Source organism: Papaver somniferum, chromosome 1, assembly GCF_003573695.1.
Source record: "Papaver somniferum cultivar HN1 chromosome 1, ASM357369v1, whole genome shotgun sequence".
NCBI classification, from domain to species: Eukaryota; Viridiplantae; Streptophyta; class Magnoliopsida; order Ranunculales; family Papaveraceae; genus Papaver; species Papaver somniferum.
Window position 1 is genome coordinate 177,313,772 of NC_039358.1, and position 72,089 is coordinate 177,385,860.

General features: G+C 37.9%; 3 protein-coding genes across 8 annotated transcripts; 1 reads left to right on the plus strand and 2 right to left on the minus strand.

Annotated features, from left to right (window-relative positions):
- Window positions 1–44,439: 44,439 nt before the first annotated feature.
- Window positions 44,440–47,612, minus strand: LOC113308847 (mediator of RNA polymerase II transcription subunit 28-like). 2 transcript variants are annotated; one of them, XM_026557295.1, is made up of 4 exons: window positions 47,502–47,612; window positions 46,928–47,141; window positions 45,076–45,188; window positions 44,440–44,847 (listed from the first exon to the last, which is right to left on the minus strand). In XM_026557295.1, exons 1-4 carry the CDS (start codon window positions 47,544–47,546, stop codon window positions 44,713–44,715), a joined length of 507 nt encoding a protein of 168 aa, XP_026413080.1. In that variant the 5' UTR covers window positions 47,547–47,612; the 3' UTR covers window positions 44,440–44,712. The 2 variants fall into 2 exon arrangements, with proteins under 2 accessions (XP_026413080.1, XP_026413089.1); XM_026557304.1 differs by having other exon boundaries at window positions 46,928–47,146; window positions 47,502–47,528.
- A 52-nt stretch (window positions 47,613–47,664) lies between these two features.
- LOC113308861 lies at window positions 47,665–49,923 on the plus strand. Of its 4 annotated transcripts, none has more exons than XR_003340149.1 (5): window positions 47,665–47,706; window positions 47,965–48,099; window positions 48,723–48,793; window positions 48,892–48,978; window positions 49,394–49,923. XR_003340149.1 is itself a non-coding variant. In XM_026557310.1 (4 exons), exons 2-4 carry the CDS (start codon window positions 48,734–48,736, stop codon window positions 49,556–49,558), a joined length of 312 nt encoding a protein of 103 aa, XP_026413095.1. In that variant the 5' UTR covers window positions 47,726–48,099; window positions 48,723–48,733; the 3' UTR covers window positions 49,559–49,923. The 4 variants fall into 4 exon arrangements, 1 of the variants encoding a protein (XP_026413095.1); XR_003340152.1 differs by having other exon boundaries at window positions 47,668–47,706; window positions 48,014–48,099; XR_003340151.1 differs by lacking the exon at window positions 47,665–47,706 and adding an exon at window positions 47,721–47,768.
- A 1,626-nt stretch (window positions 49,924–51,549) lies between these two features.
- On the minus strand, window positions 51,550–55,910 carry LOC113308877 (protein FAR1-RELATED SEQUENCE 5-like). 2 transcript variants are annotated; one of them, XM_026557328.1, is made up of 5 exons: window positions 55,567–55,910; window positions 54,388–54,595; window positions 53,955–54,229; window positions 53,688–53,867; window positions 51,550–53,599 (listed from the first exon to the last, which is right to left on the minus strand). In XM_026557328.1, exons 3-5 carry the CDS (start codon window positions 54,051–54,053, stop codon window positions 51,875–51,877), a joined length of 2,004 nt encoding a protein of 667 aa, XP_026413113.1. In that variant the 5' UTR covers window positions 54,054–54,229; window positions 54,388–54,595; window positions 55,567–55,910; the 3' UTR covers window positions 51,550–51,874. The 2 variants fall into 2 exon arrangements, with proteins under 2 accessions (XP_026413113.1, XP_026413122.1); XM_026557337.1 differs by having other exon boundaries at window positions 53,688–53,871.
- Between the last annotated feature and the right edge of the window lie 16,179 nt (window positions 55,911–72,089).

Consider the following 72,089-nt stretch of genomic DNA (forward strand, 5'->3'; position numbering starts at 1 on the left):
CATATGTATGGCTTTGACTTCCTTCAAATCCTGTCATTAGGATGGGATAGCGAACGATTTTACCTTGTGGGAATCTGGCCATCCTGAGAGTCTTCATAGTGACAATGTTGGTGGAAGCACCAGTGTCAACAAGAGCTCTTCTAAATCGGTGCCTTTGATGAAACCAGTGACATACAATGCTCGGTTGTGTCCTTTCATCCGTCATGCGATCTTCTTCTCCAAAAGAGATGTTGTCGATTGAATGTCCAGGCACTAGCGAGAATTTTTCAACTGATGGTGTTATTTGTACGCTGGATGATATCTGGTTAAGTGCTGAAAATGTGTCTGTGCGCTGATCCCTGGAGAAGTGCAGGAGTTCGCATATATTTTCAATCAAATGTGTGACCTCTTGTTCCACCGGCTTCTCGTATGTGGTGAAGCTGTTGATTTGAGGGTCAGATGACGTCTCAGTCCCCGGTATTGAGGCTTCTGGAGTGGAGATAATGCCTAACTCGGATGTCAGTCTGATGAGAAAGTCGAGGATGTGGTTTATCGTCTCCTTCATCAGGTCCATGTTCCTGGTATGGACCTCTAGGATTTGAGCCAACTCTGCCAAAGTCGGGGTCACTCTGCCCTCCATTCCGCCAGGTGTAACATGAGGAATGTTGCCGTCTGAAATATTCTGATCTGAATTAGTTGAATTAGTCATAAGACCAACCATCTTGTGAGATTGTTAGATTGCAACCGAGAGATTAATCTCCCACTGTGGTCACCAATCCGTAGATGGGGAAAAACGATTTGCTGGTTTTTAAGGAATTGAGGAGACGACCGTACGGAGGAGACTCCTCGAACCGAGCGAAATGTTAAACCTCACACAGATGCACCACTGCAAAGGGGGTGCTTTAGATTCGTGATATCAATCTGTAGTACTCTGGCCTAAATCAAGACAATGATCGTTCCAGAATAAATTCGGTCACAAGAGAGGATGGGTTGATCTGTAGGAGGGAAGCTGAGAAATGTGTGGAATCAATGGTAATCAAAGATTGTGGGTGTGTGAAATCTGAATACGATAAGCTCTGAGTGATTGAAATTGCTCAATTGAGAGTAGTTGCTCAATTGATGAGTTGATGATCTCGTGTTGTCAGTTTGACGTGAGATTGATGATACTGATGATGATTCAATCATGATTCAGAGACATATTTATATTGCTGGAATTGTAAACACCATGATTCCATGAAGTGTGACAGTTGATGGAATCAAGGAGTGGGGAAGTGGAGATCGTGTTTGAAACCAGATGCTCAACGTGTGGAGACTTGGTCGATTTTCCACCCAATACCTCGTGAATTCCTTCAACTGATTGCACAACTTGCTCACATTCTATCGTGTGTTTGAATACACGTGCCGTAGACCGCCAGACCAAAACCCTAAGTGATATCCCCCCAAGTGACACGATTGACGTCTCGTGGTTTGTTAGTCAATTGTTGACTTCGTGGTTTGATGGGACGATGATTCCATGTAGTCATTGAGTTGAACATGATGTTCTGAAACTCGTGAATTGAACATGTCATGAGACAGAGGTATAGTTCTTACGATGATGTGAGCAAGTATTGCTCATTCGGTGGATCGTTGAATATTTATTGTTGAACCAATATTCCTTGGTTTGAACAAATATTTATGATCTGAGCAAGTGTTGCTCATGTGATGAATTGTTGAATATTTGATCGTCTGAGCATGTGTTGCTCTTCTGATGGATTATTGGCAGCATACCAAAAATATTAATTAGAATACTGGTCGTTGAACCGAGCATAATTAATAAAATTAATGACCATGAGGTCGTCATAAAATTATTAAGGTTAGAATCTGGAATCATGATCCTTGGATTTAGAAAAATTAATTTGAGCAATTGATGATCAATTTATGGTTCGTCAGAATTTCAACCATGGGATGAAGGAGGGAGCGACTACATGGGACCGTGGATCAACCATGTAATGTTCATATGCTCACGTGAGCAAATACGAAGAACTCCTGAAGAGTTGACGATTTGTTGGTGAAAGAATGATTAAATGTTGGTTTAATCATTTATTCGAAAATGCTCGTCTGAGCCTTAGGTGAGAAAACCTAATTAATTATGACGAGGCGAGGGACCGACCATGCAGTCATGAAAACGGCCCTGGGTTGTCCCGTGACCGCCTGACGATCACTTCATGAAAATCCAAAGTGTTTGGGAGAGTTTTGGACCTAATACGAGCAATTGTGCAAATTAGGTCAAAACTGTGAAAATTGATGGGACCGGCTTCCGTGATCCAAAGAGCCAATCTTGGTCGGTCAACGTAGCGTGCTCGTGTCCCCAAGGCGTCCGCATCTCAGTCCTGAGAATTTTGATATTTTCTGGCGTGCAATTGAGCATTCATTCGAGAAAATATGCCAAAATTAGGGTTTCGACGAAACTGAGGAAAACACCATGAGATGATGAAAAATAATTATAAAATAATGAATGAGGAGGCGTGGGACCGCCGTGGACAAGGCATGGTCGGCCGGTCGTGACCACGGTCCCGTGGTGCCTTTTCCTTAATTTTATAATATTTTGATGATTTTATGAAAAATTCATGAATTTTGAGAAATTTGATGAATTTTGGGAGTTTCCATGAATTGAAGGAGTTTTCATGAGTTCAAGGAAGCAAAAAATATTAAAATAATAAAACAAGGGCGTGTGGGACCATGGAAGGCATGGACGGCCGGCTAGGGCCCGGTCCCACGAGTTTCCCTAATTTTATAATGATTTTATGTAAAATTCATGAATTTTGAGGAATTTGATGAATTTTGGGAGTTTCCATGAATTGAAGGAGTTTTCATGAGTTTAAGGAATCAAAAAATATTAAAATAATAAAAACAAGGGCTTATGGGACCGTGGAAGGCATGGTCGGCCGGCTAGGGCCCGGTCCCACGAGTTTTCCTAGTTTTTTAATATTTTTAGGTATTTTGATGATTTGAGGGAATTTTTCCTAATTTGAGAGAAATACCATGAAATCAAGGAATTTGATGAATTCAAGGAAAACTAATAATAAAATAATAAAACAAAGGGGCATGTGGGACCGGCTAGGACATGGCTGGCCGGTCAAAGCCCGGTCCCACAAGTTTTCATAATTTATTTTATTTTATTATTATTTGATGATTTGTGCAAAAATACCATGAAATCAATGTGTTTTTTCATGAAATTAGAGAAATAATAATAATAAAATAATAAGGAACCGTGGGTGTGGGGCCAGTTGGGACCAAGGCATGGCCGGTCGGCCAATGGTCACGCCCCACACTCCTTTCCTTCATTTTATATTATTTTTTATGGATTTATGGAAGTACCATGAAACCGAGGAGTTTCCTCAAGACGAAGGAGATTTGATAAAATGAGAGAATTTGCATCAAATCATGGAAAATAATAAAAATGCATTAAAAATATAAAACTGGCGTGGGATTGACCACGACACGGTCGGCCGGTCGTGTGTCCGTGCTCCCAACATCCTGGTCAATATTTTTAATTATTTATTATTTTCTTCTCTATTTTGCATAGGTTCATCGTTTCGTTGTATTTTTGAAATACTCGTTCGCGCGATGACTGTTAGTGTATCATCGTTGAATACACCTTCACCATTTGAATCGGGGCTTACTTAGAGGTAGCTCAGACACCCGGTTGTTGATTATTTATTACTACTTGTGGAATTCAGTGGAGAATAATTCACAAAACTGAGTAATAAGATGTTTATTATTAATTCATAGGATCAGCTGAGGATTCGACTACGAATTCAGAATAATAAAGTGAGCATTACCATTCCATGGGATCGTAGATTCGACCATAGAATCGGAGTAATTAAGGTTTATCTATTACCATTTATGAGACCAGTTGTGGATTCAATCATGAAATCGGAGTAATGAGATAATATAGTTATTGCTATTCTATGAGATCAAGCTGTGGATTCGATCATAGAATTAGAACTATTGTTATTGTCATTCCATGGGACCAGTCGTGGATTCGACCATGGAATAGGAGCGATTGTAATTAGGAATAATTAACTTTGTGTCTCTATACTAGCAGAGCAAGCTGTCTAGGAGCATTAATTATCCTGATACGAGCTTGCCGGTAAGTCATATCCTTTATATAGTCAAGTAAACTTGTTGTTTGTTCCTGAAGACGTTATCGCTCGGTACTAGCAGAGCAAGCTGTCTAGGAGCCGTCCATCTCGTGATGCTATATAGAAATAATTACTGAAAGTATTCAGTATTCATGAGATATGTCGTTGTCCAGTCGTGAGACTACATATCTACATGTACTCTGAGAGAAAGTATTCTCCGTTGAGAATTCGATGAGAGACCCGTGTCTCGATACTCGCGTCTGATTGATGAATCCGAGCTTCGTAATGAGTTTTCGAATTTAGCCTTTGTCGAAAATCCACCATCTACAGCACCATTCAGAATGGATGTGACGCTTTAACTGCCTAATATCTTTTCTGAAATAGATTACTTTTTCCGTGACATTCACTACTGAATTCCCAGAATAATCTATTATTGCTCATATTCCATGGTCGAATCCACGGCCTGATCCCATGGAATGGCAATAAAAATTTCTCCTATTCCATGGTCGGATCCACGGCCTGATCCCATAGAATGGAAATAACAATTTGCTCCGATTCTATGATCGAATCCACGGCTTGATCTCATAGAATGGCAATAAAACAACGATGTTATCTCATTACTCCGATTTCATGATCGAATTCACGGCTAATCTCATGGAATGGTAATAGATAATCATATTAATCCGATTCTATAGTCGAATCTACGATCCGATAGGGTGGTAATGCTTGTTTTATTATTCTGAATTCGTAGTCGAATCCACAGCTGATCCTATGAATTAATAATGAACATCTATTCACTTTTATTACGCAGTTTCATGAATTATTCTCCACTGAATCTCATAAATTGTTAATAAATACTCAACAACTGGGCATCTGGACCATCACTGAGTAAGCCCCACAAAAATGGTGCGAGTGTATTCGACAATGATGTACGACTGAGCACCCGGATGCACGAACGAGCATCCAAAAATATGAAACAATGAGGAATCCTTCACAAAACAGGAGAGAGAAAATAATAATAATAAAATAATGGAGAAGCGCCCATGGGCCGGGCCCACCGACCGGCCGGCCGTTCCCTAGTCGTGGCCGGTCCCATGCTTCCTCCATTATTTTTCCCTTATTTTTGTTGTTTTCATAAACTCATGAAGACTTCTCCATCTTAATTCCTTATTTGTGCAAAACTCGTGAATTCTCCACAACTTCGTGGATTCACCAAATAATATTATAAAATAAGAAAAGGTGTGCGGGACCGGGCATCCCAGTCGGCCTGCCATGCCCAAGCAGTGGCCGGTCTCACACCTCACAAATCCTTAGCTTTTTATAATTGACATTCCTAATCTCACGAAACTCTTCCGTTTCAACAAGAACTCATGGATTCTCCATATATTCAAGGATTCTCCATAACTTCAGGGATTCATGAAAATAATAATAAAATAGGGAAAGGTGCGCGGGACCGGGAAACCTGGCCGGCCGGCCATTCCCTAGCTGTGGTCGGTCCCACACCTTGCAATCCCTAATCTTTCATAATTATTATTTTTCTCAACTCGTGAAACTCCCGGGTTTGAGCAAAATTCGTGATTTCTCCATGTTTTCTCAAATATTGATCGAATCACGAAAAAACCAAAAGCCAACATGGTCACACGACTGTCTAGCCTCCCACATCAATTTTAAATATTAAAACACTTTTATTTTAATATTTTCAAAATATCGATGAATTGAGCATACATGCTCATTCCACCAAAAATCGAGAATTCTCAGTCAAGATGAAACTCTTCTGAAAATTCACGATATTGCTCAAACGCGCATCAGAAAATGCTGAAACTCTCAGTATGGACACACGGACATCATGGTGACACGTGCATGCCTCCATGACCGACCAGGTCATTCCTAGGGCTTGCACGAAGCCGGTCCCACACGTTTTCGCACCTAATTTTCTCAATTGCTCATACTAGTCCCGAACACTCTCCAACCAACTGGAGAATCCTCCAAACGAACAACAATTGGTCGCGTGACCACCAAGGGCCGGTCCCATGCCCTCTTGGTCGGTCCCCATCTCTCATACCTAGGTTTCACCACCTAGTGATGAATCCAGCAATATTTTCAGTAAATGGTGAACCACCATCTAACCATTATTTTTCACCAACTCTGAAACTGAGAAACCCTGGTGCGTGTTCACTCGAGCACTGGGCATCACATGGGCGTTCATCATCCCATGTGGTCGGTCCCTCTTCATTCATTACTAATTTTCAACAATTCGCCAATTGGTGGAGGATTGATCGAAAATTAGGGTTTCGAATAAACGCTCTGTGAAACCATCATTCTGAGCAATTTCAAACACTAAGAAATTTATGTTGATCCACCAATCAGCATAAAAAATTAATTATACAATCTTCGGTAATCTACCACTATTATAATTAATATTTTATTGGGTCACATCACCAGTAAATAATTCGCCGAATCGAGCAATACTTGCTCAATTACTCGAATATTGATCAATATTCAGCAACTCATCAGTAATTTGTCGAATTGAGTAATACTTGCTCAGTTGCACGACAGACTATCAAAAATCACTAATTTGGTGAATTGAGCAATGCTTGCTCAGTTGCTCATCAAATCCTCAATATTCAGTAGTTCGCAGAATTGAGCAATACTTGCTCGTCAGTAATTCATCAGTGAATCAACAACACTGACATCCCTTCAAAGAACTACATGTTCAACCCGTGAATCGCTGAGCATTCATCATTCATGCTCGATGCAACGAAACTCAGACTCATTGTCAACAATTGACTAATCAAAACACGTCTGCCCTGCAGACTCCACGACTTGTGAGACATCAATCAGGTCACAAATGGGGAGATATCACGTAGGGTTTTGGTCTGGCGGTCTACGGAACGTGGATTCATCCACAACGGGAAATGTGCGTAAGTCGTGTAAACGGTTGAAGGAGTTAGAAAAGTAGTGGGTGCACGATCAGAAGTCTCCACACGACATGGAACTGACTTACCACGATCTCCCAATTTCCCACTCTTTCACTCAATAAACCGTCACACTTACAGGGATCAAGGTATTCATGACTCTGACAATATAAATAAGTCTCTGAAACCATGATTGAACAGACAGACTCTCGTCTACGTAGAATTTCTTGAGCTATCACTCTCAGGAATTCATCAATTCATCAGAACTTATTAGAACTCAACAATTCACCATTATTGCAGAAACCTTCAACACACCCACAATCTTCGATCATCATTGATCCCACACAATTCTCAGCTTCCCTCCTACAGATCAACCCATCTCCCTATTTACGACCGAATTGACTCTGGAACGGCCATTGTCTTGGTTTAGGCCGGAGTCATACAGATTGATTTCTCGAATCTAAGCACCCCCTTTGCAGCGGTGCATCTGTGTGAGGATTAACATTTTTCCCGACTGAGGAGTCTCGACAGCACGCTCGACTTTCCACTTTACCGAAAAACCGGCGACCCGTTTTTCCCCATCCACAGATTGGCGACCACAGTGGGAGATTAATCTCTCGGTTGCAATTTCAAACTTTCACAAAATGGTTGATCTTAGGTCAGGCTCATTTACAAATCCTAACACAAATAATGCTAGCACTAGCAACAATGGTGCTACTCAAGAAACCATTCCCGCTTCCAACACCAGTGTTGTTGATACCACTCCTCCTCAAACCAACATTGGAAGCAATCCTCTTTTCGGACGGTCTCCCGAAGAAATCAGAGAAAATCCTCCTACCGTAACCAACCTCATGAAGATTCAGGAAATTCTCGCCAAGAATCAAATAGAGATAAAAACAACACAAAAGGAACTATGTGCTCATCTCAAGGATCTTATGGAAAAATTGCCGCCTGAGCAATCTCAACCCTGACGTCAGTCAGAGAAGGAGAAAAGAAAATCCAAGGAAGCATCTCCAACTTCTGATCCTGAAGTTGTTCCAGTCTACGTGGTTGAGGATGATGAAATCCACAAAACTGCAGAACCTGCCTGTTTTATCACTCGTGAAGATCTAGAGTGTTTTACGGAGGATCGAGGAAAAGTCCATATACCGTATGTACAGAAGAATACTGAACATCTGAACGACTACGTGAAGAAGTTCAGAACCCAGGCTATGGATTGTCATGATCCGAATGTAACTGAACAACAGTTAGTGGACTTGTGCATCAACGGAATAATTCCCATCTATAAATCCTTGTTGGAAAATCTCCGGCTCCAGACTTCTCAGAACTTCATGAAGCAGCCAAACAATCAACGACTACTGCACCTGCTTTACTGGGAAGAGAAAAATTTGCAAGGTCGAGGAACCTCGAAGCAGCCGACGCCTAGTCAACAATCAATATGATCTCCAGTATTCAACAAACATTGTTGCTGAAAGGAGCGAAAGGATATCCAACATCTCAGGCTCCTCTGAAAGCGCAAATAAAAGATAACCAATCTTAAAGTGCACAAACCTCGACCCTGCATCAACGAACAGGAAAATGATCAGACAGACTCAAACTTGTCTCTTCTGGAAGTCTAGGTTCAAGATGGCGTAATCAAATTGTCGTTCATCAAGAGAAATCCAACTGAAGAAGAAATGGAGAATCCCAGGTACTGTCACCTTCATAGATTCATCAATCATCCAATAAGTAACTGCAATATTTTGGAGCACATCTTCAAAGAGAAAGTTGATCCACAATAACTTCAATTGGGGACTGAAAGAGTACACGAGAATCCTCTCTCAGTCAGAACCTTTACCCTCTCTGAACAACCAGTTCAGGAAGCAGTTCAATCGTTGATCGAGCATATATGTGAATTTCTCTATCCATCAAAGGCACAAAGGAAAGACATGTTCACAACACCGAATCATATTGTGTCAGACGTCTGTCCATCCTGGAATACTCCTTGAACCTTCATCCACATACAAGGAGATGCACGACTGGGGACTGTTTACCACAGTCCATATCAAAGGAAACGAGTTCGGGAGAACGTTGGTCCATGCAGGCAACACTATCAACATTTTTCCACTGAAATACCTCAGAGCCGCAGGCATCACTCGACAAGAATCTACTCATGCTCTCATCTCAATCATATACCATAAAGGAACGCTCAAAGATGCATACGGTTTCATCACTCTCAAAATGAAAGTTGGCTACGTAAACCAAGTTTCACATAATCAGGGAATATCCTAGATACGACATGATTCTGGGGAGGACGTGGATTCGAGAAGATGACTACTTACAAAGCGTCTTTGGTTGCACATCTCCCCAATGAAGAAAGTTCTGATCCAAAAGATTTGGCGGATGTTCTATCAGAGCACTTGGAGGAATTTCGAACTTTGACGAGATTGAAGCAAGAACCTGCAAAAGATGCATAGACATTCATCAAGAGGTTTTGCACCCAGGAAAGTCTCATTTCATGTCTATATCATTTATTTCCTCACATGATATCCTAGCATGGGGAATCAATTCTGCTAGCAACTCTGCAAGACGTTATGAGTGGTAGCTTCACTGTATTAGCGTTTTACCAAGCGGTTGAATCTGACGTTTCTACGAATCGAGCATTGAGACATTCATTACTGAGATGATGTCAATGGAAAAGAACACTTTGAGCGTTTCTCCATAGCCTTACAGGAATGTTCATGTGTGCCACAAAATCAGACAGCTCTATGTTTGCACAAGTGCTGAATTCCACTACCGCAACGAAAAGATGCTGAATCAACAGAAGATAGTTTGGGCCGAGATGATCAAACCTAAGACATGCTTAACGCTCAAGCATCTAAGAAACCCTCAAATCGTACTCCCAATCAAAGAGTACACCTTCGATAATGGCGCCTCTGGCTTCAGCACAAATACCTCGATACTGATTCAACACCAGCACGATCAAAGTGTAACTGAACTACAATTAATAAGTATTCATTATCCCTTGATAAGACTTCTAAAGTAGACGTAGCATTGTTCATCCATGGATACACAAACTCCTTCAACATACACTGGGGACTTGATCTTATTGGAATTTGCAACCTGATGTGATTCCATGAAACTTCATCGACGGGACTTACGTACGTTATAAATCACTGCACGGCTGAGGAACTCCCTCTCTTCACCACAATGAAGACCGGTGTTGTCTTCCACAACAACGTCGATTCCAGAGAACTTCGGATTATCAGTACGCCTTCATCTTTGGAATGCTCAACCCACCAACTAGTTCGTGAAGGTAAAGGCTCGCTGGATGGAGGAGCAAAGATTATGTTGATAATCATGGTTCTAGTCTTTTCGGTCTCTGGAACAACTTCAACCACGGTATCAGCATCAACAATAATCTCTAGAGGAACACCATACATGATCTCAACATCAACAAGGATCTCTGGAGTGTAATCACTCGTGATCTTAGCATCAACAACGGTCTCACGAGCAACATCCTCATGACAGGGCTTCATCAACTAACCATTCTCTGAAGTGTTACGCATGAAGCAGACTTCTCCAAGAACTAATGCTTCATATCAAGATGTGCAGACATGATAACATGTTCACATGAAAGTCTTTCCGAAACTTGCACAACTGGCGGGAACAATCCCAAGCCTTCTACAAGATGTTCTCATCAGCTCTACAAATAGGATACAACATACTTCATCCCGTGGGTTTACAAAAACGTACCAATGGGTGAGGAATGGGACAATACTTCCTTAACAAAAGATTTTTGTCTATGTCTCTTCTACAACATACCAAAAGGGCGCATAAATCGGACATACGATCTGAAAGATATGGCCTTTACTGTCAGGTCTACGAAATCTGAAAAATTTGTACGGGATTACAAATTACAAATGTGCACGCTTCGTTGGCTGACCTATACAACTCCAAATTGAGTGATTCTTGTCTCATGTGATAACTCATTCTCTTAGCTTCAAAATTTGGGGTCAAGCACTGAATTCCGACATCGTATGAGGTTTCTACAGCTTTCAGAGCATACAACATGCAATCAGCAATTCTTAGACGAGATTCATAACTTCCACAGTCGATCGGTGTCCACCACGTCTTCCCACTAAGTACTTCATCAAGGTACCTCCAACTTCGACCACCTAGGTATTTACATCAATTTCTTTATCTGGATCCTCTATCTAGGTCTTGTCAGAAGAAAGGAAAACGAAAATGGGAGATTTCTCTACCTGGGTTCTCTACTGGGGACTGACGGTCCACTGGTCATGGCGATTAGTTTCACTGTCCAAGACCCGTGGCACCAGAATCTCATGTGCTGATTTTTCATCATAAAAGTAATTCTACCACCGGTACATGCAACCATGGTCATTACATCACCCTCTCTTGGGAGCAACCTCAGTTATGGTTCCGTGACCAGGGTTTCAGAAGCGATGTTTCTACGACTGACAGAAACAAGATGGCACTGCAAGCACCATGTATCAATCAAGGTTTCCTGATATCAAATGAACCAATGACATTATAATCTTTCACCAACCGTTCAAGACACAAGCGAATGGTCTAAAGACACAATATGAGTGTTTTGCGACAAACCCGTCTGAAGTAATTTTACACTTCCCTGTACAAAGCGACGAATTGGGAGAAATTGGTGAAGAATTTAGGGATGGGTCATATACCGTTCTCTTCGTAGGGATGCCCTCTACAACATATCCCAAATTCACAGTAATTGGAGAAACGAACAAAGAGATGTGGCCAAAACATTGGACTACATGCCAGCTAAAATATTCTAGAAGTCTCCTGGAAGTTTACTGTTTCGCCTTTTTCATGCCCTAAACATGCTCAAAACTCAAAAAGATGATTAGTAAAAATCTTGGAAATCTTCTGGGCTCGAAGATACATATGCAGATCGCGAAAATCCAACTTCAAACGAAGATTCTACGGTGTTTTGGTTAAAAGGCTGAAGTCTGAAATTTTCTGGTGACGTATTTCAGCAAAATTACTCGTATGCTCACATGGATTCTCATTCATTCATTCAAAAATAAGCAATTTCATACTTCTATGAAGAGATTATAGGAGATATGCTTACTAGGGGAGTCTCTAAATCATTTGAAGGCTCGGCAATGCCGGAATCTCCATTGGCAACGCCGCTATCTCCATTCGGTTCGGGATTTCGGGAATTCTTCATATTCCCATATCCCAAAGAAGAGCACGCTTCATCAACATGCTGCTTATCTACAATGATTTCTTCCTGGATTCATCAACAACAATTATTATCATTTCATTCAAGTAGATGCCACAATCACCTGCACGAAAGAGATACTTACATCGATTTCTTCATCAGATTTCTGAATTGTTTGTTCGGGAACAAGTTGAAGACCGTCAACCGATGGAGCAAAAGTATGAAAAGAAATAACAAACCTTGTCTCGTGATCCTAATTGCACGGTCAAAGTCATGACACAAGGAGCGCTAACAACTCACCAAAGAAACGGCTGGGGACTGCACGTCATTTGCTAACATCATGCAGTCCTTACTTCTGGATTCTCCGCTCCCGCAGACTTTCTTCCATTTCCGTGGAGTCTGATCCAAGATCTCGATATACGATCATACTATGGTAAAGCTAATGAAATAACCAGGAGTACAACTCAATATGAAGGATCTCTCACCACCACTCAGAGGTCCCAGAAGTACCATTTCTTAAAGTTTCGTCCGTAGAGATGTTATCTCTGGAAACACCATATTTGGAAGTGTCATCATGGGAGTCAGTCATTCTTACAAAGTGGCTACTTCAGCACGTCGTTCATACAGAGCGCGGGATTCAACAAAACAATGAATCATGGAATAAAGGTGCTCACACCATATTTACGGTTTCACGAACTTAGTGATAATAACGTAAAACCCTCGAAACTTGCTCGCTTCTTCAAACTTGCCAAGACGAGCAAAATTCATTATTTAAAGTCAACACCTGACTTTTCATGAAACTATGAATAATTCACATAACCTTTCATGTGAACATTCGCTGATTTTCTACATATGTGCATACACTATAAAATCGCCAAACTCATACATACATTATTTTCATCACATATACAATTGTTTGCTTTTAACGATTATTCAAAACCATAACGTGATTTTCATAAAACTGTGAACAATTCACGAAACTTCCATCATGTGAACAATTCACATAATTTTCACTTTGTGAGCCACTCCCACTAGGTGAACATTTCTGGGTTTTTGTGCATACGCTGACAAATCACAGAACCCAAACAATCAACGTTTTATCAAAAAATTGTTTACCTCTAACAATTGCTGGAAATCAAAATTTTGATTTTACATAAATTTTTACTGAGTGAACATCCACTGGTTTTTCGAAAATTGGATAGACGTCCATTCTATAATTGCGAAAACTTACATACAGATATTATTTCACCGTGAATAATTGTCTACTTTCAATAGTTGTTCAAAATCAAAACATTGATTTTACAAAAATATATAACGTGAAACTCACGTAACTTTGAAAATATGTATTTTCTTGGTCCCTCTCGTGAGCATCTGTCTTTGAAACGAGAGTATATTTTCAAAAATAAAATTTTTCATGAAAGCTCATAGTTAAAATTTTATATCATTAGACTCAGGTCTATTTTGTTTATTTCTTAAACTAATGAACGTACGCTTGTTCTTAAAACAAGGATTTCCTTTTTGGGGTCGAACCCGTAAACGCTAAACTGACCAAAACTGGACGTCTGACCGACCAAATCAAATCAGTAGTGCCTCATCTATCTGTGCTCATGGGATAACACTCAATCAGAATCCTCACCCGAACATTTGCTCGTACATGACATCATTCGGGTAAATCGAGGATTCTGAAACTACCTTTGTAGGCTGAGTTCAACCACTGATCTCGTCGACTGAAAATCACCATTTAATGCTTACTGCGGAACATGATTGTTCCTCACTAAGCAGGGGACTTAATGTAGATGGTGGATTTTCAACAAAGGGCAAAACCGTAAAATCATGAGGCATGTTTTGACACGGCTTTCAGGCATGCAACGATTCATATTTTACGAAGCCATGACGAATATGTTTTGGAAAAGCCTCTATTAGCTGAGCGTTCGATCCCTGGCGTTTTGTCGTGCCCTCTATGCAGAATAACGTATTTGGGCGGTTCTCCGTAGATTGAGAACTTAACGCCTTCAGGACGTCGATGATACTCACTGTTCCCTGACTGCAGGAGAGAGACCCCCTCCACATAGAAGAATAGTTGGGAGGAGGACACCTTCAGGATGTCGGTGACACTCACCGTTCCCTGATTATGTGGAGAGAGTGCATAGATTCAGGCGGTTCTCCGTAGATTGAGAACACTAACGCCTTCAGGTCGTAAACAACATCGTGACTCCCTGACTGTGCACCATTCAGAATGGATGTGACGCTTTAACTGGCTAATATCTTTTCTGAAATAGATTACTTATGCCGTGACATTCACTACTGAATTCCCAGAATAATCTATTATTGCTCCTATTCCATGGTCGAATCCACGGCCTGATCCCATGGAATGGCAATAACAATTGCTCCTATTCCATGGTCGAATCCACGGCCTGATCCCATGGAATAGCAATAACAATTTGCTCTGATTCTATAATCGAATCCACGGCTTGATCTCATAGAATGGCAATAAAAAAACGGTGCTATCTCATTACTCCGATTTCATGATCGAATTCACGGCTAATGTCATGGAATGGTAATAGATAATCACATTACTATGATTCTATGGTCGAATCTACGATCCCATAGGGTGGTAATGCATGTTTTATTATTCTGAATTCGTAGTCGAATCCACAGCTGATCCTATGAATTAATAATGAACATCTATTCACTTTTATTACTCAGTTTCACGAATTATTCTCCACTGAATCTCATAAATTGGTAATAAATACTCAACAACTGGGCATCTGGACCATCACTGAGTAAGCCCCACAAAAATGGTGCGAGTGTATTCGACAATGATGCACGACTAAGCACCCGGATGCACGAACGAGCATCAAAAAATATGGAACAATGAGGAATCCTTCAAAAACAGGAGAGAGAAAATAATAATAATAAAATAATGGAGCAGCGCCCATGGGCCGGGCCCACCGGCCGGCCGTGCCCTAGCCGTGGCCGGTCCCATGCTTCCTCCATTATTTTTCCCTTATTTTTGTTGTTTTCATAAACTCATGAAGACTTCTCCATCTTAATTCCTTATTTGTGCAAAACTCGTGAATTCTCCACAACTTCATGGATTCACCAAATAATATTATAAAATAAGAAAAGGTGTGCGGGACCGGGCATCCCATCCGGCCGGCCATACCCAAGCCGTGGCCGGTCTCACACCTCACAAATCCTTAGCTTTTTATAATTAACATTCCTAATCTCACGAAACTTCTCCGTTTCAACAAGAACTCATGGATTCTCCGTATCTTCAAGGATTCTCCATAACTTCAAGGATTCATGAAAAATAATAATAAAATAGGGAAAGGTGTGCAGGACCGGGAAACCTGGCCGGCCGGCCATGCCCTAGTCGTGGTCGGTCCCACACCTTGCAATCCCTAATCTTTCATAATTATTATTTTTCTCAACTCGTGAAACTCCTGGGTTTGAGCAAAATTCGTGATTTCTCCATGTTTTCTCAAATATTGCTCGAATCACGAAAAAAACAAAAGCCAACAAGGTCACATGACTGGATAGCCTCCCAAATCAATTTTAAATATTAAAACACTTTTATTTTAATATTTTCAAAATATCGATGAATTGAGCATACATGCTCATTCCACCAAAAATCGAGAATTCTCAGTCAAGATGAAACTCTTCTGAAAATTCACTATATTGCTCAAACGCGCATCAGAAAATACTGAAACTCTCAGTATGGAGACACGAACATCATGGAGACACGTGCATGCCTCCATGACCGACCAGGTTATTCCTAGGGCTTGCACGAAGGCGGTCCCACATGTTTTCGCACCTAATTTGCTCAATTGCTCATACTAGGCCCGAACTTTCTCCAACCAACTGGAGAATCCTCCAAACGACCAACAATTGGTCGCGTGACCACCAAGGGCCGGTCCCATGCCCTCTTGGTCGGTCCCCATCTCTCATACCTAGGTTTCACCACCTAGTGCTGAATCCAGCAATATTTTCAGTAAATGGTGAAACCACCGTCTAACCATTATTTTTCACCAACTCTCAAACTGAGAAGCCCTGGTGCGTGTTCACTCGAGCACTGGGCATCACATGGGCGTTCATCATCCCATGTGGTCGGTCCCTCTTCATTCATGACTAATTTTCAACAATTCGCCAATTGATGGGGGATTGGTCGAAAATTAGGGTTTCGAATAAACGCTCTGTGAAACCATCATTCTGAGCAATTTCAAACACTAATAAATTTATGTTGATCCACCAATCAGCATAAAAATTAATTATACAATATTCGGTAATCTACCAATATTTTAATTAATATTTTATTGGGTCACGTCACCAGTAAATAATTCGCCGAATCGAGCAATACTTGCTCCATTGCTCGAATATTGATCAATATTCAGCAACTCATCAGTAATTTGTCGAATTGAGCAATACTTGCTCAGTTGCACGACAAATTATCAAAAATCACTAATTTGGTGAATTGAGCAATGCTTGCTCAGTTGCTCATCAAATCCTCAATATTCAGTAATTCGCAAAATTGAGCAATACTTGCTCGTCAGTAATTCATCAATGAATCAACAATACTGACATCCCTTCAGAGAACTACATGTTCAACCCGTGAATCGCTGAGCATTCATCATTCATGCTCGATTCAACGAAACTCAGACTCATTGTCAACAATTGACTAATCAAAACACGTCTGCCCTGCAGACTCCACAACTTGTGAGACATCAATCACGTCACAAATAGGGGGATATCACGTAGGGTTTTGGTCTGGCGGTCTACGGCACGTGGATTCATCCACAACGAGAAATGTGCGTAAGTCGTGTAAACGGTTGAAGGAGTTAGCAAAGTAGTGGGTGCACGATCAGAAGTCTCCACACGACATGGAACTGACTTCACCACGATCTCCCACTTTTCCACTCTTTCACTCAAGAAACCGTCACACTTACAGGGATCAAGGTTTTCACGACTCTGAAAATATAAATAAGTCTCTGAAACCATGATTGAACACACAGACTCTCGTCTACGTAGAATTTCTTGAGCTATGACTCTCAGGAATTCATCAATTCATCAGAACTTATTAGAACTCAACAATTCACCATTATTGCAGAAACCTTCAACACACCCACAATCTTCGATCATCATTGATCCCACACAATTCTCAGCTTCCCTCCTACAGATCAACCCATCTCCCTCTTTGCGACCGAATTGACTCTGTAACGGCCATTGTCTTGGTTTAGGCCGGAGTCATACAGATTGATTTCCTGAATCTAAGCACCCCTTTGCAGCGGTGCATCTGTGTGAGGATTAAGATTTTGCCCGGCTGAGGAGTCTCGACAGAACGCTCGACTCTCCACTTTCCCGAAAAACCGGCGACCCATTTTTCCCCATCTACAAAGACTATCCATTTTCTACTCAAATTTTTTGGAAGACACTTCAAGTTCATTTTTCAGAGCACGAACTTGTTCAAAAACGAGATTCATGGTTAGAGAGAGCTTATCAAACTGAGAGACAGAAGGGTTCTCATCAGAAGAAGAGACATGTTTGTCATAGCACATCTCATTGTCAGAAGAATCGAAACGAATCTTCTTTGAGGGAAATAGAATTGTCCATACATCACTTTCTATACTTGAAAGACTAGAGGAGGACATGATAGAGAGGATGAAATGAGAGTGCTGAAGAGGTAGAGCCTTTTAAAAGGAATACAGGTGTAGAATTCCCAGAAACACCCTTTTTACCAAATCCTAACAGAAGCTGGTTATCAAAAAAGCTGCAGCCGTTCACGAACAAGACCTGAAAAAGCACAAAAAAAAAATGTTACAGTCCCCTTGTATATTATGATTCTTGTATAATAGGAAGAGAACAGAAGAATCATTTTTCAACAAGATTACTGAGCATAAGGCCTCCAATCCAAGATTGGACTCGGATAATCTTTGCAAAGAGAGAAACCACCCATTTCACTAGGTTTCTGCTTATCCATTGTGATCAGAGTTTTAGAAAACTTGACTACAGATCTTTGCAAATTCTGCACCGTTTTTGAAAACAACTTTTGATGAAGGGTAGACTTCCTTTTTGTTTTCAGCATACTACGGTTATCCAGGAAGGATTGTTTTTGATTTGACGTGCTAAGATGATCCTGAGGTGAACTCAACTGAACGGAGTGATTTGGTAGACTCTTTTCCGATAAACTCCTGGAGTTCAACACAAAATCAGGAGAGGTTTTCCGATCCAACACAGGCGGACATGTCACGAAGGAATCATGAGAATGATTTTTAGCAAAAAGACTGAGAGAGCAATCATAGATTTCCTCAGGATAATAATCAAGAGGATTCATCCATGCTTTAGTTATCTCTCTTATCTCCGTTTCAGGATTTTTTAAAGAGGCTTGAACACACATAAGACCAGTTTCATTAGTACGGCTCTTCTTGGTATTCTTATCCTTTATATTGACTAATGAAGTTTCCTTTTGAGACTTTATTTTACTACGTCTGAGGAGCAGAAAATATCGGCAAGGAGACTTCCGCCAGTTCGCGGACTAGGTTCGCAAACTTAGTTCACGGACTAAACACGCAAACGAGTTTTTGGAAAATCCCATCAGAAATTCTCGGCAAGAGAACTTCCGTCAGTTCACGGACTGAGTTCGCAAACTGAGTTCGGGGACTTGGCAAAGCCAATTCCTCCGGTTTCTCTCAATCAACAAAGTTCGCAAATTTCGGATTAAGGAATAAGACTTATGCACATATGTGTTTCCGCACAATGTTTATATCCATCATTAGTTATATAGACCTAAACTCTCATTCCAACCATTGAAACATTCTTAGAGGACGTTATACAGTTGTTACACTATTTCTCGTCAAAGCGATTTTCAAAGTGATTAAAACATTATGACTTTAGTCATTAGGTGAAGATAAACCCGATCAAAGCGAAACGCTTTACCAACACATGATTTCGAGATATAGATAGGCGAGATATACTCGACTCGAAATATCAAATGTGTATGATCCAGTCTATATAGCATACGACTTTTTTCTCATAAGAATTAGGAGATAGAAGAGATAGACTTTTGAGTGATAGATAAGTTCAAGTATCCACATACCTTTTTGTTGATGAAGTTCCACGGTTCCTTGAGTAGATCTTCATCGTTGTACGATGAATCACCATGAAGTCCTTGAGCTCTACTACACTTTTGTATCCTAGTCCGAGACTTAGCTGTGTAGACTAGAAATAAAGACTCATAGTTTTGATCACTAACATTGACAAACATGCTTGATATAGCAACGCGTGCGAGGTCGACCGAGCTATGCTCTAACATATGGTTCACAAGACCAAACATATTATAGTAATAATTGTGATTTTCAATCTCACTCTTACAATAACTTCCAACCATATGCCGGATATAATCAAAACCAATCTTTTGGCTATGATGACTATTCGACAAGACCTTGTGATTATTCTCATACATCGCAACAACCTTTTGGTGTTTATGTAAGTGGACAATCACAAGGATGGGGGGATAATTGTACTTCTCATACGTTCAAATCTAGTTTCTTGCAGATGCCTAATGAATTCATAGATTTGCAACGTACATGGAACCAGATTGACTCAACTCCCAATGTGCGAGTTTCGTACCTAGTGAAACATATGATAGTGTATTTAGACCTGTTCCGGATCGTACTTATGATCCTTCACCCATTCAAATTGAAGATACATGGTCTAGAGAACCTATTGTGAGTAGTAACGAAAAACGTGTTAACATAAAGAAACTCTTTAGACAATATGAGCAGTTGGAAGAAGAGGGAGCAATGGAAGAGACTCTCCAAGCAATTTCTAGGGCCATACATATGGAGGTTAACCGCCGTGTGGATAATGGAGAAGATCCCCAAGAAGAAGATTCCGAGGATGATGAACCTTTGGAAAATGTTGATAATGACGATGCTATTAGCTCAACTCATGATTATAATGATCATTCTTCTATTCAAAAGGAAGAAGTTGAGTCTAGAAACACTACAATTATTGATGGTAAGACTTATGTCGTGTATGAGAGCGATGGTGATTATGACTTCTTTGTGCATCATACCCCAAATTCAGAGATAGTCGATACTTTGAATGAGAAGTCAACTTGTGAAGAACATAGGGATTACAATAATTTGCTTATGGAAGATTCTTATTTCTTTTCCGATGAGGAGGACTTGGTTATAGAAGAAACCAATGAATGTATTTCCAAGAGTTTGAGTGAGAATGATGATACTTGTAATGTGGGAATGGAAGTTTCCAGCAATACCGAGGATCCGGTAATGCATGAGGTTATGCAAGGTTTGTCTAACCCTTTACATGAACCTCTATCTAATGATGATCCTCCCAAATTAGTAGTAGTTTCCCAAAGAGTTGTTAATCCATCTTTTAGGAAAATACCTCATTTGGGGCTGGAATTATGTTCTTCTAAAGTTATTTCTGAATTTCTTGCTTCCAAGTATCCACCATATGTGTTTGAGTCTAACACCATGCAGGTTAGCCAAGAGGAACCAATAGATGTTCCTTCCACTTACGTTTTGTATACACTTCCGAGTGTAGAAAAGACTAAGTGTGGGGGTGATTCTCGTGGGATGATAATTTTACTTTTCCCAACTTTTGCTAACATTCTTGTGAAGCTTTTGCAATATTTGCAGATTTTTTTGTGGGTGGATCCTCAAATTTTCAGAGTGTTGATATATGGGGAATCTATTTTGAATGTTACTCGTATGCGTCAATCAGGTGCACAATTCCAATTCTTACTTCCTTGTCTTTTTCAAGTATTCCTCTTATTCTTTTTACAATGGTTTGAAACATTGAGGACAATGTTTGATTTAAGTGTGGGGGTAGGGTATAATATGAACAAAAATGACGTATACAAAACTCCAACTTTTAGAGATTTTTGAACAATTTAGAATAGACACTAGCCTTTCTAAGTAGATGCAATTTTTTCTTGACGGTGAGGTATATATTAGCTGAGTCGGGATTAGATGCCAACTAAATAGCTTGTTTAGTGTTTATCCTCTATTGTTCAGAAATAGCTATGAGTTGGAGTATCAGTTTATGTAATTTGTATATAATTTGTAAAGTTTGATGCCTTTAGTTAAAAAAATAGAAAAACAAAAAAATTGCATGATAAACTTCAAAATCTAGAAACTTGTGCCTTTAGGATGACAATACCAATATAAGTGGATGGAACCATCTTGGTTGCAAGAGTTGAGGAACCCATTAACTAAAAAAAACAGAGCTCAGGTGTTAGAAATTATATGATAGTTGTTACCATACCTCGGAATCGTTCACCATATCACTTTCTGTTTTTATTTTTGCAATATTTTCTTGTTTCTCTAAGTGATTTGGTGGGTCACTAACATCAAATTGCTATTACTGTTAGGATGAAATAGAGTGATTGAGTTACTAAGAAAAAGAAAAGAAAGAGATCAGACCAACTAGACCAACCAGAGTATATATTTATTCAAAAAGGTGTTGGAGCGAAACTTGTTGCTAGGCTCCCACCGCCACCAAACAACGATGTGTAATACTCTTATTGTGCTTCAATAAAAGCCTTGATGGCTCCTTTCATTTCATATATATATGAAAAAAAGGCACTTGGATAGAAATATGTGTGTGTTCTCCCTGTCTCCGTCGCCTAAACAAGCGTGGAATGCAGGATCCACGGGAATTACCATGTAATCTGCTGACAAGAAGCATGCGCTTGGATCCAAAAGATCTAATCATGTTGTCAATTCAAAAAAAAAGTAAAAAAAAGTGGAAAAAAAAGAAAAAAAAGTTATTATTATTATTGCTCAATTAATAAATCGACCGCTGGTTCCCTTGTATTTGCCAGTCGAGTTGATCTAGAATTAGGATTATCGATCACTGGTTCCCTTGTATATGCCAGCTGAGTTGATATTAGAATTCATACCAGTATCTCAATCCAATAAGATTTTTAGGATCATCTTGGCAGTGACCTTCAGACAGATATGGGAAACACCGTTCACTTTAGTCAACATCGCAACCATCTATCTCTATATCCATCTTCTTAATCTATCCATGTGTGATTGTGGTTTGTTAGATTCCGAGTGTTGTGGTTTGTTCAACTTTCTGAGTAGAGCTTTATCATCTATATATGAATTTGATTCGCATCTGAGTACTTTCTCTTGTAATAATTTTGGATTTGTTCATAGATTTTTCACAGGTAGCTGGAGTTAGAAATATAGGTTTTGTAGGTACACCTCTTGTAAACCTTCACGAGACTATAACTCGTCCACTAGGGACACCTATGGGTTTAAAGGCTTGTTACATTCGATAAAAGTAACCGTATTCTCGACGACATGGAGTTGTTGTATTTTAGTTTTGTTTTATTTGCTCGAAGACTAGCAAAGACTAAGTGTGGGGGAATTTGATAGGTACCTAAAATATATCATTTGGGTATCATTTTATTATGCTTTTCTTTAATATTTTCTTGCATTATTTGTATATTACGCTTTGTTTTGCTTTTTGTAGGTATTTTGGAGTCATGTGACTTGAAAAAACGTAAACAGGCGCTAATGGCGTTGTTCGGAAACATTGGGTGCTTATGGTTCGAAGCACAGAAAGAACACATGTCTATAAGGTACAAGACCAAAACTATTAAAGGCAGACGTACAGTCGCTCAGGGCCACCTCCTTCTTATTTAACATAAGCAGCTGGGTCGACTACTTCATCACTCCTTCACAGTTCAAGACCAGCTTCTGTATACATATTGCTAGCCAGTTCTCAGCACATGGCTCTCTGTTTCTGCAACTCCATTCACCGCCGGCTAACCAAGGTCTCAGTGGCTCGTGATTTTAGACTGAGATTGAGATACGAGTTCAGCACAGGCACAGAAGAGTTGGGTTCGAGTATAGAACTTGGAATACAAGCCGTGAAAACAGGGAAGAATACCTGCTGCTACTTCCGTTGATTTTATGCCCATGACTGAGGATTAAATGAAGTTTTAGAAGCCAGTATGGAAGCAGAAACTTGGGTCTGTGATACATTCAATCTTATAGCAGATTTAAGAGAAATTTGGGTTGAGTTTCAAACCCCAGAGACAGAGAAGAAGAAGAACTAATGTCATTGGTTCTTGCTGACAAACTGTGCAGATTTATGAACGTATCTGTGATATAAATGTTGGGTTGTTGTGTGATTGATCATTGTTGCAGGGAAGGAACTGCTTCCGGTAGTCAAAGATGCAACCAGTTCTTAGCCTTCATCTGTTCCAGAGGAGCACACTTGGTGTTTGAGAAAAGGATTGAAATACCAATTCTTTACAATTTCAAGTTCAGTGTGCGACCAAGTCTTGTTGTTCACTGAACATAGGTTCATGCCTGCAAACATTAGTCTGATGAGTGTTGTTTCAAAGGGTTAGAAGATACTACAATCACGGTTTTGTGGTGCTAATTTGTGAACCGTGTGGGCTGTTTGCGAATGACTAGGTTGAAGTTGAGATAAAGACCTGAACTGCCACTGCTAAGGTTTCAACAGAGGCTAGCTTAAGACCCAATTGTTCGTGGGTGTGGTCAGAATGAAATTATGGAAATCAGGAAGAGGAGAAACGTACGGAATCTATGGGTGTTTTCTTGGCCGGAAAATCAGTGAGAAAGAATTATTACAATGAGGCTCTGCCGTTAATTTGTGGTGATCGACGGAGTAGATTGAATGACAGTATTTAGAAATCACACAGGATTGACTTACAAGAATGGAATTCAGAGAAGAACTAAAACTATAAAAAGCATGGGAAGCTACAGAACCCTAAGATCTCATACCCTCTTTCCGCAGTTCACAACCAACAGAGAGAGAAGCTCTCTGCTCCTCTCCAAACCCTAATCCACCATCTCCATCATCATCTGCATACACCCATTATCATCTGCATTACCTTCCACTTGATTGTTAGTTAGGAATTCTTCGACCCGTAATTATCTAGAAAACCTAAACACAAGTAGCACTATATGGGTATTGACGATGGGACTTTGTTAAATAATCGTGTGTAGAGATTGACACTAGTAGATTAGTCGAGCTTATGTGTTTGTCACTAGGAATAGCCTATCTCACAGAACTTAATGCATTTGATTGAGTCACACCTAGAGAGCGTACTTCTAGGAAACTTGATAAGTATAATCCGGTAGTCGAGCGCTTCCGTGTCCGGTGAAATAATGAGATTTGCGGAGTATTTGAGCGTACTAAATATTCTAGGGTTATTAGTAATTGGTACTTTGCAGAAACTAGCTATATCAATAAGATTCATGTTTTGTGACCGAGAAAGAGTCTTTAATCATTCTCATCCCCATTGTTTACATTCATTCAGAAATTGAGTTGACAACTTTAGCTCAACTCTCCCTTGGGACGATCCTGCTAATTCGTATACTACTAGTTAGTTTAAAGAGAACTAGAGAAATATTATTTTTTCGAGTTCGACACCTCGTCACATTTGTGTGTAACAAGCTAAAGACCATCTAACGGGGGAAAGATATTAGCTTGAATCTTGAATCAGGTTTCATCTAACGGTGAATATTGATTGCTTTGTTCCAAAGTTATCAATCCGTGATTTGAAGACTATATAAGGGAGAACTCTAGCATCTGGGAAACCTAATCCCCACACCTCCTGTGTGATACTGGTTGCGACTAGAGTCGATTCTCCTTTAACCTAAGTTTTTCCTAAAACCATTATATGTTAACGACTTAAAGACTTCATTTGGATTCTGAAGCCAGACCCAACTATTTTCTCCGTAGTTTCGTGTTCTGATCTTACTTTGTTCTATCTTATTGAGTACTATATTCTCTAAGATTTGCTCGAGATTTATCTCCGATGGGTAAGATATAAAAAGTAGTCACAAAGCTCTTCGTCTCATTCTTTGTGATTCCACATTAACTTGTTCTACTACAATATAGTTAAGTTATTGTGAGGTGATTGATATTTCTAGGTTTTTCTTCCGGAATATAAGACCGGATTATGAATTGGTTCATGTTCACCTTGATTTATCAAAAGATGGAACAAAACTTCGTAGGTATTTCTGTTGGGGACAGATTTATCTATTCTAATAGACTTTTCTGCGTGAGATAAATTTGCTTACCAAGTCATCGACTTTGGGTCGTAGCAACTCTTAGTTGTGGGTGAGATCAGCTAAGGGAATCAAGTGCGTAGAGTCCTGCTGGGATTCACAGACGTAAGGAACGCGACTGTACCTTAATCAGTGTGAGATTGGTTAAAGCTCAACTACATTCCAGTCCGAAGGTAACTTGTAGTAGGCTAGAGTCTGTAGCGGCTTAATACAATGTGGTGTTCAAATCTGGATGGTCCCGGGGTTTTTCTGCATTTGCGGTTTCCTCGTTAACAAAACTTCTTGTGTCTTTGTTATTTCTTTTCTGCGTTATATTTTCTATATAGTTGAAATATTACAGGTTGTGCGTAGTTCAATCAATTGGTAAATCCAACCTTTGGTTGTTGATTGAAATTGATTGACGCTTGGATAATGGTCTTTGGTACCATCCAAGTTATTTCTCATATTGATCCGGCTCACAGATTTCTCTCTGTTCGATTGTAGACTGATTTGGGAAATTGAGATATAACTCTTGGATATATTTTCCTTGATTAAGTCTGACTGTCTAGTTGATTCTCTTGGAATTATATTGGAGTTAGTCCATACAGATTGCCTAAACGAAATATTCGGTGTGGTTGTTAGACCCCCGCTTTTTCACAGTTGATAAATCCGACCTTATTTGTTGGATATGACTTGATTGACACTCGGCCATTGGTCTTTGGTACCATCCGAGTTATTCTCATAACAATCAGTTCACGTATTTTTATCTGTTTGATTTACTAATTAAGCTGAGAAAGAGATAAAGCTCTTTAATATATATCTTGATTGAGACTCAGTAACTTGGTGCTCTTAGAATTATATTGGAGTTTAGTCTATACAGATTGTCGAACGAAATAGTTGGGTGTGGTTGTTGTACCCCCCCCCCCCCCCCGCATTTTCATTTGGTATCAGAGCAGGCAAACAAGATAAATCTAATAAGTTTGTGTTTGTTTGATCCTAAAGTTTGTTCTGATGGGAAACGTTTTTTGTTCATATGTGACGCACACCAGAATTCCTTAAAGGTTGTTTAGAGTTTATTTTTAATAAGACCTCTGGTCTCTCAAGATAATCTCGAGTCAACTAAGACATTGAAAACCTTCGCTGATGGAAAACAATCTAAAGGAAAAGGGAAGGGTTCCTCTAAGAAAAGTTGATGCAGGAAACGTGCTGAAAAAAATCTCAAGGATATGGAACCTCACTAGACTTCTACTCAATCTATTTGAGGAATTCTATCATGATGGATCTATAGACAAGGATCTGTTTACGGCTTTTGAAGACGTTTTTAAATTCTTAAAATGACTTAATTCGATTAAGAAAAAAGTTATTCCTGGTATTTGTTCCAATCCTGTCAAGTCATGTATTCATGATGTACAGTTTGGTCATATTAACAACTCATGTAAAATCAGTAAAAAGATTTTTGCTGAGTTTGTTACGAGTTCCAAAGATCGGAAAATTCCATCTCTTAATCGTAAGAAGAAGGAACCAAAGCGATTAATTAACCCTGAGTATCATCACTACTATGATTATATCTCTAGTACAAATCAAAAATACCAACCTGAGATGGTCCGTAAGCAACCTCCTGCCCATCTAGCTTCTTGGTAACAAAAATTGGCTTCACCCCATCCGTATATAGCTTGAGATGGGGCAAGTAACAGCTTGATAAGCTTTGTGCATTTGTATTATTTTGGGTTAGTTTTGTTTTTCAGGGAATTCAAAGGTAAACTGTCTGCAGTTTATGAAAAAAGGTTCTTAGCAGAGTGTTACTAGCAATTAAAGTATTCCAATGTGTTGAGGAAACTCCAATTGTTAATACTATCAAAGTCAGGTTATTCATGCTCTCCAGAGCCTAAATAAGGGTATGGAGAATATTGTTCTTGTACCTTATTTATCATTATGTATGAAAGTGAATATCAATAATCCTTGTGCTCTGAATAGTTTTTTCAAAATTATTCATCGAGCGAAGAATAATTATCATATAGATATACAATTCCCATAGTGTGTGTTTCCATTGTTTCTGAATTTTCTCTTGATTCTCAAGATGTGCAATTCTGTTTTACATGGGGCACAGTATGGTATGGGTACAAGCCCTTTAAGGATCTATAAACGTTATGGTACGCGTACCTTTCCTTCTTCTTTTTCTTCTTCATATCTTTCGCGAACGTGAGGTTTGTCTTAGGGTTTCTGTACCAGCATCATGAAAGTTTCAAATTGATCCAAGGAAGAGCGAGGTAGGCAATCATTTACAAGGGAGTCCATCAAGTAAGATTCTAATCTTGTTCTTCTCTACTCAATTTACTATTTGTATTTATTATAGAAGCTCTAATGGAGATAATGAGAGACCAAAAACATTTTCTAAGGGTGTTGTTGCATCCACTCTCATGAGTAAGATTATACCAAGTGACCAAGACTCTATTAGAATTGTGTTTGTTAATAATTCTAGTGGTGAGACTTTTGAAAAAAATTCTACTAGGAATTTCATCCTAGAGAAGAAATTGGTAAAGGAAAGTGGTCATAAAGAATATTTATCTTGGTGTGAGAAGTATATGGTCTTGGTGAAGGATTTGACACTCTTACAAGGATCTATTATGCTAACATCCATGATGTTGATCTTGATAAATTGGTATTCAAGACTATGATAAATAGTAAAAAGATTCTAATTGATAGAGAGTTGATCTCAAAGATTACCAAAATTCCCTTGGGTAATTTTTTTCTTCCTAGACCAAAGGGAGAAAATCCATCTTGTAAAACCATTTCTTATGGTCTTTGTCACAAGAATTTTGATTGGATAGAGGGGAACTTTCCTAACCAAGATCTTATTATTTCCTCGAGGATCTTCGGTAAACTTGGCATTTCTAATATTTGTCCCTCCATGGTATAAAACTCTCGATGGATTCGTGAGTTTGCGGAGTTGGTCTATTTTTCTTGAAATGGGTGCTCAAGGTCTTGATATTTGTGGATTTATTATTCTTCAAATGGTTTCAATAACGTCATCCAACAAGAAGTTAGGATTTCCTTGCTTAATTGGGAAAATATGTCGAGAACATTCAATTTCTCCCATCGTCAATTCTATTGGAACTCCCAAACCGGTTCGTCCAAGTATTATCAAACATATGAAGATGAATTTCTACAAAAGACAAAGATGTGATACCATTGACGGTTCTTGTGATCATATCACCTATGAGTCTTCTTCAAAAAATTTACAAGGGCTTTTGTAAGGTCAATTCCAAGGTAAAATGTGTGCAAGAAAAATTATGTGTAATTGCTAAAAAAAAATATCGAAATCAAGGAAGAAATGGATAAATTTCAAGCCCCTTGGATGGATTCCGATGATGATGAAGATGATGCTTAGATTTTTCTGATATATATCATCTTAATGTCTAGGAAACTTATTTTTGAGAATTTATTCTTATGCTTAAGAAGGATAACTAGGGTTTGGTTTAGAAAATATTGTGATTACACATAGCTATTTCCAACGATTTTCACCTTGCAATGTTTTTAGATTTATTTATTTAAATTCTAAGTTTTTGGAAGATGAACTTGAAATATTTAATCTTATCGGTTTTATATATTGTAATTGTCTTATGAGATATATGTGCCTTTACATTCGTGAATTGTGTTATGTCTCATATGTGCTCAAAAGTTAAATCTATTATGTCTTTATGCATATATTGATAAAAGATAGAATGGACTTTTTGAGAAATTCCTCAGTATTGATCTTTCCCTGATCCATTTTTATGTGAAACTACTGTGTTTACTCCGTAAGTTTTCTTATGTTGAGTGATTTCCGACTAAAATGATCAATAAGATCTTTTTATGATTAATTTACTCGAGATTTACTGGATACAAATTCATGTGATTTGTTAATGTCCAAAGAAATCCTTTTTTTTTTTGTAAAAGTAAGATCACTCATCTTGTACTCTTGGGAATGGCATCAAATGGGGGAGAGTTCTTAAATGAACTTGTGCTTAATTACCATATCTTTGTGGGGAGAGAGGTTGTGGAATTTGAGGGGTTAACTCGTATCTTAATAAACTCCTTGATGAATACAATAAGTTTCGACTATGTGAAATCATCGAAAGAAAGTTGATATATTTCTTTTTAGTCATGAATTATCTTTTGTGAATTCATTATGATCCCATACTTTTCGTACCTTTGCCAATTTATATTGACAAGAAAGGGGAGAATTATTTGGTAGTTAACACTAAATACATATGGTTTACAGATCATTATGTAAGGGGGAGTGGATTCCATTCTAAAATGGAAGTATTGACCAAGGGGGAGTGATACATATCACAGTAGTATTATTTCAAAGTTGTGATGCAATTGGACTTTGATTCTATATAATAATACTACGACACTGAATAACAACGATTGAGAACATATGTTTTCATATTGTTACTGCTACTGATCTTCAACAACAATGATGCTGAGTTGAACACGTTTAGAATCGATGGAGAACTTGAAGTGACGAAGAATTCAAGGAAGTTGGAGAGCCAAGGAAATCAAGCATGGTGGATTCGAAGCTACCAAGTTTATTTATTTTGTAATCCATATGTATTGATAGTTTTGTCACTAAAAGTGACAAAGGGGTAGATTGTTAGAGCACTGCTCGGTCGAACTCGCAAGCATTGCTACCTCAAGCTTGTTTGTCAATTTTAGTTGATCAAAACTTGATTTCTAGTCTACTTATAGCTATGTATCGGATTAGGATAGAAGTGTGTAGTTGAGCTTTAGACTTCACGGCGTTCACCAATTGAATAAGAAGATCTACTGAAGAGCTTGGAGGAACTTCATCGACAAAAGGTATGTGGAGACAAAAACTTATCTATCACTCAGAAGTCTATTCAATTATATCTTCTAATGAGACTAAGTCGTATAGCTATATAGGCTTTGTGTTATACACATTTGAAATTTTGAGCCGAGTTTATCTCGTCTATATATTTCTCGAAATACAAGTTTAAAGCTTAGAATGCTTCATCATCTACTTGACGAGTTTAGTGGTAAATAATTTATTTGTTGGAAACTAAATATTAAGTCAAAATGATCATGTGAAAATTACCTTGAACATCTTACATGATTTGTTAACCTGTTTAGAAAATCGGTTTCTAAATCCACATGAAAATATTTGATTAACGATCTTGAATCTTCTTCTTAACCTGTTTTTTGTATTTATGATTCATTTTTTCATTATGAAGATCTGATTTTTTCAAGTTTTTGATTCATGTTTAATTTCTTTTTCAATTATTTTAATCTTTATATGGAGAAAGTAGTTTCTTTACTTTGGATATGATTATTTAATCTTCTTTTCCTGTTTTGCAGTCTCAAAGTTGTGTTTCAGTGGTGGTTGTAAACAGTGGTGTAGGGGAATTTCAACCTCCCTCAGAAAAAGTGGTGATTTAGCATATGCCATGTATAAACTCAGGTCTTCACATAGTAGTGCTCTTCGATCAATAGTGGTGTTTGTTGTCTTATTATTGTTCGTTTGTATGATACACAAATCAGTGGGATTTGCTATCACTCAAGGTATCATATTTCAGTTGGATCTTGATACAAGAAGCTTGCTGCAGAATCGACATTGCAGAATCAGAGATTTGAAGGGTAGAATTGGAAATGCACCGAAGAAGAGAGCGCAATCTATGGATTTCAAAAATTTGAAATTCAAAATACCTTTTTTAGAGTCAATATTCTCTCCATCATATTCTGGAGAAGAATGGAGAGAAGAATCAAGGATATGGGATAATTTTGGAAGGCGGTTAAGCATCCGTGAAAACCCTAAACCTAATATGGGTTATATAAATACTAAGAAGAAGTACCAATCTTATCACATACACAAAAGAATTCTCAAAAGAAACCAAACAGAAGATCTCTCTAAACAAATGGCGCAACCCAGCAACCTGCAACTAGCGGCACTATCTAGGAGGATGGGGGAAACTAATCTCAACATCGACCAAATAAGGACTGCAAGAAGTAGCTTGATATCAGCGACTGATATTGATGCAGCGGCCACAAAATGGAATAACTGCTTAATTGGAAAGATTGTCCATAAAGATGAAGTTGAGTATGATGATGTTCTGAGGGAGGTGAATATAATATGGAGGATGTACAAGAAGATTGAAGTTAGCACAATGGGACTAACTTGTTCGTCTTTAAGTTCAAAACCAATGAGGATATGAAGGAAGTCTTTAAGAGAATTCCATGGGTTATCAACTTCATGTTCATTGTGCTCCAGGAATATGATAATTAAGTTCCTGTGGAAGAATACAAATTTACTCACCAAATCTTCTCAGTGATTCTCCGAAATATAGCATTGGAACACATTGATGATGGAATTATTGAGAAGATAATCCAGGACATTGGTCAAAAAGTTGAAGTCGATGGGAAGAAATGTGTTACAATCAGGGGAAGAGTTGCTACAGCTAAGGTACTGGTTGATCTAAGTAAGCCATTAAAAAGAGGTGTGTGGAATTTTAATGCTGTTAAACAAAAAGTTTGGGTGAAGTATCACTTTGAGAAACAACCAAAGAAAATATGTCTTTATTGCTTTGTTATTGATCATGATGAGGCGAGATGTGAGGAGATCGATTGGGATATTTTTATCTATGGTCTGACTGAGAAAGAATTTTAGGCCTATTGGGAAAAACATGCTCAATGGTAGAAGTAATGATGCAGCAGCAAAAGGAACAAGAGGAAGCAAATGGGCAGAATGGTTCTTCCAGCGGGTCGGGTGGTAATAGTGATGATGGGTCTAACCCACGAAAGAATAAAAGAACTTGGGACGACTCGATAGAAGATAACAATGTCTTGCTAGATGGAAACCAGGAGCAGAATGAAGGAAACCAAGCTTCTCAGAGTGATGAAGTCTATCATACGGACAATCTTACTGTCACCTACAATGGGGAAGACCTGAATATGGCAGATGCTGAAAGTGGAGGAAGGAGTGAAGAAACCTATCACTCAGCCAATACTGAAATACGATTGAGTGATGCAAATCAGGTTTGCAAAAATCTTTCACCTCTTCCTAAAATTATTTTACCTCCTCTTAATCAATTGGGTATGATTGCTTTATTTGTTTGTTTTTGGAATCTTTGGGTTGATTACAATGGTACCCAGAAGTTGTTTTTAGGTTTCAGATACTGCCTTGCTTTTAACCTAGATTGCCAAACTATGAAAATTTTGTCCTGGAATGTCCAGAGATTTGGTAACAAATATACCAGACAACACCTGAGAGAGTTAATCAGATCGAATGACCCAGACATTATATTTTTGAGACCAAAACCATGAATTTGAAAATGGAAAAATTTACGCACTCATATAATTATATAAACTATCTCTATGTCAATCCAATTGGAGCCTCAGGCGGTTTCTGCTTGCTGTGGAAAGATGGAATTCATATTGATCTAGTTGATATGAACTTTAACTTCATTACTGTCTTAGTGAATATGGATTCTAGAAGTGGTTACACATTGTTAAATTGTATGTATGGAGCTCTATATGATGTAGGATGGGAAAAACAGTGGGATTATCTTGATAATCTAGCAAATAGATATAATCGTTCTTGGATTGTCCTTGGGGATTTGAATTTTATTACGAGACAAGAGGAAAAAGTTGGTGGCAACTTAATTCCTCAAAGTCAGTTGGATGATGTTAAAATCACCTAGATCAGTTAGGACTTTTTGACCTCTCTTACATAGGTAACCCTTTTACCTGGAGTAACCATAGGAATGGTGATTCTCTAATTCTGCAAAAGCTTGATAGGGCTCTAGTTAATCAAACCTGGTTTTCTTTTTCCCCTAGAGCTATTGCCTGTCACTTGATAAGTCTAGCTAGTGATCATGTTCCAATTCTTCTTGTCACATCTAGGAAGGATAATAACTCTAGGAGGACACTAAGGTTTAATAGGTGTTGGTTCAGTGACAATAGCTGTAAAGACCTTATAATGAGAAATTGGAAAACTAGTGAGAATGGGTCTAAATCCTATAAACACACTAAATCCTTACATAATGTCAAAGTGGATCTTCGGCAATGGAATATGAATTCTTTGGGAACTTTCAAACACACATAAATAACATCCAAAAATAATTTGATGATATCTCCAACAATATGCATGATTCTGTTAATACTTTGTTGAAAAAAAGCTTGGAAGAGGCCTTGAAATATTGGTACAATGTGAGACAGGATTACTATATGCAAAGGGCTAGGGAGAATATTTTAACTTTTGATGATAAAAATACAAAGTATTTTCATGATAAGGTTAAATTTATAAAAAGAAGAACAAAAATTGAGTGTTTGAAAAGCAACATAGGAATTTGGATGACTGAGAAGAGCATGATAGCTACTGAACTTAGAGACCATTTTAGTAAGATGAGTAGATCTACTAATCCTCCTAGTGATAGTAGTTTACTTGATGTTCTGGTGACCTGTATTACAGCTGAGGAAAATGAATTCCTAATTCATCCTCCCACTGATGAGGAGATAAAGTCTATTGTCTGACAAATGCAGCCATAGATTATCTCTGGTCCAGATGGTTACCCTCCTGGATTCTATCAGCAAATGTGGGAGACAGTAGGACCTGATACAATTGATATGGTAAAAATATTTTTCCAGTTCTGGCCATTTACTTAAGCAGATGAACCATAATTTCATTTCTCTTATTTCTAAGAATAATGCTCCAAAAACACCTACTGACTTTAGGCCTATAAGTTTGAGGAATGTAATATACAAGATAATCTCTAAGCTTTTAGCTTGTAGACTCAAAATTGTCATGGATAAATTTATTAGCCCCTATCAACCAGTTTTTCTGTTCTCTAGGCAAATAACAGATAATATTTGTTATTGCTCATGAACTTGTAGACACTATGAGGAAGAATATAACCAAATCAGGATTAATGGCTATTAAACTTGACATGTCTAAGGCTTTTGATACGATTGAATGGAAGTTTTTGATTGATATTTTGAAAAAACTTGGATTTCATGAACATTAGTGTAATCTTATACAGCAATGTGTGTCTACAGTCTCTACTTCTATCTTGCTAAATGCCTGTCCCGGTGAAGTTTATTATCCTACTAGGGGTCTTAGACAGTGAGACCCCTTGTCCCCATATTCGTTCATCATTTGTATAGATGTCTTATCTAAAATGCTTATTGATGCAGAGAGGAAGAATGATATCCAAGGTATTAAAGTCACCAAAATTAGTCCTTCTGTGAGTCATTTACTTTTTGTTGATGATTGTCTTGTGTTTATCAGGGCTACTTTCAAGGGGGATAGGAAACTAGAATCTATGCTAGATAAATTCAGTAAGTACTCTGGCCAAGCTATAAATTTTGAGAAATCAGGGATAGCTTTTATCCCAAAAACTGAACCTAGAAATAAATCTTAGATACTTTTTATCCTTAAGATTAAAAACCTACGACTGGCTGACAAGTACTTAGGGGTCCCATTGCTTCTGCAGAGAAACAAAATGGAGTCATTCAAATACTTAGAAGAATCTTGTGAAAAAAGACTAGACACTTGGCAAGGTAAGTACATAAACCAACCAGGAAGGACTGTTCTTATAAAACTTTAGGTACTTTAACTTCACACTACTCATATGTGTTTCCCATGCCAAAAAACATGACAAATAGGTTAGATGCTATTCATAGGAAGTTCTTTTGGAACAGAAAAGGTTCTGCTAGGGGATGATACATTTGGAGTTGGGATAATGTGTCTAAACCTATTGAGCTAGGTGGTCTTAATATAAGAAAAACTGAGTACCTTAATACTTCCCTCCTGGCAAAGTTGGCATGGAGAATATTACCTGAACCAGATGCCCTTTGGGTTCAAATTCTCAGTCATAAATATTTTCCTAATTCTAATCCTCTTCATGTTGTTAGCATAAAGTCAGTTTCTTGGGTTTGGAAGGGCATTTGTAGAGGTCTTGAGCTAATCATGAAACACTATTGTTGGGAGGTTGGGGATGGTTCTTCCATTAAAATTTGGAAGTACAAATAGGTACCAAGTAAAGATACTTTACTGAGTAGTACTTTTGCTTCTGATGATATGAAAACGGTTAATCAATTGTTGGTACAGGGAACAGGTGAGTGGAAAGTAGACACTTTAAACTGTCTATTTGATAGGGAAACTGTCAATGAAATTTGTAAGATAAGAGTCCCATTCTCTGGTAAGGATATTCTCAAATGGTCTCCAACTCATAATGGTCCTTTTAGTGTTAAATCTGCTTATAAATGCATTCTGCATGATCTGAATGGTACTGAAACTAGCTCTTTCCCTTGGAAATCTTTGTGGAGTTTAAATCTCCCACAAAAGTAAAACATCTTTAATGGAAATGTCTTAATGATTGTATTTCTATGATAAGTAATATTGGTAGGTTTATGTCTTCAATACCTAGTGAATGCCCTTTATGTCAGCATGATATTGAAACGGCTAACCATCTTTTTTGTTGAATGTGAAGTGACTAAAAGATTATGGTTTGCTCTGGATGCTAACATTGCAGGAATTATTGCTACTACTAACTTGCAGGATTGGATTACTAGTTGGTTTCAAACCAGTAATGCATCAGGAACTGATCATGACAAATATGTCCAGTTTGTTAGCTTTGCAATCTGGCAGATCTGGAAACTGAGGTGCTCTGTGGTATTTGATAATGGAACAATTCAGGCTGCTAAATTAGTGGCCCAGGTTAATAAGGATTTATCTGAATTGAGTGCAAATTCCATTACAGGGAGAAGTCACATTGTTCGGCAATCTAGAAATGTGATTCCCTGGCAACTGCTAGACTTTGAATATCACAAGATAAACTTTGATGGTGCTTTTATGAAAGAAACATATGGGTACTGGTCTGATGATGTTTTCCAATGCAGGGCAATGGGGAGGAGCACAATCAATCTCTGGACTAGCTCAAGATGAGGAGCAAGCTGAGGCCTTAGCAGCACTGGCAACAATCAAGTGGGAAAAAGCTTCAGCTGTGGAAAAACTGCATTTGGAAGGAGACTGTCTAAATGTAGTTGATGCAATAAATGGAGATGTAGGAAAAGTCATATGGACAAAAAATAATGTTATTCAAGATTGTAGAAGTCTATTAGTAGGTTTTAGAGAATGAAAATGCAAATTTGTGCACATAGAGTCAAATGAAGTGGCAAATATTTTAGCAAAGAAGGCTAGAAGTGCTAGATTAGATCAATGCTGGAATGTAGACTTTCCTTCTTGGTTGAAATCTCTAATTAGAGAAGAACTGAATGTAGTCTTACATTAAATTTTTAATGAATTTCCTTTCTTATTTGAAAAAAAAAAAAAGATTTGTGTGAGACAATCATTTAATGTTAACTTGGGAAGTTTCATATTGATCAATTAATCACTTGAAAATTACTTGAAGGTAGTGGTATGTGTAAGATTACCATTGTTGTCTTCCAAGGATGTTTCAACGATTAAATGAGAGTTTTAGAACTACTGCCAATGGATGGATACAACATAGTATGCGTACCTAGTATGCAAACTGTGAAGTACTAGTTCAGGTCCGGAACTCTTGTTTGCGAACTCTGTTTGGGAACAGGTTTACCTGTGAAAGGTACAGAACTGTGGTTTGCAAAAACTGATTGCGAATGGTAAGACTAGGCAAGTCCGGAACTGTGGTTCACGTACTCACTGTTTGAAAATACAGTTGTTGGGTTCTAAAATAGGTAAGTATGACAACTCATACTCATGAACTCAAATTCGTTTGCGAACTCAGTTTGCAAACTAAAGTCGCTGAAACTTTAATGATTTAAGGTATGCGAACTTGCTTTGCAAACCATGGCATTATGTTCGTGAATTGGTTCTTGTATAAGTACTTTGTATAGTTACAAACCAAACCGAATATGCTTCAAATTGTTCATTGATATTTTCTACGAGATAATGAACATTTGAACAACTCTCTTTAAACACATTTAGATTCATTTGATTATCTATGATGATTGATTGATTATCATATTTGATCTAGAAGTGTTAGATGAATATGTCTAAGCTAAAATTGTTTATATGGATAACTTCGGTTAACTGTTATTGAGCCAACTTGTTATACACGTTTAGGTACGGTTCACCCATATCTAAATATGGCTATGTTTCATTTGTGTGTATCAAGATAATACCATTTAACGGTGGAGATTAATTTCTTATTTTCTAAGCAGACTTAGCTTGAATCTTAACTCAGGAATTCATCTAACAATGAATATTAATTGCTTTATTACTAAGTTATCTTAGCTTTTATTGTAAGCAACCCTGATTTGAAAGACTATATAAGGGACAACTCTAGCATATGGGAAACCTAATCAAGACACTCTCGTGTGTCCTAGTTGCAAACTAGAGTCGATTCTCTATCACCCAGGTTTACAGTTCTTCTGAAAACCATTATTAGGGTTAACGACTTGAAGACTTCATCTGGGATTCGTGAAGCCTGGTCCAACTATTTTCTCTGTAGTTGCGTATCATGATCTTGCTTTTTCTATCGTATTGAGTTTAATCTTCTCTAATATTTTCTCAAGATTTATCTCCGATAGGTAAGATATAAAAAGTAATCACAACAGTTCTTCGTCCCAGACTATTGTGATTTCGCAATAACTTCTTCTGTTAATCAGTTAGGTTACTCTGAGGTGACTAATATTTCTAGGCTCGGGAGTATAAGACCAGCTTATTAATTGAGTTTCCTGTACGCCTTGATCTTTATCTTAAGACGGAAACAACAAACAGAACAGAATTATCCGTGGAAGAAAAATTTGTTTATAAGTCTTCGACTTTGGGTCGTAGCAACTTTTAGTTGTGGGTGAGATCAGATAAGGGAATCAAGTGCGCAGATTCCTACTGGGATTCAAGAGGCATAAGGAACGCGGTTGTACCTTAATCCGTGTGAGACTTGGTTAGGGATCGACTAAATTCCATACCGAAGTTAACTTGTAGTAGGCTAGAGTCTGTAGCGGCTTAATACAGTGTGGCATTCAAGTATGGACTAGGTTCAGGGGTTTTCTGCACCGCATTATATTCCGTTATATAATTGAAATATCACATGTTGTGCTTAGTCCAATCACAGTTTATAAGTCGGACCTTGTTTGTTTGATTTGACTTGATTGACACTCGGTCATTGGTCTTTGGTACCATCCGAGTTATTCTCATAACAATCAATTCACGTATTTATATCTATTTGATTTACTAATTGCGTCGAGAAATAGTTAAAGTCTTTAATATATATCCTGATTGAGACTCAGTAACTTGGTGCTCTTAGAATTATATAGGATTTTAGTCCATACAGATTGGCGAACGAAATAGTTGGGTGTGGTTGTTGTACCCCCGCGTTTTCAAATTACATTGTTATTTTAGTTTTCGATTATTGATTTGATTGCTAACAGTTTTTGAAACTTTGATTGCACCTAGCTTGATTATTCTTGAGAGCCTTCTCTTCTGACACAAGGGTCACTCAAACTAGATCAAAGTATCGACGAGATGTTTAGAACTATTTGTAGATCTAAAGACATCTTGTAATAATCCATTGTTAACAGACTCCGTTTTGTGTGTGATTGATCATGAGAGGATTCACGTTTGTGTTGTGCATGTTATTAAGAAGGCAATTGAATATTTGAAGACGAAGAAGATTTTCTTATTAGTTTTCGTATCTTGTGAATTTGTGCACACATATTGATCGGATGTGATCCGACTAAGATTAGATTTATCTTTGATAGATTTGATAACATATTCATATAGATCGACAACTATCATTTGGTGGTTATCTATAATTTGTTAGTTGTGAATCTAGATCTGAACTTTCATATTGGATTGATCACACCCGACAAAGGAGTTTATTAGATTAAATGGAAAATCCTTTGTCGACTAATCAACATATCTTTTACAGTAAATATAATATAAATTGTTACCAAACAATTTTATTCCTTTACTGTTTGGAATACGATCTAAAGGAGTTGAGTACATAAAGACTTTACTGGGTAAAGCAACTTGAGATATTGACTTCTGTCTTGAGATTCACGTGCGTGACCAAAAGGTCGAAGACGCATAGGTACTGAGGAAACTAAGTAGCTAGGGGTAGTCTACTTGGTCTCAACTATACGAAGTTGACTTATGTTCTTTATATAACGGCTTAATTCTGAGAGTATTCAAAACTGGGCTAGGTCCCGGGGGTTTTCTGCATTTGCAACTTACTCGTTAACAAAATTGCATATGTGTTATCTACTTTACTTATGCATTATAATTGTTATTATAATTAAGATTTAAAGATAAAAGAATCTAAATTAAAGATTCAAAACTCAAAATGGTTCAACATGAAGTTTCTAACCATTAGGAAAACATCGATATTCTTATGGAAATATATGTATTGGGCACCTTTCATGTTATTTATTAGTTCTTTAGTTTTAAAAGATCTATCATTATTTGTACTTTTTACTGTAATTTATTCGTCGATCTACTCAAGTTATATGTAAAACTCTGCCAAACAAATCAATGAATTTTTTTTTCCTTTAAAGAAAAATAAAATAATGGTCACTGACAAAAGTAGGAAATAAAAGACAACTAAAAAATGAACTTACATGGGTGTATTGGGTTACGATTTACATGGAAATTTAACAATCCTGAAAACTCCTAGGTATTCAGTTTGGATATGCAAGTCATCAACAAATTTCATGGTATTCAAATTGGATTTTTTTTAGATTCTAAATAATACTATTGTGTGTTAATTCGAATTACTTGACATTGATACGAATGAAGAGTCTGAAAAATTCTAGCTTATTTTGTTTTCGTTTATTGTTCTAAAAAACTTCATGTGAGAATTTATTCTTGTTTTCAAGAAGGATAACTATGGTTTGGTGCATTAAATATTGTGAGTACATAAGCTATTTCCAACGATTTTCATCTTGTATGTTTTTAGATTTATTTATTTAAATTCTAGAGTTCTTGGAAGATGAAATTGCAGTATTTAATCATTATTGGTTTAATGTATTGCAAAATCTTATGAGATATATGTGTCCTTTCCTTTTTATGAATTGAACTGATATCTCATATATGCTCAAAAGTTAAATCTATTAAGTTTTATGAACTAAAAATAGAACAAGCTTTGTGAGAATTTTTACAGTATTGATCTATTTGTGATCACACTTTTGTGAAACTATTGCAATATCTACTTCGTAAGATTTTCTTATGTTGAGTCATATCGATTAAAATTGTCTCTTTGTTTGTAACTGACGTTGAGATTAATTTATGTCGATGTTTAGGATACAAATCCATGTGATTATTTAATGTTCGACAAAATCCATCTTTTTCATTAAAGTAAGGTCACTCATATTGTTCTCTTAGGAATGACATCAAATGGGGAAGAGTTCTTAATTGAACTTATGCTTAATTGCTATATCTTTGTGGGGAGAGTGGATGTGGAATTTACAATGGATGCTTATATCTTAAATCTCCTAGATGATCACTAAGTATTTTATACTCTGTGATATCATCTAAATAAAAGTTAATATGTATTTCCTTTAAGTCTCGAAGTATCTTTTGATAGAATTCATTATGATCCCATAGTTTTCGTACCTTTGCCAATTTTTATTGACAAACATGGGGAGAATTAATTAGTAGTTTCGCACTACATACATATGGTTTACGGATCATTATGTAAAGGGGGAGTGAATCAACATCTATAGATTTCACCTATTATGCAAAAAATGTATGTATTGAATAAGGGGGAGAAACATATCACCGTAGTATTTCTTCGAAGGTATGATACAATTGAACTTTGGAGAGATAATAATACTATGTTTCTATATAATAATGAACTTTGGAGAGATAATAATACAATTGAACTCTGGAGAGATAATAATACAATTGAACTTTGGAGAGATAATAATATTAAAATATGACAACCAAACTTGACATACCAACGTTTGGTGAGTTCAAATGAGCTATGCTCTAACAGATATAGATCTACTGTAAATCTGGATACATGACAGTATATATGCATACCAGTTCACATATATATTAGGAGAACTAATATAAGTATAGAGCCATAGTATAGATACCTAGTACACGTACCGGCATAACTATAGTTCGGCAACGACTTTTGGAACGCATACCAGGTATCCATACCATAAAAAGCCTCTGGACTCGTGAACTAGGAAGGTAGGCATACCTAGTATGCAAACCAGAAAAGATCTGTTGATTTCAAAACCGTTTGGTACGCGTACCCAATATGCAAACAACAAAAGATACGTGTTCCTGAACTCGTTTTTGTCTTAAAGGTATACATACCCTGTGCACATACCATGACAAAAATATTCACGAACAGGTACAGGACACGTACCAGGTACACGTACTTACCCTGTCGAATATTTTCAGATGCATTAGAAATATTTCTATGAGATAATCGACATTTCAATAACTCTCTGAAAACACCATCTAGACATGATTGATCACATTTGTGACTCAAGATTTAAGTCTTAAAGTGTTACATGATAATTGTTAAGCTTATCGTTCAATTGGCTAGTTTCAGTTGACCTTTCATGAACAAGTCATTATACACGGTTCAGTTATGGTTAAACCTAACCAGAGTGTATATTCTGTTATGTTAATCTCAAGTCAAGTTTTTCATCTAACGGTGATTATTGATTGCTTAATTCCAAAGCTACTTTAGCTTAAATCTAAAAACCTTGATCTTGAAAGCCTATATAAGGAGAACCTCAAACAACTGGGATCTTTGAATCCCTAACATTATTCTTGTGTGTCCTAGTTGTAAACTAGAGTCATCTTCTCCTTCAAATCCTTCTAGGGTTTACCGAAAAAAAAAGACTTCACCTAGGGATTATTGAAGCCAGGTCCAACTATTGTTATCTTGATAGTTAGTGTATCCTGAACTTGTTTTGATCGTCGGGCCTTGCTCTAACAAACAAGATAGATAGAAATCACAAAGTTTCTTCGTCTCGGACTTTGTGATTCCAAAAGTTTATACTTGTGAGGTGAATGGTAATCTAGGCTTCTCTTCGTGAGTTATAAGACCAGATTTTGAGGTTTTCTAGACTTTGTCTATTGCAATCGATTTCCTACCTCACCTTGATCTTTGATCAGAACGAAAATCACATATAGGCATATCTATGGGAGGCAGATTGTTTTAAAGTCATCAATTAAGTTGAAGCAACTCTTAGGCTGTAAAAGACGTCAGCTAAGGAAATCAATTGCGCGGAGTCCTGCTGGGATTCAAGAGGGGTAAGGAGCGGGACTATTGTTATCTTGATAGTTAGTGTATCTTGAACTTTTTTTGATCGTCGGGCCTTTCTCTAACAAACAAGATAGATAGAAATCACAAAGTTTCTTCGTTTCGTACTTTGTGATTCCACAAGTTTATACTTGTGAGGTGAATGATAATCTAGGCTGCTCTTCGTGAGTTATAAGACCATATTTTGAGGTTTTCTAGACTTTGTCTATTGCAATCGATTTCCTACTTCACCTTGATCTTTAATCAGAACGAAAATCATATATAGGCATATCTATGGGAGGCAGATTGATTTAAAGTCATCAATTAAGTTGAAGCAACTCTTAGGCTGTAAAAGACGTCAGCTAAGGGAATCAATTGCGCGGAGTCCTGCTGGGATTCAAGAGGGGTAAGGAGCGGGACTGTAACTGAATTGCTGTGACGGTTTAATTCGGTCTCAACTACATTCCAGCCCGAAATTCTTAATACAGTTTGGTGTTCAAATCTGGACTAGGTCCCTAGGTTTTTCTGCTTTTGTTGTTTCCTTGTTAACAAAATTTCTGTTGTTTGTGTTATTTCTTTTCCGCGTTATATTGTTTATCTTTATAATTGAAATATCGCAGGTTGTACGTTAAAATCAATTCAAGTAGATAAGTCCATTGCAATTGTTGGATACAACTTGATTGATTCTTGGATATTGATCTTTGGAATCGTCCAAGTACTCTCACGGTATAATCAGGTTCACGGACTTGTCTCTGTTTACATTCTGATTGTGAGAGAAAGAGATATAAGCTCTTCATATAATTCCTGATTGAGATTCATTAAGTAGAACTCTCAGAATTGTATTCGAGTTTAGTCCATATAGGTTGTGTAAGAAAAAGTTGGTGGTGTACTTTGGTACCTTTACGTTTTCAAAAATCTTTTAAATTTTAAAACAAGTCTTTTAACAATTCAAACTTGAATAGTTCATAATAAAGTATAAAGTCATCAAGGATCAGGCATCAACACCACCAGAATTCTCAGCAGCAGCAACAACATTGGCAGCAGCAGCACCACCTGCATTGGCAACAGCAGCTTCTGCTATAGCTTATTCCATTTCTTCCCACAGAGTATTCACCTCTCTGTCGTGTGCCCTCCGAGCTGCAATTTCGGCCCTCCTTCTACTGGCAAATCTGATTAGCTCACTGAGCTCTTCCAATGGAAGATGGCGAGCAAGTGTCAATGCCTGCTCCAACTTGGTCTCCCTACCCATAGGCAAACTTGTACATGCTCCTATTTACAACCTCTGGTTCCCTGGCACCATCATTTTGTTCCATGGCCCGATTAAAAAAGCTCAAGTGATCGAAGTCCATATATACAAAAGAAAAATCAAAACACAATCTGCATATTAGACAATTGCGAATCCACCGATGCTGCACCATGGGTATATAAAACAATATATGTAATCTGATTCTTGGTATAAAACTATACATAGAAATCAAAGCCACAAACCGATTCTTGTGACCTAGTATGTAACTTTAAAAATGCTAGGAATCGGTTTTTGTTAATGTACCTATAAACCGATTCCTATTATGTCTTTTTATATTCGGATTCTACCCTTAATCGATAGATGCTAATCACCCTATAGAACGATTCTGGTGCATGTTCTTCATGGAGGCGAAGAAAATACCAGAATTGGTATACACGATGCTTCAATATAAACCGATTCTAGGTAGATTCAGAGATTTTGATTTGTAAAAAATTGGTTTTAGATGCCTAAATCAATGAATAGATGAGTTTACGAGAATGGTTTTGATGCGGATTTACCTTACGGATCGGTAATTGTTGACAAAAGATTACAATTTTTTTTAATTAGGGTATTCGGATTTGTAAAGATCAGAAGAAAATGAAAAGTTTTTTGTGTTTTAGAATTTTAGGTTTTGATTTTTTTCTAAAAATAGAAAGGATTCTATTCATATGAGTTTAGTATTAGGGTAATTCGAGCCTACATTGGTCTTCTCATCCATTTTAGGCACCCCGTAGCCATTTGAATTAATCGGGAGAAGAAATTGTTAGCTCACAAATAAAATCTATAGACCCCAAACTAGCCATGTTTTTAGAAAAGAAAAAAACAGTAAATCTTAGATTTCATTTTCTTCCTTGCCACATAATCAACACTTCTGGACAAAACATGGGATTTGCTTCAATAGGTGACAGTTAAACTCTTTCCAGCTCTGTAATGTGTTTATCAAGCTGGTCTTTCAACTCTTTCCTCCACCCTAGGATTAATTTCTCGTGCTTCTTTATCAGCTGTGTCTTAGTCCTCATCTCTTCTTCCATTTCTGCAATCTCCTGGAGAAACACAGTACTGCAAATGAGAATCCTGGTTCAAAACGCTCATTCAGGTTATAAAAAGAGTTATTGGCTTAACCACACATGGCATGAAAGAATATGCACTATGCAGTATGATTGTTATGTCCCAAAGTGAGTGGTAGTTATATCCTGTATTTTTAATCAGCTGATCAGTCCCCTCCTGCCTTGTTTTATGAATGCACTAAACAAGTATTACATACAAAATACCTTTTGGAGAGTTGCTTCTTTTGTGGGGAGCTCTTCATGTTGCAGTCCAATAAAATACAATTGTAGTTTCTTGGCAGCTTCCATGAAATCTCTTGCATGTCTCTCCACGTCAACTATAAGGAGACAAAGTAACCATCAGTTTTGAATACAAGAACTTCACTACTTACAATGCTGCATCACAAAAAGGATATGAAAAAAATACTGGATTTTCACGTCACAAGAGACATGATAGCGGGCAGCCAGCAAAAGACTCCTAATGGTCGGTGCGGCTACGATGTGGTTGGGCCACATATTTCATATTTATATGTTGACACGTTTTATAAAGTAGAAAAAAATTTTAAAACAGTTTTATTACCTAACTGTTTGTCTTTATTTTGTTGTTAACTTCCTATTTTTTCTCAAAAAGTAAAGCAGTTAAGGGGATTTGGTGGGGACAGGTATTTTTTGTTATATGCGTGTCAAAATATAAAGATGGGCCACGTACAAAAATGTATGTGGCCCGATCACATCTTAAACGGAGGGCCTAACGGTTACCTCCATGGTCCAATTAGAGTGTGCTTCTTCCCACCATAAAATATCTCATAAGTACCACAACAGTGATAAAATTGGCAGACAAGACAGTACAAAAGAAGTAGTATTTATCTGAACCAAACTGCTTGTTTGATAAGCATCAGGATGACTACTTATGAGTTCGCAGCCAATTTTGCACGATTTATAGGGATACCATACATAGAGAGGGAAGATACCAATCCATTAGAGCATCTCTAATGGTGGTTAGTGTGTGTTTCCTAGGTGGCAACGCAAACAAGACATCCTCATTCTAATTTTTACTTAAATTTAGGGAAAGAAAATAGTTAATCTCCAATGGTGTTGTTTGTGATTTTTTATGGATCAAATGTAATTTTATTTTTAGTAACTGTTAGATTTTATTAGAGCTAAAAATGATTATTTAATATATTTGAATTAATTTTAGTTAAGCAAAAGCTTACTAGGATAACTTGACATTGCCAAGGTGAATGTCTAAAACTTGACATTCACCTTAAGCCATGTCATCTTCACATTGATTTAAGAAGTTAGGGTTGGAAAAGAATTTTAGGAAAAATGAATGTCTATCCTATGTGGACTTAGACATTTGTCTTCACATACATTCCATTGGAGAAGTTCTAAAACAAAACAATCCTGACCACTAGGTTTGGTATCCCTTTATAAATCTTGCAATTTTGGATCGCATTTTGGTGATTGGAACTTTTCCCATGTGATAGTGTTTGAGCTTGTCTGATTGCAACTGAGAATATGTAGGCCATGAGTAAACAAATCCCTACATTCCAGTTGTAGAGATGAAGTTGGAATTTTAGAACCACCTTTGTACTATAAAATTTAGATGAGATGCATTTGGTTCAGTTTGGAAAAGAAAAATAATTCTACCATTCGCTTATCATAGTCCATCGAACTAAAAAGAATATCATAGCAGAAACACAGAACTCAGCTCAATACCCACCAATTAGAATAGTTGGAATGTTCAACCAAAGTTGAGAAAACAATGGAAAAGAGACTCGGCATCACTGCGTCATCAAGCTTGTACATTTTGTCTATACAATTCATTTTCCCAGATCCTAGTTCTAACGATCCTACAAATCAAGACTGATGGGTGCACTAATTGGGACTTCTTGCCTGTTGGTCACCACAGCTAGAGTTGCTTATTAGACCGGAAAAAACAAAATTTTGAACAAATTGAATCGCCCATCATATTATCTTGTTTTTTTCTTCCATTACAATGGATGGGTAAACCTGACAGATCTAAATCACTATAAGTGTGACTAACAATAGTTCATTTCAAGATTAGATTACTTACTTTGGTGAGAAGGATGAGGAGAACGGTCTATTGCTTGCAGCTCCCTAGCAGGCAAGCATGGAAGCAAGGCAGCTTCTAATGACTCTACACAAGCAATCATATCTTCACCTTGATGCGGTGAATGCAGTTGCTGATCAGTTTGATGTCTCTCGGCCATATTGTAAATTGTAAAAGTTTGTTTCTGTAAATTACTGAGAATGAATGAACCCAAATCCTGCACTACAGATGCAAGTAAATTAAAGAACCTAGTTTTAATAATTCCACTAAAACAAAATAATTAAAAAAAAAGTTTATAGGACCCCTCGGTCTGAACCAAAATAAGAAATCCATCTCAAGTACTCCCCAACTATGCAGTCGAGAAAGATAATATGCAACTAATGGTTTCAAACACCCCAAGGCGAATTTTCGATTGAGGAATTTTATCAAACAAGTAAGGACCATGTTCAGTTTACGAATTGAGAAGTTACTGATGTATATACAAATATGATCAACACATTAACAATAGGAAATAACGATACTCACATCAAAACCGATAATCTCACATCAAAACTAATAATAATGAAACACATCGTACCTTGATCTCTCTCTCTCTCTCGCTTCCTCTGTAGTAGAGAGACATAATTGTATTTCTTTACCCTTTTGGTTTGAGAGTTTCTTAAAAGACAATTTTAACCCTCGAGCATAAAATGTTAAAATCGTGCTTTTCTCTTTTGTTCGCCTCCTCCTCCTCCCACGTTATTATTTCTTTTCTCTGAAGTCTAAACCCTAACAAAATTAAGGTACGAAAAATCCCTCTCTTTCTCACAGTCGTTTGTCAGCTGTAAGGAGACACAGCTGTAAGGTTGTGAACTTGATTGGTATCAACAAATCCGTTTATGTGGAGAAATTTATGCTCAGTTTTGTTTCGACAATTTTATATAGATAGATTTCTAGGAATTCAAGTATCAACTAGTTTAAAATTTTGAGATTAACGTAACAACTCAATTTCAACTCGATGCTTTTGTGTATTTCTCATACTAATATTTTTTTAGTTTTAGGGTTTAATAAGGCTGATTGAGGCTCTCTGTGTTTTACACTGACAAATAGTAATGGGGTCGAAGAAGACTACCGATCTCGAGGCTCTTGCTGAGCGGTTGCAGGAACAGGCTCTACCCTCGACTTGAAGCTTTTAGGTATTATTATTATTATTATTATTATTATTATTATTATTATTATTATTATTATTATTATTATCTCTCTCACTTTGAATTGCAATTTACACACCTCAAACATACATAGTATTATTGGTCTCTTGATTCCTTATTGATTATCTAGAGAACATAAAAGAACCAACCATTCACTATTATTTAGTGCTTGATAAATATTACCCATAGGTACTTAGGGAACTTTGTGATTAACCCTAGCCAAAGGGAAAAGAAAAAAAAAGCTATTTTCTTTGACCATGTCAAATTTGAATATGAGATTGATTCATTTTGTTTTTAACATCTAGTAACATGACCTGACAGTATAAGATTAGGAAAGTCGATAGAGAGAGATTCATTATTAAGCCAATTATGTGCTCTCTAACCAGTACTTAATCAAGTTAACAACAAATTCTAGTATGTATCTACAAGCCTACAACCAAAGCTATAAATGAGATCTTTTAGGAGGCTTGTTTCTTATTTTGGTTCAGAAAACTGTTAGCTTTATTTATGGATACTTAAAAACAAATATACTGTCTATACTTGGCCAGTTAGAACTTGATCCCAAATTGCTTCAATTGTGGTTTGATCACTTTTGTGTTGTTTTATTGAAGGTTCCTCCCATATGACATGGAAAGAAAAGAAGGCTTTGCAAAATGAAAGGGTAGTTTCTCTCAGTGGGAAGGTAGGAAAACAATGCAGATGGTTCGTCTCGGATATTATACATTTACCAAGCCTCTAATTCCTCCTATACTGAAGTATTGTTGATTTTCTTTGTAATAGCCTGTTAAGAAGCAAAGAGTACCACTGAGTCTTGCAAGAGTCACAATGAAGAAACAAAAGGAAAGACAACAGAAAACGCTACAAGAGGTTGTTGAAGATTTCTATTGCTTGTTTGGGATTTTTTATTACTTTTACATACTCCTTCCGTTAGTTTTTAATAGGTCGGTTTCTATAAATAAATATTTCAAAAAATAGGTCAGTTTCCTAATTGGGAAAGTCAAATGTTACTTTAATTTTCTGGGACCACTTTTCTTTTGACGACAAGTGTTATGTGGACCATTTCACTTATTTCTTTGGCTGACAAGTGTCATGGGGCCCATTTCACTTCACTTCTTTTATTGACAACTGTCTAGAGGACCACTTTCAATAATTAGTTCTCTTAATTTCCTTAATTTTCTCAAAAAAAGAAACTGACCTATTAAAAAGTAACGGAGGGAATAGTATCTTTACTATTTAGTTCAAATTTGGAGGTTTTGCTGATAGTTAATTGCTGCTAATTCAGGATATGGTTCTCGGTCGTTTTGGGGGGAACAAATCAACTTCTAGTAATAGAGACCCAGGGAAGCGAAAGGCGGAGGATAGCGTACTGAGGTCAACTCAGAGACGGACCTATGAGAGGGCTAACCGGAGCTTTAGCCCCGGTCGCCCTCCCGGTCCACAAGCCTAATTTTTCCCATGTTAGCCAAATTTTTGGTTAATCATGTGTATTAGCCCGAGTCCAAATTTTTGAACGTGAAGCATCTATTGCACAATAATTCTTCAAGAAGCATGAAAAATCGGCCAAGTCGGCCACAAGCATTGAATTTTGGTACTGGTACTAGTGACAAAGGAAAGAAAAAGCAAGGTGGTGGAAAGAAGAAAGGAGGTAGGAAGCACGGCAAAAAGAGGCACTGAGGATTTATTTATTTATTTTTCTTTTTCATTGGATGTTTCGCGTGTACCTTAACAAAGTTTTGATCTGCAACAACACGATGTTTTTAGGTCTGATGTTTTGTAATCCCCGAATTATATATACATGATTTTAGGTCTCAACTTGTACTGGATGTTACAGTTGTCTGGTATTCTTATTAATGGCTTTAATGGCTTTGCGTGAAAGTGGTACTCATGGGTACAGAAAGTGGAGATTTCTGAATCTGCATCACTTAGTGTTTTGGGTCAAAAACTTGTACACCATCAAATCTATATTCCAACCGAAATAAGGTTTTCATACAGAAGTAGGGAGGAAGACCAGTAAGAAAGAAACCAAAATGGAGCTAACTAAAACTTCTATGCTTCTATGTAGCTATGTTTCTATGCAGCTATGTTTCACCATAAAAGTGCAACATCATCCCAACACCAACTCTAGTGAAGTGCGACATCATCCCACACCAACTGTAACTGTTACTCGGAGAGATGATTCTGAGGGTTTCAGTAGATCCACCAACTCGAGTTAAGTGCAACATCATCCCACACCAACTGTTGCTCGAGAGATGATTCTGAAGGTTTCAATAGATCAAAATGATATTGGCAGTTCATAACAATAGGGGCAAGGTTCTCTTTTCGAGAGAAGCTTCAGCTACCTTCTTGTTTCCTGGAAAGGCTTGGTGAGAAATATCAACAAGGGCCTTGTAGCTGTCAGGTTCAAGCAATAGAAGTTTCAGTTACCTCTTGTCATGTTATGTTTCTCTTTCCTTTTGTTTCTTCATTGTACAGGACTTGGTAGTATTCTCTGCTTCTTAACAGGGTGTTAAGAAGAAAATCTACGATGTCTATGTATAGAAAGCAGTAGCTGCGTGTTAGTATACATACAATTAATGTTAAGATGAACTACCTAACATTTCTCTAACCTCACCCAGAGAAACTACCCTTTCATTTTGCAATGCTTTATTCTCTATCCATTTATGAAGGGGCAAACCTAAAGTCAAACAACACAAATATTAAACCACAAATCGAAGAAATTGGGAATCCAATCCGCCTGGCTAAACAACTTGCATAACGTTTCAGATCAACCAAACACAAACAAAGAACTATACATGGCTTCTGAACACACATTCCAATAAATTTTAGACTGCACCTTAGTTCAGATTTTACTAAGAAACAGACCTTTTTCTTTCTATCATGTTAAACAACTGATGATCCCTCGGGAAAATTCCTTGAGCCCTCGAGGCCAACCACTTCGTGCAGGGTACATATGGCATTGAAATAGAAGAAATAAAGTAACAGCAATATATACGTTTATAAATATATTTGATTACCTATGACTTCTACCCTTCCCATTTGTTTTAAAGCACTTCTATTTGTAAGCCTACAACTACAAAACTAAACAGCCTGATATGCACCATAACACACTAAGACCAGACCACAACCATAACACAATAACCGCAAGTTACCCAACCACTGATGCTGATTGATCAAATAAATTACTGAAATAAGAAAAGTAAATCATATTTAACTGGTTAAACTCAGATAGAGTATGTGTGCTTCAGATTTTATTGCAGTACAAACTAGTAGACTTTGAGAAATAATTGAAACTAAAACTGAGATTTTACATGAAATCATGTAAAAAGAATAACACAGAGAGAGAGTAGTCGAGCAATAATACCTACAAGCACTCAGCAAGAGAAACTCTTGGCCTGCAACCACTCAGCAAGAGCTTCAACACCCATACCCTTCTTAGACTTAGAAAATAAAAACTAAATATTAATTAACAAAAAAAGACAAAATAATAAAACAAAACAAAAACACAGTTTATGACCTATCCTGAACAAACAGTAAGTTTTTGCTTTCATAGTATATGCATATCATTTTTATGGAAGAAGGGCAACACATGATGTAATCTTGGGAAATTATGATTGGAAATAATTTTATAAGTTGAACTAAGGTAAAAGCTAATAGAAGAAGAAACTAGAAGAAGCCAGTAAGACAGCCTAATCTCGAGAGTACATTGACTGATATTATGACATTCAAGCATTTCATGCTCAAAGAAACAACTTGTCTGAAAAGCTTAATTCCGGGGTTTGAATGTTGCAATGTCCTTTATCTTTCGTAACAGCAAGGAACGTCTGGGTTCCACTGCTTCTATCCATCTCTGTCTCAACAATTGAAATTCCGGTAGGACATCAAATCCATTATATAGCTCTTGTGTCGGAACAATTGAAAGTTGCTTCCAGTGTGAGTCAATGTTCAACAGAGGGATAGCCTTACCCTGAGGAACATATTTTACCAATTCATGTGCACAAGGAAGTCCGTGTGTAGAGTGGAGGAAACAGCTGCACGAGGACTCTTCGTTGCCAAGATTGTCTGCACGATGAACTTCAAACAATACAAGCTCCAAAGCCTTATGAGATACATGGTTCCTCAACTCCTCCAAAGCAGGTGACAAATGTTCTTGATTCAATGTGGTCAGACTTAGCTCGAAAGATAATTTAATTTGAGCAATTTCATCTTTTATCATGTTGTGCATTGCTTTCCAACAACTACTATAACTGTCTACAGCAGAAACTAGATACTTCCTAAGGTTTTCATGCTCTTTGTCAGCCTTTGTCGTAGTGTTGCCGAAGTGTTTGATCTTATTTGTCCACGCCAAAGCAAATTTTTCTTTCTGTATCAGCCATGTATCACGCAAGTATACGATGCATGATGGGTATTTTGGTGCCCATTTTGTTGCAAAATCAGCATAAGCATCGCCATATTCATCCATCGTCTCAGCTTTCCAAACATGATTCCAATCAGTGTGAAACTGTTCCCACTCTTCATTATCTTCAAAAGCCTTCTCACAGTTGGTCTGCACCTGCTGATTTAAGTGCCACGTGCAAAGCAGCCTACTTGATCTCGGAAATACAATATCAATTGCATTTACCAATGCACTCTCTCTATCTGTGACAAATAAGGATGGCAATGTATTTGGCATATACATCCATTTCAACTGCGTTAAAGCCCAAATATAATGTTGTTCTGTCTCCGCCTCCATAAAGGCAAATGCAACTGTGAAGAGTTTCCCTGTTGACGAAATGCCTACAATATGAATGAGCGGCATCTTAAATCTATTAGTCTTGCATGTGGAATCGACCATTAAAACCGATGGGAAACATTTGGCCAATAACATCGTTTCTGGATGAGCCCAGAATATATCTCTTACCTCGTTTGTTTCTTCATTACTTCTATGCTTTTCTACATAATGGTATTGAGCCAATAACTCCATCACTTGTTGCATTGCAGACTTACCTTCAACCTGACTCTTCCGATGTTTGGACTTTACATTGTATATTGTTTTCAAAGTTGAATAATTTTCTTTGCTCTTCTCTTTAAGTGCTATAAGTACCTGTTGTGGTGGAACACCAGTTGCTGTCAAATGAAGTACTAATTGCTTCTCTTCCTCTTTCAACCTACCAGCATATGCATGCCCAGTCAGTGTGTCTGATAACTCGTGATTATGACGTCCACACACTACACGAAGAGTCCACTTATTTCCTTCTACCCAATCGCATTTCAATTGAAAAGGACAACCACATTTTCTAGTTCTGCTCTTTCTTTTCCTTGGCTCAGGAGGTTTGGGTTGTAAACTCTTTTTCTTATGGTCCGTATACCAACCACTTCTTTCACATCCAAGTGTAATTCTTGACCCCTTTCCTTTTAGTGTTTTCTTCGAGTGTGAGATCACAAGTACCGTGTTTTTCTTCTTCCCGACCTCTTGACACCACTCTATAGTGGCTTCGCGTGAGTCAAACACCTACACACTGCAAAATGTTAGTGACCTAACTTTTATGTCGAATGTGCATGTAAATATCTCATAAGAAGTTAGTTGGCAAGATCAGTACCTGATCTGTGACAAAAAAAGGTGTCAAATCAACAGTTATCAGTTGGGAATCTGTTTCAGTTATTGATGTCGTCTCTACTAGTTGCGGACTATCAACTCCTGGCTCCACATCTAGTTGTGGACTACCAACACTTGGAATTATCTCCATATGTGGACTACTGTTAATCGGTCCATCCACCATCTTCCTTCCAACCACAAGTATAAGTAAGTATAAGTAATATGACTGCAAATTTTTAACACTATAATAAGCATATGAGCCAAATTTCACCTGAGTCGCTGTTGATTCACAGTGCCTGCCAGAATCAAAGGAGCCCTCAGAAGAAGAATCGACCTCCATAATTTCTCTCCCAAAATTAACATCCGCCATGCTCAGCACCTAAAGGTGGTGCTGGTGAGGACTTAGTCTGCTAGTATGTGTGAGCTAAAAGCCTAAAACGTTATTGTTTCTCTTAGTTGGGGAAAAGAAGAACTAATTTTTAGGATACACCTTGTCCCATTCCCCCAAACTGCCAATCTCAATAGATAATAAAGAGTATAATGTTCCTGGAAAAAAGAAAAACCCATTAGTTCACGAAATGTTATTAAGGGTTTTAATTCGAAAGAAGGAAATCCTTACCCTAGAATTATGAATTGAGCGACAACATAAATTTAAATCAACAAAAGATGAAATCTTTTCAAAAATAACTGAATTTCATTCTTACAACTAGTATAACACGCACGCGCGATGCGCCTGCCCCTTGAACTCTGCTCGGTTACAGTAGACCTCTGCTCCTCCGTCAAGTTTTTCCTACAGATTCTTTGTCGATCACGGTTCATTGCTCGTTGAATGGCCAGCTACTCTGCAGTCATGTTTTGTCTCTGATTAACAGAGCAAGTTCCAGTAGTTTCCATTTGTTTCATCAATTAAACCTGAGTTGCGTGCATTTGTGATTTAAAAAAATGGTGAGCGTCATTTATAATTTTGCTGAGAATGTTAATACTCAATGAATTTTTACTGGAACGAATTTGATCGTGAACGAATCAATTTGTCTGGCAATCTATCATTACATGTCATAGCATAAGTGTTGGAAATCTATCATTACAGGTCAGTACCTAACCTTAAGCCTCTAACCACCTAGTTTCTCAAAATTAGTATCGATATCAAATACATCTTGATGCTTCAATGTCGTAAGCACAAAGCCACAAACAAAATGCAGCAATCCTCACATTAACTTTAAAACTGCACCGCAAAAATGCAAGATGGCAAAATATCAAAAGATTCTTTGACCTAGTTACCAAACCATCATCAAGGACCGTCTTGAATTGAAGATCCATTCCAGTTAATCAACAAACAAACATCAACATAACATAATCTTGGATACCTCTACTTCCAGTGGAAATGTATATAGAATTGTAAACAATGCATTAGTCTCTTATTAAAGGAGGGACTTAAACAGTAACGGAAATGTATATAGGTTGTGCAGGTCGAGAAAGGACAGAAGCAACTAAAGCAGCCTCCTTATTCAACTAACCCCAGAAACATTTAAACAGTAACGGAAAAGAAACACGGTAAGATTCATGCAAGGATAGAGGATTGGTGCTCAAACACAGTAACACATATATCAGGTCAATGACTGTCAATGTCCAAATATTCATTAACCAATTGGAATTCCAATGTCAGTATATGCATTCAACCCCAACTGAATGATTCGCACGGAAGGAGGATTAACAGAAACATTACAAAACAAAGTCTTATGTTTGGGATTAAAAAAAAAAAGTGAGAGAGGTATCTGAATCTAGCAAAACCCAAATTGAAACAAGGAATTATTACTACAAAGATGGAATGATCGAAACATGGAATTATTACTACAAAGAGCTGGAATTAATAGTTTCGTACAAACCTGGAGAAGAAAAATCCCCAATTTGATACTGTTGATTCAAACACCAATCCAACCCTTAGAAATCTGGTGTTCATACATACTTGTGTATTTGAAGCATTTCAGTTCTTCAATCCATTTTTTCTCAGCTCAATTTTTGTTGTTTAAATTACTCAATGGGAAAACCCTAAGTTCAATGGGAAATTGAGATGAAGGTTAATAATTTAGTATATTTGACGAACAAAGCTTGAATTGAAGCTGGAGTTGGAGAAGATTGAATATTGGAGCTAAATCAGAACATATATCATCGCTCTCATCTGCGTTTTTTCCTCGAAACCCTTTTCTTTTTCTCTACTAAACCTAAGTCGAAGAACCGAAAGAGAGAAATGAAATCTGTGCCTGAGATTTCTTATATATATTTTTAACTTTTAGGTCCTTAGGAATTTAAGTAATTTAATATAAACCCTCACAATTCATAAATATCATACCAAGATCCTCATCAGATGGACGGATGTAATTAAATTCCGTGTTTTGAAGTCATCTGATCCGACGGGCATCATTAAAAATACACACGGAAATTTGAGCCGTACCAAAAAATTCTCTTTTCTTTATATTAGTAAGATATGGAGATTAGTTTAAATCAAATAGGGATGGTCATGGGGTGGGGATCTTGTATCCCAGTCACTGCCCCGTTTAAAAAAAAGAAATCTCACACACTCCCCATTATCCGTTTGATCTGGGACGGGACGGGTATAGGAAATACCCGTACGGGACGGGTTTTTTACGGGTTACCCATAACATTAAGCTCAAATATGATGAGTTAATTTAATAATCAATACCTAAGTTCAACCAATAATAATAATAATAATTTAAAATTTCAAACTCATAAATTCATCGTAAAACAAGCAAAGAAAAACAAATTGGTCTATAAACGAGCATCACTCATTTTAGTTCTTAATTATTTCTTATCAAGTATCTTCCTCCATGTTGATCACCTCATCGTCTGCTTCAGTTTCTTCCCAAAATGTTTCACCATCGAATTTTGATCCACCTAGCCAAAATAAGAAAGTGTATCATATAACCATAATGATGTATTAAATGTGAAAAAAAACATTTCAATAAAAAGAGAATTTCATTATCGTTCAGCATATCCCATAGCCAGTCTTGTCTCGACATGGTGTTCAGACTGTTCGGATTCACCTCGTGTGGATATAGTTGTCATTTTGGGATCACTGTGTAATATACACATAAAGTAATATAATATATATAATAAAGAAAGCTTAAATATAATATAATCAATACAATAATTAAATAATATAATATAATATAATTTCTCAGTTTAAATATAATATAAATAATTAATGATATCTTACATTTTTACCTTTTCTTTTATAATATAATATAATTTCTTAGTTTAAATATAATATAAATAATTAACGATATCTTATACTTTTATCTTTTCTTTTATAATATAATATAATATAATATCTTAATTTAAATATAATATAAATAATTAATAAAAATATAAATCCTAAAATGGGAACGTACGGGGCGGGTATGGGGCGGGGACCTAGAATCCCATCCCCACCCCAACCCCGTTTGTACGGGTAAAACCCTACCCAATAAGGGAGGGTACCCACGGGGATGGGTTTGGGTGGGGCAAATGGCCATCCCTAAAATCAAACTCACTGGGGGTTAGTTGTTCGTAAATATGATCGACTCTCTTCCGTTCCCTCGAGCACCAGCATGGAGGTGTACCAACCAATATTCACCAATATTTTTAGCTTTTTTATTTATTTTAAGGGTAAAAAAGGACTTGGTCCAACATGGGAAGGGTTTCTAGTAGCATCACGGCGTTTAGGCCCGTTCCTATGGGGGAGGCTAACCCACACATATGCCATGTCAGGTGGTCTGGCAAACTTGCCGCTCCATTATGGTAATATTGTAAAGTTATAGAGTTTTTCGTCATGTACCGGGTATTGTATTGGAATGTCCACATCATATTAGAGGGGTATAGTTGTTAGTAGTATTTAGCCTAATGATAAGTGTGTTTTATCAGTTGTAATGGTGGGATAAGATGTGACCACGTTGGCTCTAACCATTGGATGTAGGGATGGAAACCTAGCTTTATAACGCCAGAGTCTGTAATGAAAATGGTACATCAAATTATTAATTCGATAGAACTTTGTTCTTTAGGCTATGTTCATTTGAACCAGAGAGGCTTGATTCTCACGAATCAAGAGAGGTTATCCTCAAATATATCCACCCAATCTTGTCATCGTACTCAGGTACATGACAATTGATATCTAGAGACGTTTCGATTCTACTGGTTTCTTCAATGGAGGTTGCAGATTTGCACGAGTCTTACCTGATGGAATTCGCTGAATTGTTATCACAAAACATTTATGGCTTGGGAAGACTTCTAGCTAGAGCAGTAGAGAAGATGGATGATGAACTTCATCGACCTTCTAATATGATAGCAGCTAGATAGATGCACTGCTTATCAAGAGAAATAAAGGAAATACTGGTGAATGGAACGTAAACTATGTGCTCAAAATTTAATTGAAAGTCTTGAATTACTCCAATTGGTGGTTAAACAATTGAAGATGATGAAGACATATATCGCTGACAACACCGGAATAACCCCTGTTAAAGCAGATTCAGAAAGAGATGTTACTCAGAGTTCTTCATTTCCATCGAATGGTGAAGAAAATGATGATTGTCTCGATTTCGAATTCCTCATTCCCTTGTTTTTCTTCGATAAAGAGGAAGATTTGTCTGATGAGTTGAATTTTCAATCTAATGAAATTATGAGTTCTGAGGTTAATTGTGAGAAACTTGAATGCTCCAAGAAATTAGTCATTAGTCACAGTAAACTAATTGGTAAGAATTGTTTTACCCATCTCTCTGATTATAGTCGATTGTTATTTAATCGTGGTAACCACGCAATTATACCACCGATTTTTTTTCGAAAATTGATTCTTCGATTGATTTTTAGCCTTGGGTTTAAATCAGAATTTGGGTTTACGGATTCAATAATTCCCTTGCTTGTTAATAATGCTGAAATTCATGTTGATATGGAGATGTTTTTTAGGCCTATTCCTATGCACATGCCAGAATCTGATATTTGGCATATATGCACCCACTATAGGTACGCCAAACTGCCAAACCTATATGCTTATATGTTAAAAATAACATATAGGCATACACGACGGAGTTTTCAGCGAACGATAGAGTTTCGATTGCTAGATGGTCATAATATCGCTCGCTGGTCATTCCAGCGCCAACGCTAGTTATTAGATCGCTCGCTGACTTGATCATCGCTCAGAAGTTCCTCATCCAACGGCTACCATTTTCCCCTCTATAAATACCTAATTTCAATCTTATTTCAACTCACACCATAATTTCTAAATCTCTCTAGAATTTTTCAATCCCCAACTCTTTTCATCACTCTTCCAATTTCTCAGAGAGCATCGCTGATAATGTGAACATGGTTGAGTTCGTAGCAAACGAACATGCTGCCGAAAATCAAAGAGTTGTTAATCGTGCAAATGTGTAAAGTCAAATTAGGAGAAGGCAATTTAGGAGGCGAAAACTGAAATTCACTACTGAGGAAAATAAATGTATTTGCAGGAATTATATTTATTTTACTGAGACTTTATTCAGAGATGCATTACATCCCCAAATATTTTGGCAAAGGATTGGAAATTTCAAAAACAAACAATGAACCCCAACAATCGCGATGTTACAGAGTTGAGTCGGCACTTCTCTACAATCAATCATGAAGTTACTAGGTATGTTGTTTTACTTCGGCAAGAAGGTATAAACATGAGGAGTGGTGAAAGCATGATGGAACTTCAACAACGGTGTCGTGCGGAATGTCGTCGCATCTACGAAAAAAGACTTCGAATTTGGAAGTTGTTTCGAGATTTTAAGATACTTGCCCAAATATTGTCCAAAACTTATGTTTTAATGTCTTAATTGTCCACTTAGTCTAAGTCCTAAGTTTTAATATTTATTTAAATGTATCTCTAATTAAAATTTAAGATTGGATTAAGAATATAATTAAGCTTAATTTTCAACAATACGCGTCAAATTTTCGAATTCAAACTTAGAATTAATCATTAATAGTCATTTTACAAGCACTACAAAATTATTGAGTTTTAGCCACGACCCTATTGCCACGAATTCGAAGATCCATGGCAATTGATCACATATTTCCACACTTAATTGATAGTCATGGCAAATAGATCACTCATTTGCCACGACCTAATGATAATTTCCCACAAGTCCAGTTTTATAAGGGATGAATCTGTCGAATGGGATCTAGTCACGGTGTAGTGGGCCTGTGGGTACTGTGGGACTTTTTGTTACGACATACAAGGTACTGCCGTAGCTATAACTAAATTATAATCCGAGTTCACACGAACAACCCACGTTTCTTAGAAGAAAAAATAACTCCCCACTCCCCAGTTCCCCTCAACTCTTCTTCCTCTTCTTCTTCGGACATGTATCTCAGAGAAAGAAACACAGATACTTTAAACCTCTCTACACGTAAAAGGAAATGATGCAAGTTAGTTAGGGTTTGTGTAGATATAGTTCTTTCTTTTCATTTTCTGAACTTAGGATTTTGAAGTAGTATTTAAATTTTTTTTGTACTTAATTTTAGTTCGTTCATAATTTTTCTGCAGTATAGTATTTTATCTTCTTCAATTTAAGCTATTTCTTTGATATTGGTACAGGTTCGAAGTAAAGAAATCAAACAAATTCTTCATTTGCTTGCAATGCTTCATTGATTTATACCTCGGGTTGTATGTCCGACAAGCTGGAAAGAAAATTTTCTGCTTGTTCCTTTAATTTTCTGGTACGATTATCCTTTAATTTCAGGTTTAGTTTTTGGTTCACCTGAATTTGCTATTTATTTTATGTATGAGTTTCTGTATTATAATAAGGTGAATGATCTGTGTTTGAGGAAATTACAAACTGAAATTGGGATTATATTTTGTGGTGAATCAATCCAATACATTACATAAAACAAGGATGAAGAATTCTGATTGTGTTAATTTATGGTAGGTGCTTTTACATTTCAATTCCATTGGAGGTTTGAATTTTACCTTATGGAGTAAAGATATGTAGACTGTTTGAACATAGAAACATATGTATACCGTTTCTATGCGGACGTATTGACATTAGTATGTATTTAGGGTTTTTGTTTTCCATACACCAAAATAATTTGCACATCTGCTTCCATCTCTCCGTCAACAAAGAGTGAAATTTCTAGTTACTGCATGACCCTCATGCTCAGAAAACGTTTAGGATTTCTCTTTTTGTCTCTGCTGCTTTGGATGTTTAGTATGGTGATACTTAGTGGGGTTACACTACTGATCCACTCGGGTTTATCTATGACTGGATGGAAATTCACTAATGGTCCCTCTTATGTCTGACGAAGAATGACTAGTTGAATTTGAAAAATATAAGCATTCCCCTGAACATAAGAGGTTAGTCTTGGCATTGCCTCTTTGTTACCTCTTTTTTCCAATTTAGTTAATTTGCACCTGAAACATTTGTATTGTATTCCCCCCAAAGAAATATGTATATTTGTTTATTTTAACCTTTCGACTATTTGTTCGTTTATAGACTATCTCTTGTCAAAACAAGTTATATGCACGATAAAAATAAACCAGGATACATAACTGAGCCAGAACTGAGTTGTATAATTTTTTGATGCCATGTTATTTCAAGTGAAACTAAGAGATTTACTATCTTTTATAGTTTAACAATCTATACAGTAAACAAAGGGATGAATACTTAATATTTAAATATATTGGATGGAATATATCATTGTATGTGCGAAAGGGATCTGGGTATCATGTTTTCTCTCCCATTTTGACTATGCAACTTGACGTCATTTCGAGATTATTTGCAGCAGGTATTTGGCAAGACTAATTGACTGGGTGATGGTTAAAAGTGGTTTAGAGGTAAGAGGCATCATCTAGAGCAGAGTTGACGTGTAATATTGTTTTTTATTTCAAATCTGTATTTTTTTTCTTCTTTTTTACACTGTTAGACTGGAAATATCGTTTTTGTATTAGCTAATTGGTGTTTAGGCATTGAGTGTTATTATGGAAGTAACAAATTGTACATGTCTATGTGGGAACCTACATTTGAATATGTGCATTAGCCAAGAGTAAGCCCTGACCGCTTTGCGGCTCAGCTTACGTCAACATTTGGTATCTGTTGTTGTTGCCTTCTCTGTACCATTCTATCAGTTATCATGCTTGCACCACCTAGTGAGCGTATATCTTGGATTCATTGGTCTGCTAAAATTAGTAAACATGTAATGTTTGTAAACTTTGTTGTTGGAACTACTGTGTTTTCAGTAGCCTTGCTATTCCTATAAAGTCGGTGTCCATGTTATCCAATATTGTGCATGATTAACTTGAGTTCGAATCAGTAGTGAATGTTATACATGGTTGATTTTTCATGTTTGTTAGCAATTTCGTTTTTGATTTTTTCATTTTACAGGCTTCGTTGGCAGATAAGTTCAAGGCTATGTAGGAAGATATATGATTAACTTTGAAAGTAAGGAATCCATATGTAATATTTAATACATTTGGTTCTTTCCCATGTCCCATTAAATTTTTCTTTTGAAACCTGTACTAAACTTTAGTATCATTTTTCATTTGCCTTTCTTGAATGCAACCAATCGGACAAAATTGTAGTATTTGTGTTTTTCTATGAATGAATGGATTGTATTGTCGGAATGATTGTGTTAATAAATATTATTTATGACTGATTTTCAAACATAACCGCAAACAATAAAACCACTAGCGATAACCCATGGCTAGCAACCAAAAATGATTTTGTTACCATGAAACAAATGGCAAATGATCTTGCAGTAATAGCCACTACAAAACAGTGGGTAATGGCATGGGTAATAACCTCACGCGTGTGACTTCCAATGTTAATTAGCCACACAATGGGACCGTGGTAAATGCTCTGGCATTATTAGCCTCGGCTGAGAACCGTGACTATTCTTGTGGCAAATAGTATTAGCCACTAGACTATTTGTTACGGCAGCACAGGCGTGGCAAGTTAGTTATTGCCACGGATTTTTGATCAATTGCCACAGTTCTTCAGCGTGACTAAAACTCAATATTTTTGTAGTGAAGACATAAAACTAGACAATAGTAATTTGAAAAATAAAAATAACTAGACTTTAAAAATAAAAATTTGGGACAGTGTTCTTCATCTTGTTTATCTTCTTCGTTTCACAAAACTTCCAATCAATGCGCTCATGAACGGAGTCTCCTTTGTTTATCTTCTTCTTTGGCTTCAAATTTGTTTTGCCTTGATTTTCCTTGCCTTGAACTTTTCTTAGTTGCGGTTTTAACTTGGTTAATATCCAAAAGTTGAAGACTTCTTTTCTTCTTCCCTATTTCATTATAACTATCACATATCTTCTTAACGGCACCTTCAATCACTACTCCGGAAAAATCAAGTTACGTTGCCGAATCAAGTTGGGTTAATTGTGCCATTTGGAGAAAATGGAACAAATAAATTAGATTGAGAAATAGAGAATAGATTGAAAAAAACAGAAATTTTTGTGTAAAAGATTTGGGGTAAGTTTCGAGTTTGAAAGTTACATATTTATAGCGATAAAGAACTAGCCGTTGGCGCTAGAGTCAATAACGTTGGCATTAAAGTCATTATCGCTGGCGTTTTTATGAATATCGCTCGCTAGAAAGTCTTTCGCTCAGTGGTTTTTCCATAGTGGCGCAATTGGTTTGCCAAACCAGTTTTTTTTGGCATGTGCATAGGAATAGGCCTTAAAATGCCAAATAGAAATAGAATCTTTACATTTTTGTTGGCATGGATGGTTAATCATGGGGAGGCAGATGACATGCTTATTAAAATGCATGAGAGTGTAGCTTGTAATTTGGGCAGTGACAGATATGATTTTCTCTTGCAACTTAAAAGGGGTAAGGAGAGTTACAAGCTAATAGTAGATGAATGTCTCTTAATTGTCAGAATTCTGTTTGCTGGATATACGATCGCGACAAGGTGTTAGATAGTGCTAAAGAGTATTTTTAGTTTTATTTTGTTGATGCTTATGAATTCTATGTTGATACAATTACTTCTTGGGTGACTGTTCTTATTGGGTCAATTTTGATGGATGCATACAATGATGATTCTGTAAGTAAGCTAATTCTAGAGCTTGGGTGTTCGAATGTGTTTTTGTTTGTTGAAAATGGTGACAGTCATGAGGCATGCAAGTGGTTTGAATTTTTTTTTGCGGCAAGCTAATGATTGTGGTTGTGTGTTGTTTTTCATGGTATTATTGGGATTACCTGTCTCTATTGTTTCTGGTACTAGATGGGGTGGGACCACGTATTGTTACAACTTAAGAGCAGGATAGTGTGGAGTTTGAGTGGTGATGAAAGGAATACCCACTTTCCTACTGCTACAGAAGTTTTCTTGGTTAAGTTATTAAGGATAACATCTGGTTGTCAATATAAAACTCATGAGCTACAGGTTTGTTTGTACCCAGAAATATTTCTAGGCACAGAACACAATCGATTTGGTGATGATGATGAAAATTAGGGTTTTACACAAAACAAACATAAACAAGATAGACACGAATTTTACGTGGTTCGGCAAGTTTTGCCTACATCCATGGATGAATCCCCGTAGGGAGAGATATTTTATTGATGTATTGTATTGATTACAATGGTTTTCGGACCCCTGTTAGGGTTTTTTGGCGAATTTTCGTGTATGAGGGCGTGTCCCTTTAGGGTTATAATTCCCCTCTATTTATACAGTTGAATATCTGGGTTAAACCCTAATTGCGAGATAACTTCATGTGGAAGTAATTTGGCCAGCAAGTCATCTGGAACATTCCAGAGCTTCCCTCCAGCAACTTGGTCAACAAGTCATCCAGAAACTTCCAGAATCTTCTTCCAGGGATTTTGCACTGGATCGGTGGAAACGGGAAAATTAACATGGGTCAGCGGGTTTGACCAACGACCTTGACTGGCAGGGTTGACTTTCGATGTTGACTGTAGCTGACGATCTTTGACTGGCAGGCTCCCTTGACTGGAATCATGACTGGAAACTGGATGGATGGCAACATGGCTGAAGGCTGGCTGGCAGCACGATTGGTAACATGGCTGAAATCTGGATGACATCCAGGTTGACGACATGGCTGGAAACAGGCTGGCAGTCGACTGGAAACAGGATGGCAGCGCGACTGGAAACTTGGTTGAAAACTAGCCGGAAGCGCGACTGGAAACTTGGTTGTTGACTCTGACAATTGACCAGTCGTTGACTTTGACACTTGACCGATCGTTGACTTTGACTTTTGACCGATAGTTGACTCCATGGAACATTGGGATGGCTAGTGAGCTGCATTAGTTGGTTGGATGACAGGCTTGGATGACAACTGAATGCTGGCTCTATATATACTGGCCCAATATGTTGCAATTTTATCATGGTACAAATATCGCTCGCTCTTAACCTTCAACTTGTTGGGGGTTAAGAAGTTTTGTTTCCCTTGGTCAATGGAAAAATTCTCCCCTAAGAGTGGATTACTGTTGTTGAAGTGAATGGTAACCTTCCCTCGTTGTATGCGGAAATCATAATCAAGACGCCCCCAAGAGAGGTTATTGTGACCTGAACTGAAATGCAATGGTTGCGGGCGAGAGATGGCCTGAACAGTTACTGGTGAAACTGGATTGTAATGATTGATGCAAAAACAACTGTTGAAAGTGGGCTGCAGCTATTGATGCGAAACTGAATTGCAACAGTTGTGTAGAACTAGACTGGTGACAATTGTTGGAAACGATGAGCTATCATAGCAGTCATTGAGCTAGAATCCGTGTTGACTGTTGTTGCAAGCGAAACCTGAATTTGCAGGCTGATAGTAATTTCCAACCAAACTGGGTAGTAGTAATTGTTGGTACTAAACTGCTGTCAACTAGAGGATGAGATGCGGTAATTGTGAGCCAAAACGAGACAGACATTGGTGACACCCTTCAATAGTTGAGATGGTAACAACTTTTTGTGACGCTGGACCTCCTAGCATTCTTGAATGTGTTACTGGATCTAACATCAATCTTTATATGTCGTCAATAGTTATATGAATCAGGATAATAGCAGTGATGTAAACTGGACCGCAACAGTTGCAGCGGAATTGGAATGCAACAATTGCGGTAAACTAGTGCTACATCCATAAAAAACTGAATTGCAACAGCTATGAGCAAAGTTGCATTGCATCAACTGCGATTAGCTAGACTACAAGAGGTGTGAGCAAAGTTGCACTACAACAGCTGTGATTAGCTGGACTACATGGGGTGCGAATGAAGATGGACTGCAACAGCTACGATCAGTTGAACTGCAGGACCTGCACACAAAGATGGACTGCAGCAGCTTCGATCAGCGGGACTGCAACAACAATGAGCAAAGCCGCACTGCAGCGGCTATGACCAGCTGAACTGCAGGAGCTGCGAACAGTTGGACTGCAGAAACAATGAGCAAATCAGCACTACAGCAGTTGCGATCAGCTGGACTGCAGGAGCTACGAACAAAGTTGTACTGCAGCAGCTTCGATCAGTCGGACTGCATCAGCAACGAGAAAAGCTGCATTGCAGCAGCTGCAATTAGCTGGACTGCAGGAGATGCGGGCAAAGATGCATTGCAGCAGCTTCGATGAGATGGACTGCATCAGAAATGAGCAAAGTTGCACTGCTGCAGCTGCGATCAGTTGGACTGCAGGAGCTGCGGGCTAAGCTGCACTGCATCAGATGCGATCAGCTGGACTGCAGGAGCTACGAACAAAGTTGAATTGCAACAGCTACTAAGGAACTGGACTACAACAGTTCGATCAACTGGACTGTAGCAGTTTCTGCAGAACTGGACTACAACAGTTCGATCAGCTAGACTGTAGCAACAACGAGGAAAACTGCACTGCAGTGGTTGCGATCAACTGAATTGTGGTAGTTACGAGTAAAACTGGACTGCATCAGTTGCGTCCAACTGAGTACATCAGTTATGAGCAAAACCGAACTGCATCAGTTGCGTCCAACTGAGTGCAGCAGTTGCTTTGGGAATAGAATACAGCAGTTCGATCAACTGGACTGTAACAATTATTAACGTTGTTGTTTGTGATATTTGCATCGATTTGTGATATTTGCATCGAGATATTAGGTTGTATACTCGTTCCCTCTTAATCTTGTAACTCGTTGTAGGATTAAGAAGTGCGGGTTTTCCTTTCTTGTAATTTACAACAGCTGAATTTTGCATCGCATTTAGGTGCTACGTAACTCGCCCCCAAGCGTGTGGATTGTTATGCAGCTGGCCCCGAAAGAGTTACTTTAGACCATGAGGTGTTATATATCTCGCCACCAAGTGACGGTCATCCACGTTGAAGTGATATGCAACTCGCCCCCAGAAGATAGTGATTGTCATGCTTCTCAATGCTCGCACAAGGGTGCACTTCCTTGCTGCATCTTGCTCATGCATGGAATGAAAATGAAGGTGTATGCCGTCTGGAATTCGCGCAGGGGGCCAATCCCACTATTCCAGATGCGCGGAAAATTGAGATGTGTGCATCTTCACATGTCTTAGCTTGCAAAAATGCTTGCTACATTGTAGATGTCATGTTGAACAAAAGTATGCATGATTCTATGAAATGATGCGAAAATATTTAAATTGCATACTACCTTATGAGAAGTATTGCTGCGACTTTGTTTACATAGTGATTAGGATGTCCACTGGATATGATGATGTCTCTCAGTGGTGATGATTGTCGAAAAACATGTTGTGAAAAATCTCAGGCAGCAGCACCTCCAAACTGTAAAATCAATGAAGTTGCTCGATATCGATCTTGCTGTTGACGAACTCTCGAGGAAAAAATTACGACGAACTGTGATCTCAAACATGAGCACGTTGTGGATTGAAAATCGAACCAATAGCATTTACGATCCCTCCGAACCAATAGCATTTACAATCCCTCCATGTTTGTGGGGATTGAAAGACGAACGCAGTGAACCAAAAATCGGCGAGTCAATCGACTTGATTGCCAATGTGAAGCTAATGACCAGAGAAGATACTGATGTGACGGATGATATTCTACTGGTTTATGATGACTGGAATAGTTGGATTGGTTTGGTGCAAATCCTGAATCGTTTGTTAAACCTGATCCAATTGGCCAGGTTGGGTGGGATTATCCATAAGGAAAATTGAAGGGTCGGAAATTTACAGTCAATTCTATCTTATCTCACGCTTCAGCTTGGCCGGAAAATCTGCAGGAATTGTGCAGTTGTGTGGAAACATCCATGAGCTTTTGACTATATGCATGCGGCTCTGATTGGGAGGTTCGTCTAATGTGCATGCGACTCGGTTAAAAGAATGGCGTGGTTGTCAGCGTCGGCTTGATGTAACGGCATGGCTTCATTTAATGACTTCTGGACGGCTGCTGGCAAGGTCTGCCGGCCTTGGCGGTCGAAGATGACGAATATCGTTAGAGAAGACGTGACTGTTGACGTCGAAGATGACTTGAACGTCACATTGATGCTATGATGTTGTGTGAGATACGGCGTCATTCTAGGGGTGCAGATATTATCCTAGTGTTTGGCAGGTGACTTCACGATGACGTCTTGTTGAAGAAAACGACTCGAACAATTCGGCTTTGTATCAGTGGATTTTTCTGGAGCAATTGGCTCAGCGTCTCGTCTTGGTGATGACGACTTATGATTCGCGTCATGGATTTACTTAGTAACTAGCCTTGTATGTGGGACTGTAGTGCACCAGTTGAATCAAAACTGGACTGTAGAAAGTTTCCAAGGAACTGGACTACAGCAACTGAGATCAGCTGGACTGTAATAGTTATGACTAAAACTGGACTACAACAGTTGCGATCAATTGGGTTGCAGTAGTTACGAAGAAAAATGGACTACAACAGTTGCGATCAACTGGACTGCAGTAGTTATTGAAGAACTGGACTACAACAGTTAGGCGGAAAAGGACTGCAGCAGTTCGATCAATTGAACTGCAATATTTGCTGAGGATAACTGGACTGCAGCAGTTGCGATCAACTGGTTTGCAGCAGTTGCTGAGAAACTGTACCACAACAGTTCAATCAACTGGACTGTAGTAGTTATGAGAAAATCTAGACTGCAGCAGTTCCGATCAGCTGGACAGTAGCAGTTGTGAGAAAAACTGGAATGTAGCAGTTTCAATTAAATAGACTGCAGTAGTTGCTGAGAAACTGGACTATAGCAGTTCGATCAACTGGACCGTAGCAGTTGTGAGAAAAACTGGACTGCAGTAGTTTCGATCAACTGGACTACGACAAACTGGACTACAACAGTTCGATCAACTGGACTGTAGCAGTTGCTAAGAAGTCAGCACAACAATTTCTCGAACAAAGCTATAAATCTTAAACGAACTTTGATATCGAAAGCGTTGTGGACAACAAGTCACTGCAACCGGTTTAACGAACATCAACCTTGTCGATGTTGCTGGCAAGATTTACACAACAAGATTCGCAAATGTTTGAACACATTGTGGATGCAACAGCCTTGACGAACATTGAACTCGTACAGTTGTGGATAAAAAATCAACACAACAACATTACTAACGTCGAAAACGAGCATGTTATGGATAAAAAATTAACACAACAACGTTTGCGAACTTTGAGAATGATATGGAGTTTTCACTTGATAGTGGTCGATGACCGTGTTTGATCTCGCCACTCGGAACCTCAAAAACTCTTGATTTTCCATCTCAGCATGTAGCTCGGATCAGCTAGGTTGGATGTAAACATCCTTCAGTGCAATAAAGTGGGGAGGAAATATCCGAGGAGCATAGAACATGGTGCGGTCGCGAAGCACTAAAGAATCACCAATTATTTCCAGACGACGTTTTTTCCAGCAGCCGGCATGCACGCAGACTGTGCTGCCGGATTAACTGTTGATGCTGTCGGACTGGAGATATTACCGTTGTCGGAGGAGATGACTGCGACTGAGACGTCATGATGACGCTGAGGAATGGAATATGCTGACGACATTAATACGGAAACAAAATATACTGACAGCATCACGAATATGATGACGTCGTTTTAACAAAAATGGAATATGTTCAATTGTAGCGGAATATACTGACGGTGTTATAACAATAACAAAATATTCTTTCATGGTTATAGAAGAACGACTCGGCTTAGAGTGGCGGCTCGGCTTAGAAGGAACGACTCAGCTTCGGAGGGACGGCTCAGCTTGAGAAGAACGGCTCGGCTTGGAATGGACGACTCAGCTTGGGATTGACGACTCGACTTGGTGTGGCCGCTCGGCTTGGATCTCTGGCAAGTCCGCCGACCTTTTTGCTGCTGATTATTTTGTTTTTTTTAAAAAAAAAAAAATTCGCAGCGGTTTTAATGAACTGTTGCCTTTTCCTTTGTACCTTTCACAACAGTTGCTTTGGATGTTATATTTTATTGAAACCTTTTGTAACTGTCCTTCTGAACTGTTGTCTTTCCTCGTGGATTTTTTTGCAACATCTTTATCCTTGAACTTTTAGCAACGAATTCTGGGGCTTTTGCCGTTTCTCATGGACCTTTCTGCGACTTTTCAGCTACACTTTGGTGACTTCCGTTTCTGTCATACGTGCAGTTGGTGCAGGTAGCTGATGAAAGCAGTTATAGATAGGTAGCTTGACAACCCGGTAAACATGGTGGTGGTGATTTCGACAAACAACGAACTTGAATTTGCTGCCACTATGTTATCCGGGGACTGATTTTTTCGAACTTTGGAATTGTACATGTTGCGGATCGAACATCCTAGCAACAGTTTGGATGATGTTTCCACTCCATCTTTTGTCGCGGACCGAACGTCCTGGAAACAGTTTCATCAATCTTTGTAGTGGTATAGTTTGGGTGGTTTCCGAAGGTGATAGTTTCTGCAAATCTCAAACTGTGAAGCTGGACTGCAGCATTTGCGATCAACTGGACTGCTGTAACTGCGATTAACTGGATTGCAGCAGCTGCGATCAGCTGGACTGCAGCAGTTACAATCAAAACTGGACTGCAGCAGTTACGATCAATTGGACTGCAGCAGTAATTGTTGAAGGCGTCCAAACTACTTTCTCATGAACAAGACTTTGAAGTTTTCTGTACTACTTTTCTCAACGGGAAAACACGATTCCTTTTCTCGTAATCCCCTTAGTCGGCGCCAATGTTTGTACCCGGAAATATTTCTAGGCACAGAACACAATCGATTTGGTGATGATGATGAAAATTAGGGTTTTACACAAAACAAACATAAAGAAGATAGACACGAATTTTACGTGGTTCGGCAAGTTTTGCCTACATCCATGGATGAATCCCCGTAGGGAGAGATATTTTATTGATGTATTGTATTGATTACAATGGTTTTCGGACCCCTGTTAGGGTTTTTTGGCGAATTTTAATGTATGAGGGCGTGTCCCTTTAGGGTTATAATTCCCCTCTATTTATACAGTTGAATATCTGGGTTAAACCCTAATTGCGAGATAACTTCATGTGGAAGTAATTTGGCCAGCAAGTCATCTGGAACATTCCAGAACTTCCCTCCAACAACTTGGTCAGCAAGTCATCCAGAATCTTCTTCCAGGGATTTTCCACTAGATCGGTGAAAACAAGCCAAATTGACATGGGCCAGCGGGTTTGACCAACGAATTTGACTTTGACTGACAGGGTTGACTTTCAATGTTGACCGCAACTTCGATCTTTGACTGGCAGGCTGCCTTGACTGGAATCATGACTGGAAACTGGATGGCTGGCAACTTGGGTGGAGGATGGCTAGCAGCACGATTGGCAACATGGCAGAAATCTGGATGACAGCTAGGTTAGCAATATGGCTGGAAACAGGCTGGCAATCGGCTGGAAACAGGATGGCAGCGCGACTGGAAACTTGGTTGAAAACTAGCCGGAAGCGCGACTGGCAACTTGGTTGTTGACTCTGACAGTTGACCATTCGTTGACTTTGACACTTAATCGGTCGTTAACTTTGACCGTTGACTTCATGGAACATTGGGATGGCTGGTGAGCTGCATTAGTTGGTTGGATGGCAGGCTTGGATGACAACTGAATGGTGGACAAAACTATATACTGGCCCAATATGTGGCAATTTTATCATGGTACAAACAAGTCTATTTGGAAGGAGTTTAACTATCTGCTGGTGCTTCTTCTTTCGGTTTCCACAAGTGTGCTAACTCAGTACTTTTATCACCCAAGGATTAGTCTCTTCTTACTATCCTTATCATCTACACCTAGGACCTTCGAAAATCTTATCGTTTGGTGGAAAATTATTCAGGTATATCTAAACTCTGCCACGGATGGTACTCGCTCCTTTCATTTGGTTCAACACAACCCTTATAGTTGTAAACAATGGTTGTGTCTGGTGTGTCGAACAACGACAGGCTATACCAAATTCGAGTACTATGAGAGGATGAAGATAATACCACTTCTGCTTACTGTCACACATGTTCCTATTACGTCGAAGTTAATGGACTTT

Bases quoted from the DNA above. Each gene is read 5' to 3' on its own strand.
- LOC113308847 (XM_026557295.1), bottom strand. From the start codon at position 47,546: ATGTCTCTCTACTACAGAGGAAGCGAGAGAGAGAGAGAGATCAAG. The intron at 47,142-47,501 runs GTACGATGTGTT...TCTGTAGTGCAG, and splicing joins AGAGAGAGAGAGAGATCAAG to GATTTGGGTTCATTCATTCT. The intron at 44,848-45,075 runs GTATTTTGTATG...GTGTTTCTCCAG, and splicing joins AAGAAGCAACTCTCCAAAAG to GAGATTGCAGAAATGGAAGA.
- LOC113308861 (XM_026557310.1), top strand. From the start codon at position 48,734: ATGACATGGAAAGAAAAGAAGGCTTTGCAAAATGAAAGGGTAGTTTCT. The intron at 48,794-48,891 runs GTAGGAAAACAA...TCTTTGTAATAG, and splicing joins TAGTTTCTCTCAGTGGGAAG to CCTGTTAAGAAGCAAAGAGT. The intron at 48,979-49,393 runs GTTGTTGAAGAT...CTGCTAATTCAG, and splicing joins AACAGAAAACGCTACAAGAG to GATATGGTTCTCGGTCGTTT.
- LOC113308877 (XM_026557328.1), bottom strand. From the start codon at position 54,053: ATGGCGGATGTTAATTTTGGGAGAGAAATTATGGAGGTCGATTCTTCT. The intron at 53,868-53,954 runs GTGAAATTTGGC...GTTGGAAGGAAG, and splicing joins GTGAATCAACAGCGACTCAG to ATGGTGGATGGACCGATTAA. The intron at 53,600-53,687 runs GTACTGATCTTG...TGCAGTGTGTAG, and splicing joins CTTTTTTTGTCACAGATCAG to GTGTTTGACTCACGCGAAGC.